Below are 72,089 nucleotides of genomic sequence, written 5' to 3' on the forward strand. Positions count from 1 at the left end.
CCATATTGCGAAAGGAGTATGTCAAGACTATATATTTTCACCATGCTTATTTAACTTCTAGGCAGAGTACATCATGTGAAATGCTAGACTGGACGAAGCACAAGCCGAAATCAAGATTGCCAGAAAAAATATCAGTAACTTCAGATATACACATGACACCAGCCTTATGGCAGAAAGTGAAGAGGAACTGAGGAGCTCCTTGATGAAGGTGAAAGAGTAGAGTGAAAAAGTTGACTTAAAACTCAACTTTCAAAAAACTAAGATCATGGAATCCAGTTCTGTTACTCCAAGACAGATAGATGGAGAAACAGTGGAAACAGCAAGAGACTTTATTTTCTTGGGATTGAAAATCACTGCAGATGGTGACTGCAGCCATGAAAGGAAAAGACACTTGCTCCTTGGAAGAAAAGCTATGACCAACCTAGACAGCATATTAAAAGGCAGAGACATTATTTTGTCAACAAAGGTCTGTCTAGTCAAAGCTATGGTATCTCCAGTAGACCATATATGGACATGTCTACTGTGAACATGTAGACATGTGAGAGCAGGACCATAAAGAAAGCTGAGTGCCGAAAAATAGATGCTTTTGAACTGTGGTGTTGGTGAAAACTCTTGAGAATCCCTTGGACTGAAAGATCAAGCCTCTCAGTCCTAAAGGAAATCAATCCTGAATATTCATTGGAAGGACTGATGCTGACACTGAAGCTCCAATACTTTGGCCACCTGATGCAAAGAACTGGCTCATTTGAAAAGATCCTGAAACTGAAAAAGATTGAAGGCAGGAGGAGAATGGAACGACAGAGGATGAGATGGTTGGATGTCATCACTGACTCGATGGACATTTAGTTTGAGGGAGTTCCGGGAGTTGGTGATGGACAGGGAGCCCTAACGTGCTGCAGTCCATGGGGTCACAAAGAGTCGGACATGACTGAGTGACAACTGAACCAAGCTGATGGCTGATTCATGTTGTCTGACAGAAACCAACACAACATTTAAAGCAGTTATGCTCTAATTAAAAATAAAATTTAAAAAAAAAACATATAATTGTAAGCTTTATGATTTCTCAGATAAAGCCCCTAGTTATTTCTACTTTTTTTCTAGGCCATTTGATTTCTTCCTCACTGGGTTTCACTGAGCAATTACTGTCCTTATAGACTACAGGAAGAGGAAGTTCCTAACAACTGTTACCTGAACAGTTACTCTCTGAAAGAAATATGGCATGCACTTCCTCTAATTTTCAAAAGTGCACTTGCAGATAAGTAGGGTTTTTTAAATCTTAAAGAAGTCTAAATTATTTGTTTTGTTTCAGAGCTCATGCTTTTGGTGTTTATCAAAAATCGTTGACAAGAGCTGAAGGTCATCTTGGCATTTTCCTATGTTATCTTCTTGGAGTTTTAGCTTTGAATTTTATATGTAGGTCTGTGATCCATTTTGAGTCAACTTTGTGAGAAGTGTAAGATCTGTGTCCAGATCCCTATTTGCATAGAGATGTCCAGTGTTCCAGCACCACTTGTATGAATATTACCCTTTTTCCATCGAACTGCATTTGGTCCTTTGTCAAAGGGCTATATTTTTCTATTACCGGTACCTTTATTCTTTTCTAATAACCTATATGGAGAAGGAAATGGCAACCCACTCCAGTATTCTTGCCTGGAGAATCCCATGGACAGAGGAGCCTGGTGAGCTATAGTTCATGGGGTCGCAAAGAGTCGGACACAACCGAGTGACTAAACAACGACAACAACAATGGCCTATATGTCCTCTTCCACCAATACCACATGCCCTGATATATGCAGCTTAATAGTAAATCTTGAAGTCAGTGGTATCAGTCCCCCAACATTGTTTTTCTCCTTCAATTTTGTGTTTACTATTCTAGGTTTTTGCCTTTCTATATAAACTTTAGAATCAGACTGTCAATTTTATTTTACAGATTTACAGAGAAAAATACGAGTGAAAAGTAGAGAGTTCCCATATACCCATTCTTTATTCCTCACACATTTTTCTCCTATTATTACTATTTTGCATTGGAAAGTAAGTTTTTAATTTCAAACTACAATTGTTCATTGCTGATAGTTAAGAAAGAAATTAACATTTCTGTGTTAAGCCTTTTTTTCATGAATGCTTTTGTAATATAATCCAAGTCTCTATCCTACAACCTTGCTATCACTGCTTACTAGTTCCAGGAGACATTTTGTTAATTCTTTGCAATTGTCTACATAGACATTTTGTTTTTTCCTTTGTAATCTAAATACAGCTTTTGTTTCCTTGTCTTTGTCATAGTGTATTAGCTAGAACTACAGGTACAATGTTGAATAAGATGGTCAAAGAGGCCATGTGTACCTTTTTACTGATCTTACAGAGAAAGCACTTGGTTTTTCAACTTTGACTATGGTGTTAGCCATGAGTTTTTTGTAGATAATATTTTTCAACTTGAGGAAGTTTCTCTCTATTCTTCATTAGCCAAAAATTTTTATTGTGAATGGATGTTGGAATTTGTGAAATACTTTTTCTGCATTTATTGATTTGTTTTTCAATCACTAAGTCATGTCTGACTCTTTGTGAACCCATTAATTGTAGCTTGCTAGGCTTCCCTGTCCTTCACTCCCTCCCGGAGTTTGCTCAAACTCATGTCCATTGAATCAGTGATGCCATCCAACCATCTTATCTTCTGCTGTCCCCTTCTCCTTTTGCCTTCAATCTTTCTCATCCTCAGGACTTTTCAGTGAGTCAGCTCTTTGCATTACGTAGCAAAGTATTGGAGCTTCTGCTTCAGCATCAGTCCTTCCAATGAATGTTCAGGATTGCTTTCCTTTAGGATTGACAGTTTGATCTCCTTGCTCTTCAAGGGACTCTCAAATGTCTTCTCCAGCACCACAGTTCAAAAGCATCAATTCTTTGGCACTCTGCCTTCTTTATGGTTCAACTCTCACATCCATACATGACTACAGGAAAATTCATAGCTCTGACTATTCAGACCTTTGTCAGCCAAGTGATGTCTCTGCTTTTTCATACACTGTCTAGGTTTGTCAAAGCTGTTCTTCCAAGGAGTATCTTTAAATTTCTTAGCTTCAGTCACCATCCCTCAGTGATATGGAGCCCAAGAAAATAAAATCTGTCACTGTTCCAATTTTTCCCCATCTATTTGCCATGAAATAATGGGACCAGATGCCATGATCATAATTTTGTTCATTTTTTTTTTGACTTACCAAATGGAAAATTTATTTTAGTCGCTCTCCTGAGATATAACCAACAAATTTAAATACATACATTTAGGGCGTACAGTTTGATAAGTTTTGACATACATACGCATGAGACAATAACAAATCAAAGTAGTGAACCTTTTCATCAACTTAAAATATTTCCTTACACCTATTTGTACTTTTTATAGTTTATATAAATGAATTGCATAGTAAGTACTCTGTATTGTGTGGATTATTTCACTGAGCATAATTTGAGATTCATCCATTTTGTGCTATGCAACCACAGTACTGCTGCTGCTGCTAAGTTGCTTCAGTCGTGTCTGACTCTGTGCGACCCCAGAGATGGCAACCCACCAGGCTCCCCCGTCCCTGGGATTCTCAAGGCAAGAACACTGGAGTGGGTTGCCATTTCTTTCTCCACATGATCATAATTTTGAATGTTGAGTTTTAAGCCAGCTTTTTCACTCTCCTCTTTCACCCTCATCAAGAGACTCTTTAGTTCCTCTTAGTTTTCTGCCATTATAGTAGTGTCATCTAATGATAGAATCTATTGATAGAATCACATATTTTTCTTTAGCCTGTTGATGTGATGGAGATACATTAATTCAATTTCAAATATGGAGTCTACTTTGCATGTTAAATATGGAGTCCACTTTGCATGTCTAGCAGAAAATCCCTCTTGATCATGGTGTATACTGCTTTGTATATATCTCTGGATTTGATTTACCAATACCAGTTTGAAGATTTTTGCAATTATGTTCACATGAAATACTGATTTTCCTTCTCCTGATATCTTTGATAGTTTTTTTTAATTAGTGTTATGCTAATTTCAAGGACTGAATTATAAAGTATTCTGTAAGCTTTGATTTTGTGGAATAGATTATAGCAAGGTACTGTAATTTGCTTCTTAAAGTTTAGTACAATATATCTTTGAAAGTTTCTGGATCTGTGTTTTCACTTTTGTACATTTATTAATGATTTATTTTTTCTCTTTAATAGATACAAGGCTACTGAGATCTCTTTTCTCCTTGTGTGAGTTTTTGCAGACTGTGCCATTCAATGAGTTGGCCCACTTCATCTATGTTTTCACATTTGTAGGCACAGAGTTATTCATAACATTTCTTTCTTATACTGTCCATGAGATGAATAGTGATGGCACTTGTTCATTTATGATAATTAACACCTTCCCTCTTTTCTTAGTTAACTTGGCTAGATGTTTGCCAATTTTCAAAAACAATTTTTCTTAACTTTTGCTTTTGCTCATTTTTCTATTGTTTTCTTATTTTCAGTTTGATTTATTCTGCACTGATTTTTATTATTTAACTTCTTGTCCTTTCTTTGGATTTAATTTTCTGTTCTTTTTCTAGAATCTAGAAGGTTAGATTGTTTATTTTAGTCTTCTCTTCTTTCTAATATATGCATTCAATGGTATAAATTTTCCTCAAATCACTGTTTTCACTGTATCCACACAAATTGATAAGCTTTGTTTTCACTTGCTCAAAGATATTTTTTATTCTTTGGAGATTTCTTCTTTGAGCCATGTTTATTTCTGTGTGTTATTCAATAGTCAGGTAATTTGAAGTGTTCTACCTCCTATTCCTTTATTGATTTCTAGTGAACTCTGTTTTGTTATAAAAGCAAAATTTGTGTGATTTCTATAATGATATTTGATAAAGTATGTTGGGTATTAGAATGTGGCCTCTTTCTTGAATGTTGTACATGAGCTTGAGAAGAAGATGTATGCTGCTCTTGCTGGATGATAAGTTCTATGTATATAAGTTGGATCCAGGTAATTGATAATGCTGCATGGTTCAACTTTGCTTTTATTTGTTTTCTAATTCTTGTTCTGTCCATTGATAGTAGAGGGATATTCAAGTCTCTAATTATAATGGTAAAGTCATCTATTTTTCCTTGCAGTTCCATCAGTTTGCCTGCACGTATTTTGAAGCTCCACTGTGAGGTGTATACACATTATAGAATTGCTATGTCTTCTTAGAGAATTGACCTTTTATCATTATGTAACACCCTTTTACAGTTAATTAATATGTTCCTTGCTCTGATATCAGCAATTAATACAGTTACCCCAGTTTTCTTTTGATTGGTGTTAGCATGGTATATCTTCCTCCAACCCTTTAATTTCAATCTATCTGTGTCTCCAAATTTAAAGTCAGTCTGTCCTAGACAATGTATAGTTGGGTTCGTATGTGTGTGTGTAATCAAAAACAAATAACAGGAGATCTACCTGATTTATAAAATTTTAAGTGTACAGTAAAGCACCAGCTGTGGGATCCCATGGTGTAATGATTAGTGCTCTGGACTCTGAATCCAGTGATCTGGCTTCCCTGGTGCCTCAGATGGTAAACAGTCTGCCTGCAATGCAGGAGACCCAAGTTCAATCCCTGGGTCAGGAAGATGCATTCGAAGAGGAAATGGCAACCCACTCCGGTAACTTGCCTGGAGAATTCCATGGACAGAGGAAGCTGATGGGCTACAGTCCATAGAGTCGCAAAGAGCTGGACATGGCTGAGGGACTAAAACTTTCACTTTCAAGTAGTGTTAACTCTAAGCACTGTGTTTCATACATAAACATTTTCCATCTCACATGGCTGGAACTCTCTTCCCATGGGACAGAAAATTTACAGAAAAGAAATTTTCATTTTCTCCTTCCTCCAGTCCCTGGAAACCACTAGTGTGGGCAAATTGGGAGACTTGTGCACCATTGGTAAGAATGTAAAATGGTGCAGCCACTACAGAAAACAGTATAGAGATTTTTTAAAATTAAAAATAGATCTCCCCATGATCCACTAGTGTGGTACTGGACATTTATCCACAAAAAGGGAAATCAGAATCTTGAAGAGATATTTTCATTTCACAGCACCAGTATTCATAATAACCAAGAGGTGGATATATACTAAATGTCCATTAATGAATGAATAGATGGATAATGAAAATGTGGACTATACATACCATGAAATATTCTTCTGCCAATAAGAAGAAAGAAATCTTTTCAAATTCTAGAAATAGATGAACCTTGAGAACTTTATGCCAAGTGAAATAAGCCAGCCACAGAAGGACAAATATTATGATTTCATTTCTTTCAGTTATCTTATAAACAGTTCATAGACAAAAGTGTGAGGTGTCCAAGGTTGTTCTGACTATTCAGAGTCTTTGTGCTTTCATATAGATATTATATTTTCTATTTCTGTAAAAAATGCCTTTAGGACTTTGATAGGAATTGTATTGACTAACATGAGCAATTTAATAATATTAAGTCTTTCAGTTTTGAACATGAGATATCTTTCCACATCTGCATCTTCTTCAATTTTGCTGAGCAATATTTTACATTTTCAATGTATAAGTCCTTTGCCTTCTTGCTTAAGTTATTCCTAAGTATCTTGTTCTTTATGATGCTGAGCTAATACTATCTCTGTGTGCAGATGACATTGTTTTAATATGTGTGTGTGTGTGTGTGTGTGTGTGTGTGTATTTGTGCTCACTTATGTTTGACTCTTCGTGAGCCCATAGACTGTAACTGACTGTGCTCCTCTGTCCATGGAATTTTTCAGGCAAGAATACCGGAATGCGTTGCTATTTCCTTCTCCAGGGGATCTTCCAGACCCAGTGATCAACCTGAGTCTCTTTGTGTCTCCTACATTGGCAGTCAATTCTTGCCCACTGCACCAAATGGGAAACCCATAGTAATATCTAGAAAACCCTAAAGATTACATGTACACAAAAACTGTTAGAAATAATAAATGAATTCAGCAAAGTCTCAGGATTCAACACCTACAAAAATAAATTGTGTATCTTGGTCTTTTTAATGCACTCTGATAAGCATTCTTTTAATTAGTGTGTTCAGAATATTAATGTTTAATGTGGTTATTGATACAGATTATCTACCAAGTCATTACTGCTTTCTATTCGTTGCATTTGATTTCTGTTTCTTTCTTGTCTTTCACTCTTTTTCCTCTCTTCTTTGATTTTAACTAAGTATTTTGTATAACTTCATTTTCTCCTCTGTCTTAGCACGTTGATTATATTTCTTTTTTAAAACTTCAGTTGTTGACTTACAGTTCACAGTATACATTTCCAACTAATTCAAATCTAGCTCTGAATAGTACTACACTACTTAATTTGGAGTTCAAGGACCTTAGTGGAATGTTCCTTACACCTTTCTTCTATTCAGTCAACATTACATCTTTCATTTCACTTATCTATATGATAAAATCACCAAATACATTGTTGCTATTTCTACTGTTAACACACTCTATTATCAGCTCTATTAAGAAAAAGTAAGATTTAAATATAATTTTATTTTTTCTCTAGTGTTCTTTATTTGGATCTGCGTTTCTGACCTATATATCTTTCCTTCTTTCTAAAGACCTAAACGTTATTGCAAGGCAGGTCTACTAGCAACAAATTCCATCAAACTTTGTTTGAAAAGATGTTTACTTTTCCTTAACCACTAGATGGAACAAAGAATTCATTTGCATATTTTTTCACTGAAGCAGTTTGTGTGGAGAGTTCAGTGCCTTGTTGTAGAGCAGCTCACAAGAAACATAAGATGATGCTGTTTTTCTGATGGTTCAGCAGGCTAGGTTCCAATCCTTTCGTGAAAAGTTGATAGAAAAATAGGAAGCTCAAGTGCCTGTGGATCTCTCTGAGATACAACAAAACAATAAACCTTAGAGGTCCCTTGGTCTCAGAATGACAGGCTCTCTAAATAGACCAAAGGAAAAAACAAACCAACTAAAGAGAAATGGAATACTTCTTATCACTAAACAAAGGATGTCAGTCAAAGTCATCAGTGATTGCAGCCACTGCAGATGGTGAGCTGATGAGCCTTGAGGAAACTCAGGGAAAAAAGAATATATGCCATCTAGCAGCCATCAGACTGCAGCCACTCCCTGTGTTGAGCCCTAAGGAAACTCAGGATGTGAGGACACTAGATATTGGCTCCAGATAGGTGAGGTGCCTATCAAAGGAATGATTTCAGTAAGCCCAGACTCTTGCATCTTCCCATACATGGAAAAGCGCTAAACTCCTTAACTTGAGATATCTGGTTTTCCTTTAATTAACAAAAATCTTTTGCCGTTCAGACTACCTGCCCTTTGTTGCAAGACTTCTGCATAATCTGATTCCTGACGACACCACACTACTGCTACTGCCAAGTCGCTTCAGTCGTGTCCAACTCTGTGCGACCCCATAGACAGCAGGCTCCTCTGTCCCTGGGATTCTCCAGGCAAGAATACTGGAGTTGGTTGCCATTACCCATCCCCCAAATCATTCCCCCTCCTCTGAGTTCTTTCAGGGTTAGTTGAGATGCTGTCTCTCAGGCTTGAAGTCCTAAAATTCTCATGCAATAAAACTTAACTATCATGTTAAGGCTGTGAATATTCTTTACACAGAAATAAAAAACCTCCCAGCCTGGCCTTTTCTGACATCCAGGCAGGTTCACCAGGGAATCCCATGCTTGACATCTAGTGGGTAGCAAGCAGGCTGGGCTCCAGCCCAGAGAAGAACAGACTCAGGTGGGGGAAAGTCGGAGAGAAGGGACAAGGAGGCAGGACCTGAGGAAGGGCAGGGTGGGGTGAGGTGGACCCTGTTCCACAGGGAGCCCGGGGTGGGGCTTAGCGGAGCGCTGGGGGAAGGGAAGAGCAGTGTGGGAGGAGGGAAGGGCGGGGTGAGACGGTGGGATGGGGCGGGGCCTGGGAACCCGGCTGAGCGCACAGACGCACAGATCCTCAGGGGCTTGTGCCGCTCTAAGGACAGAAGCGAAACCAGACATCACAGTGATGCTGGAGGCCCTGAGCTCCCTGGCGTCGACCCTCTGGGCCGCGCTCCGTCCTGGCACCGTCCTGCTGGGGACACTCGCCTTTCTCTTCTTTGTTGATTTCATCAAAAGGCGGCGTCCAAAGAACTACCCGCCGGGCCCCCCACGCCTGCCCTTCGTAGGCAATTTGTTCCAGCTGGACCTTGAGAAGGCGCACCTGACCATTCAGCAGGTAGGAGCGGGCGAAGGTGTCAGGGCCACGTCTTGACCCTGACCTGCAGGACAAGGGCCATTCCGGGTCCCGATTTCAGGAGACTGAGGGGGCTCAGGTTAAATCGGAAACCCGGGTACACCCGACGTTGAACTTCTCTTTCCTCACCATCAACTGGAATGATTCCAACTGTGCTTTCTAGGGGTGAACTATTGTTAACTGTTTACTATTAAAGAATCCCGATTCCATGCGCTTTGGAGGAGGGAAGGGCAGCAGGTTTGATGTGCAAAGCAAAACTTGTTTTTCAGTCCTTCTAGCTGATAGAAGTGTAAATATTGAACTACAGCACTCATCTGAAGTCTCATATGCTGCCAGGAGCTTGGTTATCTGCATAATTTCTCTCCTGTTAGGGATATTTGGATAGAGTATGGGTCAGAACCCCCTCTGCATTCTCAGTAAATGTTTTTGACTGACTAGGTGACCCTGTGTCTTCTCTTCAGTTTCTTTTGTTAGAACTTTGAGGGTGACAGATATAAAACATTTGTAAGTCATTTAATTGTGTCTTGTTACATATTACTGGGACATTCAATTTATAGTATGATAATTTTGTCGTTTTAATAATTTTATCCTTGGTAGGGGGAGGGGGGATGCTATACTTCCCCTGTTGGAGGTTCCCTATTCTAAGTGTAAAATGAGGATGTGTGTGTGTGTGCCTAGTAGCTCAGTCCTGCCTCTCTCTTTGTGACCCATGAGTGGTAGCCTGCAAGGGTCCTCTATCCATGGGATTTTTTCAAGCAAAAGTGGAGTGGGTTGCCATTTCCTTCTCCAGGGGATCTTTCAGACCCAGGAATCGAGCTCGAGTCTCCTGTGTCTCCTGCACTACAGGTGAACTCTTTACCTGCTGAGCAATCACCACCTAAATCCTCATCATTTTTCAACCACATTGCTTCCATCCCCACAAGGACAGAGCCCCTCACTTTCATGCTCCTCCATAAACAGTTCGCTCTCACTAAAGTATTCATTTAAAAATGTCATTAAGTAGCATTAAGTGATGTGATTCCTATATAGAATTTTAAAGCTAAAATGCTAGGATCTGTGCCTTTCTGTGCCTTTCTTTAAGAAATGTGTTTTTTAATTTCTAAGTATTAGAAGATTTTCTTTTCTTTCTGTTAATGATTTACAGTTGGCATTCATTACGGTCAGAAGACATATACTATATGATTTCAACTTTGAATAAATATGCAAAGGTTGGCTTTATGACCCATGATAGACACTTTAAAAAAAGAAATTTTTCTGCTGTTGCTGTGTGGAGCGTTCTGCAGTCTATGTCAGTTAGGCTTGAAAAGATGGGTGTATTGTTTAGTTCTTCCATACCCTTGCTGACTCCTTATCTACTCATTCTATTGATTACTAGGAGGGGCATGTTAACTTTCCAACTTTAATTAGAGGTTTATTTCTGTGTTTTGTCAGTTCTGGTAGTTTTACTTTATTTATTTGACAGCTCTTTTACTTGGCTTATGCACATTAAAGTTGTTATGTCATTTTGGGGAATTGGGTCTTTAATATTACATAATGTCATTCTTTATCCCTGATGATTTTTTTTTTTTTTTTTTTTTTCCTGATGATTTTCTTTGCCTGAACTTTATTTGATATAATATAGCCATGCCAGCTCTCTTTTGATTAGTATTTGGGTAGCACATGCTTCTCCATTTTTTCATTTTTGACCTACTTATATGATTATGCTTGAAATGAGTTTTTATAATAACATATAAGTGGCTCATTGTTTCATTCTACCAATCTCTTTTAATTGGAGAATCTAGATCATTTGTATATAGTGTAATTTTTGTTGTGTAAACACTTAAGTCTGCCATTTTACTATTTATTTTCTATTTTTCACTTTGTTTTTTGTTCCTCTATTTCTCCTTTCTCCTATGGGTCACAAAAATATTTTTTTAAGAATTCCTTTTTAATTTATCCATAGTTTTTTTTAGTACATCTCTTTATATTGTGCTTTAAGTGCTTGCTGTAAACCTTCTATGCTATGCAGTCATTCAGTTCAGTCACTCAGTCATGTCTAACTCTGCAACCCCATGGACTGCAGCATGCCAGCCTTCCCTGTCCCTCACCAATCCCGGGGCTTGCTCAAACTCATGTCCATCAAGTCAAAAACTAAGTGATTTGCCTAAGTTATTCAAAATTGATAATGGCCAAACAAGGACTTGAAACTTACATCTGGTCCTTACTTATGCTACTTTTCATGATATAGGTAGCAGGTAATTGATTGTTCAGGGTTTCATTAATCCAACAGGCATGTATGACATACTTATCAAATGACAGCATAATACAAGAAAGTCTGTGATGAATGTGTGGTATAAATTTTTGGTAACCAAATGAGATGTCATTAGGTGGTTCACTATGAATAGGAAACCTTGGGGATAACCTCTGTAGAATCCTGAAATAAATTTGACTGAACTTGGACAGAATGGTAGGTGAGTGGTTGTGTGGAGTAAAGTGGACAGAAGATTTTTAAATTGGAGAAGTGACATGAGCTGAAAGAAAGTGGAAAGGCAATGAAGAAACTGGCTGATCTGTTTGGCCTGATGAGAACCTTCCTAATTTCCCATGCCCCATTTTCTAAATATTTTCTACCATAGCTGTCTGGCTTATTATAGAATCATTTATGTGAATAAGAAAAAAATCTTGTTGAACCATGATAGGGAAATGGTATCACTCTCTGGCCATTTCCCCTCTATTTCTTTGTCAATATCTTACAAGAATGACTTGCTAAAATACACTCTAAATATATCAATAATAATACATAATTTTGTTATTAATTTTAGTGTTATGATTACTAACACCAGAATCCCAATGATGAGATTTGTAACAGCCCTCATTTTATACCTTTGGAAACTGAGACAGAATTATATATATAGCTTAACCAAATATAACATAGAAAGTAACCCGTGGAAGCTGGATACAAAGCAATTTGTTTGCCTTCCAAATCCAAGTTCTTAAGCACTCACCTTTTGCCATTAAGACATTCTTGGTCTAGTTCTAGCACCTTTCCGACACTGTACCCCGACTCCCTGCACAGGTGAGATGTATTCTTCCCAGGCACCGTTCTAGCCCGGGGTCCTAGGTGTCTGTGACACGCCCACACTCCTGCCCTCATTAGTGCTCGCTCCCTCCTCTTGCTGCCCCATTGCTCTCATTCTCCGTTTATCCCTGTCACATCCGGTAAACTCTAAGTTCCCAGTGCTATTTCAGCTTTATGTCTTTGTCCTTAAATCTCACAAATACCTCCAGTCCCATTTATCTCTGTCACCTTGGCTAAGTTACTTCTCCATGACTCACTTTCCTTACCAAAACCTGAATAGTATCATTACTGCCATAGGGTGGTGTGAGGGAAATGAGACAAAAGGTGGAAGGTGGTTAACGTGGCTCCCAGTGGGTGTGGTTGTCCGTGGCCACCAGGCCTTCCTCCTGTACATCAGCCCTTTGCTCCCTCCTGTCTGCCCCCTTGAGCAACTAACTGCACCTATGCTGCTTTTCTCACGGAGCCCATTCATTCCCAGAGTCTAGAGTGGCTGTCTGCCAGTATCAGAAAACAACTGCCTTTCCTATTGTTGTTCTCCTTCTTCCTCACAGAAACTTTTCCCCCTTTTTCAGGGGGTGTAGAGAGCACACTGCCCTGCTTGTGAGATTTTAGCTCCCTGTCCAGGGTTAAACCTGGGTCCGTGGCACTGAAAGTCCAAGTCCTGACCACTGGACAGCCAGTGAATTACCCCTCCCAGAACCTGTAAGGGAAGAATAATTTTCTCCCTCTTATAGCTGGAGAGCAGAGGCTCCAAAGGAAAAAAAAAAAAAAAATTAAACAACTTTCCTCATCTCACAGCTAGCCACCCGTAGAATTAACATGGCTCCAGCTAGTGAGCTTTTTTCTATGACTGGTCCTAGCTCTGTAATGAGTTTTTTGCCACCTAGAGCCTGTTGAAGAAAGGGACACTGTCTTGTGGTTAAACAGATATGATTTACTATGATATCGATGCTTTCTACCCCCGATATTCTTAAACGTATCTCTGCCTTCTCTGGTGAGTCACATGGGCTGATTTCTCTCCCTTCACTAAACTCTAAGATGCTTGAGGTTAGAGACCTTGCTTATTTTATTGTATTTTTATGCCTCATTCTCAGGATACATATGCTCACTAAATCCAAGTAAGATGAACGTATGGTTGAGTACGTATAGTGAATGTGTGTCCTGTAGTGGATTGAACTGAAGTCTAGTTGAGACCAAGAGAAATGGAAACAGGCATAAATAGTTCCAACAGCCCAAGGTACAAACATACACACACAAACACACACAAACTCCCCTCAATATAGGCTGCCCCAGCTCCACATACCCTCCATTCCAGGATACAGAGAGATGTGCATATGTAACTATGACTCTTCTACTATTTTTCAGCTTGTGGAGAAATATGGAAATGTTTTTAACTTGGATTTGGGGGTATTTCCTTCCGTTCTTTTAACTGGATTGCCCTTAATTAAAGAGGCACTTGTCCACCAAGGCCAAAACTTTTCCAACCGCACTGTAATGCCTCTCCAAGAGCGTATGATAAACAAAAAAGGTAAGTTTTTACATTGGTAAGCATGTGTTTGATATTCTTGTGGTCTGTGAAAATATGTCCAACAACCCCAGGGACCAAGTCCCTCATAAGGAACCTGAGTGCCTGCATTTTCCTGTTGAAGGTACTCCCTCAGGGCACCTGGCTGAGTCAGCCCTGATGTCAGGGATTGGGGGATGTAGCATCAGCTGCATGAACTCAGTCTTGATAAATAAGTATCCTCATCACTCAGTGATGTGATGTGTTGTTCAAGCAGAGAAAAGGCAATGCATCCTCAGACTCTCTTTCTGCTTTCCCACTCAGATCTCTTACTCTAGAAAATGGATGTGGATCTGCTTGTTCCTGATGATTAAGTGATTCCCTTCTTGCCTCCGGTTCCTTATGTTCTATTATTAAGGCTGTGCCCCAAAGGTATCTCAAGCCTTCTATCTATGTTAAAAGAGTTTGGCATGAATACTTAGAATGGTCACTAAATAAACTTATATTTTCAAAGTTCTAAATGAAAAACTTTATACTTCTAACAAGATACCATATTTTCAGGTATTTCTCAATTCTGCTTTGAAATAGCTCACCCATTATTTTACTTTCATTTACTCTATTATCTGCCATGTGACCCTAGCGAGACTAGGCACCAGTGACAGAGTAGTGAGTAGAACAGAAAAAATTCTTGATTTTTCTGTAATCTACATGCTATTAAGAAAAACAGTATCAAGTAAGCTAGTAATTTAAGTCCTCAGTGTTATGAAGTTAAGGCTAGGGTTCACTTAGTATGGGTATCAAATCTGGTCCTGAGACTCAGGAAAAGCTATTGTAAGTAAATGACAAGTAATAAAGTGAAGAAGCAATCCAGCAGAGGGAATAGAATATGAAAAGTTTCTGAGGTGGTAAGGACAGTGAACTGAGGAATTGAAAGGTATCCCGTATGGGTAGAACAGAGATTAAATGGAGATAATTAAATGAAGATAAAGATGCTAAGTTTGGCCAGAAAGAGTTCATGTTTAAGGATGTTGCTTTTATCCTAGTAACAATGGAGACTCCTGAATGGTTTAAGTAGAAAAAGAAATCATTGTGTTTACATGCTACATTTTAAAGATTTCTGTAAGCTATAATGTAAAGAATGGAATAAAGGGAGTAAGAGACTATTGTAGTGTTTTAGGTGAGAAAAGGTCGTGGCCTGGATTAGGGAGGTGTCAAGAAATGGCAGTTCAGTAGGTTAGACCAGGAGACTGACTGTGAAAATACATGGATTTAAGTTATTCAGGAGGCATATCCAATAGGACATGATGACCTACACAGAGGGAGAATGAGGTAGACACCCAAATGAGTACGTAAAGACAAGAAGGAGGATATGGAGAAGGACAAGGTGTTGGCTGGCCTGGGTGGTGAGTTGTATGGAGCAAATCATGAATAAAATCATGAATATGCTGAGTATAAAGCCAACAGAGTCAAGCAGACAATTGGTTACATGTCTGCTGCTGAGGCACACATATAGATGTTCACATCAGTAGATGTTATTTGAAATATTTGGAGCTGATGAGATTTCACAGAAATGGAGGATAAGGGTAAGAAGAGAAGAGGCTTTGACCCAAGCTTGAAAAGGTCCATCATTTCAAAATTTGACAGGAGATAAGTTAACTGAAGGTATGATGATTCCTGTGAAGTCAGAGAAATAGCAGAAGAGCCTGGAGAGCGTGGTGTCCTGAGCGCCACTGGAAAAGAGTGTTTCAAGAAAAAAGCACCTCATGCTGTTGACACATCAACATGAGGCTGAAAAGGATCCTGGACTGAACAGCAAGGAGGGCCACTTCACTAAGGTGGTGGAAGTGAAAGGGAGATATTGGAAGGAGTGGAAGAGTGTACTGGAATGAAGAATTGAGAGGGTGGTGGTCTCCCCTGTGTTATAAAATAAATGAAGTTCTCTGCACCCCTCATGATGGATTTTTTTCTCCTTTGCCTGTGATTTTCTTTCTGCACACCATTCACAATTCTTTGTTTTCTTGGGTGATTCATCTATTTTTTAAAAGATATTTAAACTCTTTCTCCTTATGAGTTTTGATTTTGTCTAGTCAATTAGTGCATACTTAGTATGTAGCATAACAAATACTTAAATATAGTATGTGACAAGTAATCAAAGCATAGGCATTGGAGTCAGGCTGACTTGAAAATGAATGCCTGTTTAACTCTTCCAACTGTGTAACCTTGTAGGATGTACTTTTATCTCCTGTGCCTCATTTTTCTCATCAAAAAACTGGGGGGGCTGATTTTACAGTAATGATTTCATTAGAGAGTTTCTGTGAATACTAAATCCCAGAATGCATTAAAAATGCTAATGTGCACAGCATTGCAAGCAATCAGTAAATTCAAGCCTTGCTTAGATACTGTTTCTCTGAATAGTTTTCAAGTACCTTACAGCCCTTTTTCTTCCCTTAATCTGATGCATCATGAGTCTTCTTGGCTTTCTTTCATAATCTTGGCTTTCTTTTCCCAGGCTTGATCATGTCCAGTGGCCAGTTATGGAAGGAACAAAGAAGATTTGCCCTGACAACTCTTAGGAACTTTGGTTTAGGAAAGAAGAGCTTAGAGGAACGCATTCAGGAGGAGGCCACCTACCTCATCCAGACGATAAGAGAGGAGAACGGTGAGCATGTCATAGGACAGGTGCAGGGACCGTGGCTCATATATTCACTAACCAGATGTTCCTCAGTGCCTACCTGCCTGTCCCTAGCCCAGTACTGTGTAGGGCTCTGAGGGGATAACAGGGAACAGCTAACCATGACCTGCCCCCGTGTGGCTCATGAACTAAGAAAAAGATCAGTATTAAACATGTTACTGTGGACCAGGCAATAGCAACCCACTCCACTATTCTTGCCTAGAGAATCCTGTGGACAGAGGAGCCTGGTGGGCTGCTGTCCGTGGGGTCGCACAGAGTCGGACATGACTGCAGCGACTTTGCATGCATGCCTTGGAGAAGGAAATGGCAACCCACTCCAGTGTTCTTGCCTGGAGAATCCCAGGGATGGGGGAGCCTGGTGGGCTGCCGTCTATGGGGTCGCACAGAGTCGGACATGACTGAAGCGACTTAGCAGCAGCAGTAGTAGCAGCAGCAGGGACATCAGGCTGCAGGTCTAGGGTCTGATTGCCCCTGGTGACCGCTCTCCCCAAGTCTATCCTCATGGCCTCTGCTTTCCCTCGAACTCGGAGACCCCAGATTGGCCCATTCTCGTGTGTGGCTTTGGGAGCTGGGTGGGGTGGGGTCAGTGTTCTGTGGGCCCATGGGCTGCCTGGTCATGGGGGCCATTCTGCTGTGCTGTCCGTGGGCAGTTCTCAGCCATCCCCTCGGGACTCCCTGACCACGTCTCCCCCACGGACATGAAAAGGAGAGGGAATGCTGTGAACAATGATGTGATTAAATTCTGTGACTCAGGTTGAAAAAAATAAATAAATAAATAAACATGTTACTGGTTTTAAATACTGGTCGTCAGTTTGACTTCCCAGGCATTGACAGAATACTTGTTAGACCCTGGGGTTGTCAGACCCTGGGGTCATAGTCTCAGAAGTGGTCTGTAGTCGATGTGTCATATGTCACACAGAGTAGAATCTCTGTAAAATAGAAACAATTCTATCTGAAGGCTCCATCTCTTCTTCTTCCTCCAGGACAGCCTTTTGACCCTCACTTCACAATCAACAATGCCGTTTCCAATATTATTTGCTCCATCACCTTCGGGGAGCGGTTTGATTACCAGGATGATCAGTTCCAGGAGCTGCTGAGGCTGCTGGATGAGATCTTAAATCTGCAGACATCAGTGTGCTGCCAGGTGAGGCAGTTGTCACCGCCTATCTTTCATAAAGACTTTAGGCTAATATCCGTCACAGATTAGATTGGTCTTCCTTTCCTTTTAAGTAATGTAGCCTTTTGAAATTGACTTCAGCATAAACTTGTTTGAAATCAATCTGTTGACTTTAGTGTTTTTGATGCTTATTCTGTTGTTCATGTGGACACATCCACTCATTTCTCTTGCGTATTCACCTGTTTGTAAGAATCCTTAAAGATTTCCATGTGTTGCACTATTTCCATGCCCATCCACACTTGTTATTACCAGTTTCCTAAATTTGTAGGATATGGATTTAAGGCATTAAACACTCACCCCATCCTTGGTAGTCCCTGCCATCTCCTTTTGTCCTGCTAGAGTTTTAAGTCTGTCAAAAGCTCTATTCATCTGCTTGGTCTCTTAGTCTCTTTTTTTTATTTGGAAGATAGTTGCAGGGGAAAATCAGCCCCAAGTGTTGAGGTAAACTCTTGTATACACAAAGGAAGATTTACTTGTAATCATTTTTAACAAGCAACACTGCCTGGAGTTTGATGGACCCATCTCACCCAAACTCATACAGCAGTTAACATGATTCCTGGCACATTAAAGGAGCATAATGAATATGAGCTACTAGGACTATTGTTGTCAGTATTACTTTTGAATAACATTCTTTATGGTTACTTCTAATCATGCTAAACCCCAGCCCCCATTCAGTAATTCCATTTTCTTCCATCCTATTAAGACAGAACCTAGGAAGTCTGGGACCTCAGTGAGCATGTGTTGACTATTCCCAGGGAAAAGAAATTCCAGGGAAGGTTGGATGAGGCAGTGAGACAGGGGGTAATATGCAGTTTTTAGAGATCCAAAATAGATTGGGCAGTTTAACTGACAATTTCATGCACTTTATTTCAGTCAGTTTTTTACAACAATCCTTTAAAGATAAAATGGAGCATCCTTATGTGTGCAAGTAGATATGGGAACGCTTAAGCAAATCCACATAGTGATCCACTGGCTGTGTGTTAAGTGTGGAATAGATCTCATGTGATTGAGTGACAAAAATAACCCTGGTGCCTCAATGGCAGTGGGTAACACTAAGTCCTGCAAATTACATGATTATCTTCATTATTGTCATTAATATCATTATTATTATTCCCAAAGCCTTGTAGCTAGAAAGCAATAGAACTAACAGTCAAAGGCTTGTATGCTTCATATTACATCTAGGCAATCTTCCATTATGTTGGGCTATCCGTTTTCTATCAGATATTTTTAGTGAAAATATATCCAAAATCCACTTAATTTTATTTAAAATGTCTTATTCACATAAAGAATGCAATCATAATGCACAGATAGTCAAACATGTGTCTATGTTTAACCTAACTAGCTACCTAGCTAGAAAGAGGTGTTTTATGCACACACAATGATATAGACACACATAGTAGAGAAAAATGCCATGAAAAAAATAATAAAATAGGGGAATGGGAAGAGGTTCCAGAAGTACTGCATTATAGGATTATCAGGTAAGATATCTCCAAGCAAGTGCCACTTGAGCCAACCTGAACAAAACAAAGGCTAGAGTTATACAATTTCCGGAGGAAGACCAGTCTTCATTGAAGGAATAGCAAATGCAAAGGACTAAAAGAACGCTCAAACTATCGCACAATTGCACTCATCTCACACACTAGTAAAGTAATGCTCAAAATTCTCCAAGCCAGGCTTCAGCAATATGTGAACCATGAAATTCCAGATGTTCAAGCTGGTTTTAGAAAAGTCAGAGGAACCAGAGATCAAATTGCCAACATCCGCTGGATCATCGAAAAAGCAAGAGAGTTCCAGAAAAACATCTATTTCTCCTTTATTGACTAAGTGAAAGCCTTCGACTGTGTGTATCACAATAAACTGTGGAAAATTCTGAAATAGATGGGCATACCAGGCCACCTGACTTGCCTCTTGAGAAACCTGTATGCAGGTCAGGAAGCACAGTTAGAAGTGGACATGAAACAGACTGGTTCCAAATAGGAAAAGGAGTACATCAAGGATGTATATTGTCACCCTGCTTATTTAACTTATATGCAGAGTACATTATGAGAAATGCTGGGCTGTAGGAAGCACAAGCTGGAATCAAGATTACCAGGAGAAATATCAATAACCTCAGATATGCAGATGACACCACCCTTATAGCAGAAACTGAAGATGAACTAAAAAGCCTCTTGATGAAGGTGAAAGAGGAGAGTGAAAAAGTTGGCTTGAAGCTTAACATTCAGAAAACTAAGATCATGGCATCTGGCCCCATCACCTCATGGGAAATAGATGGGGAAACAGTGGAAACAGTGTCAGAGTTTATTTATTTATTTATTTATTTATTTGGCTCCAAAATCACTACAGATGGTGACCGCAGCCATGAAATTAAAAGCTGCTTACTCCTTGGAAGGAAAGTTATGACCAACGTAGATGGCATGTTAAAAAGCAGAGACATTACTTGCCAGCAATGGTCCATCTGGTCAAGGTTATGGTTTTTCAGTGGTCATGTATGGTCATGTGAGAGTTGGTCTGGGAAGAAAGCTGAGCTCCGAAAAGTTGATTCTTTTGAACTATGGTGTTGGAGAAGACTCTTGAGAGGTTCTTGGACTGCAAGGAGATCCAACCAGTCCATCCTAAAGGAGATCAGTCCTGGGTGTTCATTGGAAGGACTGATGCTGAAGCTGAAACTCCAGGACTTTGGCCACCTCATGTGAAGAGTTGACTCATTGGAAAAGACCCTGATGCTGGGAGGGATTGGGGGCAGGAGAAGTGGACAAGAGAGGATGAGATGGCTGGATGGCATCACCGACTCAATGGGCATGGGTTTGTTTAAACACCGGGAATTCATGATAGACAGGGATGCCTGGTGTGCTGCGATTCATGGGGTCGCAAAGAGTGAGACACAGCTCAACAACTGAACTGAACTGAAACATTATCATTCTTGATATTGTCACAGAGACCAATGGAGCTGGACTAAGAGAGAGTAAGATGGCAGTGAGTGATAGCATAAGAGGGGACAGGAGTGGAAGAGGCCAGCTCCTGTAGAGCTCCAGGCCAGGAGAATGATGTACAATTTGTCTAAATGTCATGGAAAATCTTTGCAGGATTGAAAGATAAATAGTGGGATGATCTGATTAAGTTGTTAAATGATCTCTCCAGCAGCTCAGTGGAAAATAGACTGGGAAAGGGGTTGAGGAGAGAATCAGGGAAATTGCTGGGAGGCCTTAAAGCATCTAGGTAAGAAATGTTGGGGCTTTGTCCTAGAATGAAAAACACACAGACTACTGAGAAGTGGTCTGAAGATGGTTCTGTTTTGGATGGAGTGTTGAAATGCTTTGCCAGAGAGGAAAGAAGAGGGGTGTGACAGAGAAGATGAGTCAAGGGTGATACCAAGGGTTGAGTGTTAGCAAAATATATATATATATATATATATATATATATATATATATATATATACACACAAATACAATGGTTTCCTTCTCTTCAAAAGTAGAAATCTGGTACCCCCTTGTCTCCAAGACTGTTTTGTTTTCTCCATCAGCTCTACAATATCTTTCCAAGGATAATGAATTTCCTTCCGGGTCCACACCAAACACTCTTTAGTCATATGGAAAAAATGAAGATGTTCGTTGCCCATATGATTGAAAACCACAAGAGAGACTGGAATCCTGCTGAAGCAAGGGACTTCATTGATGCTTATCTCCAGGAAATAGAAAAGGTGAGGGAACCTAGGTGTTTTCCTGAGTAGTGTTCTTAGAGAGTGAATGAGGCAATTCTGACATCTTATTGCTGCTGTAAGAAATCACCAGAAACTTGGTGGCTTAAAACAACCAACATTTATCAAGTCAAGGTGGGGGGACGGGCTGGCTCTTTCCAGGCTTTAGGGCAGAATTCACTGATGGGATTTTCCAGAACCTAGAGGCTATCTGTACCCCTGAACTTATGCCCCTTTCCTCCATCTTCAGAGCCATCAGTCTAGTTTCTTCTCTTCCACATCCTCATGTATTCTCTCAGTGTGCTCCTTGCCTCCTCTTACAGAGACTCTTCTGATTATAATGGGTTCAGTAGGATAATCCATATCAAAATCATTAATTTCATCACATCAACAAAATTCTATCTGTCAAAAAATATTTACCAGTTCCAGAGATCAGAATATGAGCATCTTTGTGAGTCATTATTCAGCCTACCACAGGGTTAGAAAAATAGAGACACTACTTCAGAGTGTGCTGCTGCTGCTAAGTCACTTCAGTCATGTCTGACTCTGTGCGACCCCATAGACAGCAGTCCACCAAGCTCCTCCATCCCTGGGATTCTCCAGGCAAGAACACTGGAGTGGGTTTCCATTTCCTTCTCCAATGCGTGAAAGTGAATTTGTTCAGTTGTGTCTGACTCTTCACAATCCCGTGGACTGTAACCCACCAGGCTCCTCTGTCCATGGGATTTTCCAGGCAAGAGTACTGGAGTGGGGTGCCATTTCCTTCCCCTATTTCAGAGTGTAGGGATATCATTAACTCAGAATACAGATATATTCAAAATAAAGATATTGGTTTAAGAGTATTTGGCTTGAGGTCTTTCAGTTCAGTTCAGTCACTCAGTTGTGTCCGACTCTTTGTGACCTCATGGGCTGCAGTATGCCAGACTTCCCTGTACAACACCAGTTCCCATAGCTTAAACTCATATCCATCGAGTCGGTGATGCTATCCAACCATTTCATCCTCTTTTGTCCCCTTCTGCTCCCGCCTTTAATCTTTCCCAATATCAGGGTCTTTTCAGATAAGTCAGTTCTTCACATTGGATGGCCAAAGTATTGGAGCTTTAGCTTCAGCATCAGTCCTTCCAATGAATATTCAGGGCTGATTTCCTTTAGTATTGACTGGTTTGATCTTGCAGTCCAAGGAACTCTCAAGCGTCTTTTCCAACACCATAGTGCAACAGCACCAGTTCTTTAGCCCTCAGCTTTCTTTATGGTCCAACTCTCACATCCATACATGACTACTGGAAAAACCATAGCTTTGACTAAATGGATCTTTGTTGACAATGTAATGTCTCTTCTTTTTAATATGCTGTCTAGATTGGTCACAGCTTTTAATCCAAGGAGCAAGCATCTTACTTTTTTTTGCACATGGCTGCCTGCAGTCACCAGCTGGTTGATTTGGAACCCCAAGAAATGAAGTTTGTCACTGTTTCCATTGTTTTGCCATCTATTTGCCATGAAGTGATGGGACCAGATCCCATAATCTTCACTTTTTGAATGTTGACTTTTAAGCCAGGTTTTTCACTCTTCTCTTTCACCTTCATCAAGAGGCCCTTCAGTTCCTCTTTGCTTTCTGCCATAAGAGTGATATCATCTGCATATCTGAGGTTATTGATATTTCTCCCAGCAATCTTGATTCCAGCTTGTGCTTCATCCAGCCCAGCATTTTGCATGATGTAATCTGAATATAATTTAAATCAGCAGGGTGACAATATACAGCCTTGAGAAACTCCTTTCTCAATTTGGAACCAGTCGGTTGTTCCATGTCCTGTTGTAACTGTTGTTTCTTGATCTGCATACATATTTCTCAGGAGGCAGGTAAGGTGTCTGGTATTATCATATCTGTGAGAATTTTCAATAGTTTGTTGTGCTCTGCACAGTCAAAGGCTTTGGCATAGTCAATAAAGCAGAAGTAGATATTTTTCTGGAACTCTCTTGCTTTTTTTTTTTTTAAATTAATTTGTTTTTTTATTGAAGGATAATTGCTTCACAGAATTTTGTTGTTTTCTGTCAAACCTCAACATGAATCCACCATAGTTACACATATATCCCCTCCCTTTGAACCTCCCTCCCATCTCCCTCCCCATCCCACCCCTCTCGGTTGATACAGAGCCCCTGTTTGAGTTTCCTGAGCCACGTAGCAAATTTCCATTGGCTATCTATTTTAAATATGGTAATATAAGTTTCCATGTTACTCTTTCCATAGATCTCACCCTCTCTTCCCCTCTCCCCATGTCCATAAGTCTATTCTCTATGTCTGTTTCTCCACTGCTACCCTGTCAATAAATTCTTCAGTACCATTTTTCTAGATTCCGTATATATGCATTAGAATATGATATTTATCTTTCTCTTTCTGACTTACTTCACTCTGTATAATTGGTTCTAGGTTCATCCACCTCATTGGAACTACTCACATGCATTCCTTTTTATGGTTGAGTAATATTCCATTGTGTATATATGCATGACTTCTTTATCCATTTGTCTGTAGATAGATATCTAGTTTATTCCATGTTCTAGCTATTGTAAATAGTGCTGCAATAAACAATGAGATACATGTGTCTTTTTCAATTTTGGTTTCCTCAGGGTATATGCGTAGGAGTGGGATTGCTGGGTTTTATGATGGGTTTATTCCTAGCTTTTTAAGGAGTCTGCATACCATCTTCCAAAGTAACTGTATCAATTTACATTCCCACCAAAAGTGCAAGAGTGTTCCCTTTTCTCCCTACCCTCTCCAGCATTTATTCTTTGTAGACTTTATGATGATGGCTATTCTGACTGATATGAAGTGATATCTCATTGTAGTTTTGATTTGCGTTTCTCTAATAATGAGAAATGTTAAGCATCTTTTCATGTGTTTGTTAGCCATCTGTATGTCTTCTTTGGAGAAATGTCTGTTTGGGTCTTTTTCCCGCTTTTTGGTTGGGTTGTTTATTTTTCTGGCTTTGAGTTGTATGACCTGCTTGAATATCACGAAAATTAATCCTTTGTCATTTGTTTCATTTGCTATTATTTTCTCTCATTCTGAGGGTTGTCTTTTCACCTTGCTTATAGTTTCCTTTGCTGTGCAAAAGTTTAATCAGGTCCCACTTGTTTACTTTTGTTTTTATTTCTGTTGCTCTAGGAGGTGGGTTCCAGAGGTTCTTGCTTTAAAAGTTTAATCAGGTCCCACTTGTTTACTTTTGTTTTTATTTCTGTTGCTCTAGGAGGTGGGTTCCAGAGGATCTTGCTTTGAGTTACGTCATTGAGTGTTCTGCATATGTTTTCCTCTAAGAGTTTTATAGTTTCTGGTCTTACATTCCGGTCTTTAATGCATTTTGAGTTTATCTTTTTGTATGATTTCAGGAAGTGTTCTAATTTCATTCTTTTACATGTAACTGTCCAGTTTTCGCAGCACCACTTATTGAAGAGGCTGCCTTTGCCCCATTGTATATTCTTGCCTCCTTTATTAAAAATAAGGTACCCAGGTGTGCATGGGTTTATTTCTGGGCTTTCTATCTTGCTCCATTGGTCTATATTTCTTTTTTGTGCCATTACCATCTTTTCTTGATGACTGTAGCTTTGTAGCATCATCTGAAGTCAGGAAGGGTGATTCCTCCAGCTCCATTCATCCTTCTCAAGATTGCTTTGACTATTCGGGGTCTTTGTGTTTCCATATGAATTTGTTCTGGTACTGTGAAAAATGTCTCTGGCAATTTGCTAGGGGTCACATTGAATCTATAGATTGCATTTGGTAGTATAGTCATTTTCATAATATTTCTTATTCCTACCTAGGAAGATGAACTATCTCTGCACCTGTTTATGTTGTCTTTGATTTCTTTCATTAGTGTCATAATTTTCTGTGCACAATTCTTATGTCTCCTTAGGTAAGCTTATTCCTTGATATTTAATTCTTTTTGCTGCAAGGTGAGTCGGATTGAGTCCTTAATTTCTGTTTCTGATTTTTCATTGTTAGTATATAGAAATGCAAGTGATTTCTGTGTATTGATTTTGTGTCCTCCAACTTTGCTAAATTCACTGATTAGCTCTAGTAATTTTCTGATACTATCTTTCAGGTTTTCTATGTACAGTGTCATGTCATCTGCAAACAGTGAGAGCTTTTCTTCTTTTCTGATCTGGATTCCTTTTGTTTCCTTTTCTTCTCTGATTGCTGTAACTAGGACTTCTGGAATGATATTGAATAATAGTGGTGAAAGTGGACACCCTTGTCTTGTTCCTGATCTTAGGGGGAATACTTTCAGGTTTTCACCATTGAGAATAATGTTTGCTATAGTCTTATAATTTATGGCCTTTACTATTTTGAGGTAGGTTCCTTCTATGCCAACTTTTGAATGGTTTTAATCTTAAATGATTTTTTTTTTATCATAAAACAAAACACCTGGAGTAACAGGCAAATTTGGCCTCGGAGTATGGAATGAAGCAGGGCAAAGGCTAATAGAGTTTTGCCAAGAGAAGGCACTGGTCATAGCAGACACCCTCTTCCAACAACAGAAGAGAAGACTCTACACATGGACATCACCATATGGTCGACACTGAAATCAGATTGACTATATTCTTTGCAGCCAAAGATGGAGAAACTCTATACAGTCAGCAAAAACAAGACCGGGAGCTGACTGTGGCTCAGATCATGAACTCCTTATTGCCAAATTCAGACTTAAACTGAAGAAAGTAGGGGAAACCATTAGACCATTCAGGTATAACCTAAATCAAATCCCTTATGACTATACAGTTGAAATGGGAAATAGATTTAAGGAACTAGATCTCATAGACAGAGAACCTGATGAACTACAGACGGAGGTTCGTGACATTGTACAGGAGACAGGGATCAAGACCATCCCCATGGAAAAGAAATGCAAAAAGGCAAAATCATCATCTGAGGAGGCCTTACAAACAGCTTTGAAAGGAAGAGAAGTGAAAAGCAAAGGAGAAAAGGGAAGATATTCCCCATTAGAATGCAGAGTTCCAGAGAATAGCCAGGAGAGATAAAAAAGCCTTCCTCAGCTATCAATGCAAAGAAATAGAGGAAAAAACAGAATGGGAAAGACTAGAGATCTCTTCAAGAAAATTAGAGATACGAAGGAAACTTTCACACAAAGATGGGTTCGATAAAGGACAGGAATTGTATGGACCTAACAGAAGCAGAAGATATTAAGAGGAGGTGGCAAGAATACACAGAAGAACTGTACAAAAAAAGATCTTCACGACCCAGATAATCACGATGGTGTGATCCCTCACCTAGAGTCAGTCATCCTGGAATGTGAAGTCAAGTGGGCCTTAGAAAGCATCACTATGAACAAAGCTAGTGGAGGTGATGGAATTCCAGTTGAGCTATTTCACATCCTGAAAGATGATGCTGTGAAAGTGCTGCACTCAATATGCCAGCAAATCTGGAAAACTCAGCAGTGGCCAAAGGACTGGAAAAGGTCTGTTTTCATTCCAATCCCTGAGAAAGGCAATCCCAAAGAATGCTCAAACTACCACACAATTGCCCTGCTCTCACATGCTAGTAAAGTAATGCTCAAAATTCTCCAAGCCAGGCTTAAGCAATAAGTGAACTGCAAACTTCCAGATGTTCAAGCTGGATTTAGAAAAGGCAGAGGAACCAGAAATCAAATTGCCAACATCGGCTAGATAATCGAAAAATAAGAGAGTTCCAGAAAAAACATCTATTTCTGCTTTATTGACTATGCCAAAGCCTTCGACTGTGTGGATCACAATAAACTGTGGAAAATTCTGAAAGAGATGGGACCTGCCTCTTGAGAAACCTGTATGCAGGTCAGGAAGCACAGTTAGAAGTGGACATGGAACAACAGACTGGTTTCAAATAGGAAAAGGAGTATGTCAAGGCTGTATATTGTCACCCTGCTTATTTAACTTATATGCAGAGTACATTATGAGAAATGCTGGGCTGGAAGAAGCAAAGCTGGAATCAAGATTGCTGGGAGAAATATCAATAACCTCAGATATGCATATGACACCTCCCTTATGGCAAAAAGTGAAGATGAACTAAAAAGCCTCTTGATGAAGGTGAAAGAGGAGAGTGAAAAAGTTGGCTTGAAGCTTAACGTTCAGAAAACTAAGATCATGGCATCTGGTTCCATCACCTCATGGGAAATAGATGGGGAGACAGTGGAAACAGTGTCAGAGTTTATTTTTGGGGGCTCCAAAATCACTGCAGATGGTGATTGCAGCCATGAAATTAAAAGCCGCTTACTACTTGGAAGGAAAGTTAAGACCAAACTAGATAGTATATTAAAAAGCAGAGACATTACTTTGCCAACAGAGGTCCGTCTAGTCAACGCTATTGTTTTTCCAGTGGTCATGTATAAATATGAGAATTGGACTGTGAGGAAAGCTGAGCACCGAAAAATTGATGCTTTTAAACTGTGGTGTTGGAGAAGACTCTTGAGCATCCCTTGAACTGCAAGGAGATCCAACCAGTCCATCCTAAAGGAGATCAGTCCTGGGTGTTCATTGGAAGGACTGATGCTGAAGCTGAAACTCCAATACTTTGGCCACCTCATGTGAAGAGTTGACTCATTGGAAAAGACCCTGATGCTGGGAGGGATTGGGGGCAGGAGGAGAAGGGGACGAGAGAGGATGAGATGACTGGATGGCATCACTGACTCAATGGGCATGAGTTTGAGTAAACTCCGGGAGTTGGTGATGGACACGGAGTCTTGGCGTGCTGTGCTTCATGGGGTCGCAAGGAGTCAGACAAGACTGAGAGACTGAACTGAACTTCACTGAATCATAAATGGGTGCTGTGTTTTATCAAAATCTTTTTCTGCCATCTATTTAAATGATATGGTTTTATCTTTCAATTTGTTAATATGGTATATTACATTGAATGATTTGAGTATATTGTAGAATCCTTACATCCCTGGAATAAACCCAACTTTATCATGATGTATGAGCTTTTTGATGTGTTGCTAAATTCTGTTGCTAAAATTTTGTTGAGGATTTTTGCATCTATGTTCATCAGTGATATTGGCCTGTAGTTTTCTTTTTTTGTGTTGTCTTTGCCTGGTTTTGCTATCAGGGTGATGATGGCCTCATAGAATGAGTTTGGAAAGTTCCTTCCTCTGCAATTTTTGGAAGGAGTTTTAGAAGGACAGGCAATAGGTCTTCTCTAAATGTTTGATAGAATTCTCCTGTGATGCTGTCTGGTCCTGGGCTTTTGTTTTTTGGGGAATTTTTGATCACAGCTTCAATTTCATTGCTTGTATATGGGTTTTTCATAATTTCTATTTCTTACTGGTTCAGTGTTGGAACTTTTCTAAGAATCTGTCCATTTCTTCCAGGTTATCCATTTTATTGCCATAGAGTTGTTCATAATAGTCTCTTATGATCCTTTGTATTACTGCATTGTCTGTTGTAACCTCTTCTTTTTCATTTCTAATTTTGTTGATTTGATTCTTCTCTTTTTTCTTCTTGAGTCTGTATAAAGCTTTGTCAATTTGGTTTATCTTCTCAAAACCAGCTTTTAGTTTTATTAATCTTTACTATTGTTTCTTTCATTTCTTTTTCATTTATTTCTGCTTGGATCTTTATGGTTTCTTTCCTTCTACTAATTTTCAGATTTTTTGTTTTGTTTTGTTTTTCTTTTCCCAGTTGTTTTAGATGTAAAGTTAGGTTGTCTATTTGATGTTTTTCTTGTTTCTTGGGGTAGGATTGTATTGCTATAAACTTCCTCTTGGAACTGCTTTCGCTGCATCCCATAGGTTTCGAGTTGTCGTGTTTTCATTGTCATTTGTTTCTAGAAACTTTTTGATTTCCCTTTTGTTTTCTTCAGTAACCTGTTGGTTATTTAGAAATGTATTGTTTATTCTCCAAGTGTTTGTGTTTCTTACAATTTTTTCTTGTATTTGATATCTAGTCTCATTGAATTGTGGTCAGAGAAGATGCTTGATATGATTTCAATTTCTTAAATTCACTGAGGTTTGATTTGTGACCCAAGATGTGGTCTGTCCTGGCGAATGTTCCATGTGTACCTGAGAAGGTGTATTCTTCTGCATTTGGATGGAATGTCCTGAAGATATGAATGACATCCATATCATCTAATGTATCATTTAAGACTTGTGTTTCTTTATTAATTTTCTGTTTTGACGACCTGTCCATTGGTGTGAGTGGGTGTTAAAGTCTCCTACTATTATTGTGTTACTGTCAATTTCTCCTTATGTCTGTTAGTGTTTGTCTTATGTATTAAGGTATTAAGGTGTTCCTATGTTGGGTACATAGATATTTACAATTGTTATCTCTTCCTCTTGATTGTTCCCTTGATCATTAGGTAGTGTTCTTCCTTATCTCTTGTAATCTTCTTCATTTTAAGGTCTGTTTTGTCTGATATGAGTATTGCTGCTCCGGCTTTCTTTTGCTTCCCATTTGTGAGGAATATATTTTTCCACCCTTTCACTTTCAGTCTATATGTGTCTTTAGATCTGAAGTGGTTTTCTTGTAGACAGCATATATATGGGTCTTGTTATTGTATCCATTCAGTCAGTCTGTGTCTTTTGGTTGGAGTATTTAATCCATGTACATTTAAAGTAATTATTGATATATATGTTCCTACTGCCATTTTCATAATTGTTTGGGGTTTGATTTTGTAGATCTTTTTCTTCTCTTGTATTTCTTGACTGTATAAGTCCCTTTAACATTTGCTGTAAAGCTGGTTTGGTGGTACTGAATTCTCTTAACTTTTGCTTGTCTGAAAAGCTTTTTATCTCTCCATCAATTTTGAATGAGATCCTTGCTAAGTTCAGTAATCTTGGTTGTAGATTTTTCCCTTTCAATACTTTAAATATATCCTGCCGTTCCCTTCTGGCCTGCAGTTTCTGCTGAAAGATCAGCTACTAAGCAGATGGGGTTTCCCTTGTATGTTACTTGTTGCTTTTCCCTTACTGCTTTTAATATTCTTTCTTTGTGTTAAGTCTTTGTTAGTTTGATTAGTATGTGTCTTGGTGTGGTTCTCCTTGGGTTTATCGTAAATGGGACTCTTTGTGCCTCTTGGAATATACTATTTCCTCTTCCATGTTGGGAAAATTTTCAACTATAATCGCTTCAAAAATTTTCTCATGCCCTTTCTTTTTCTGTTCTTCTTCTGGGACCCCTATAATTCGAATGTTGCGATGTTTGATATTGTCTCAGAGACTATCCTCAGTTCTTTTCATTCTTTTTACTTTATTCTGTTCTTCAGAAGTTATTTCCACAATTTTGTCTCCCAGCTCACTGATTCATTCTTCTACTTCAGATATTCTGATATTGATTCCTTCTAGAGTATTTTTAATTTCAGTAATTGTGTTGTTTGTCTCTCTTTGCTTATTCTTTCATTCTTCTAGGTCTTTGTTAATTGATTCTTGCATTTTCTCCATTTTGTTTTCAAGGTTTTTGATCATCCTTACTATCATTATTCTGAATTCTTTTTCAGGTAGTTTGCCTATTTCCTCTTCATTTATTTGGACTTCTGTGTTTGTAGTCTGTTCCTTCATTTGCATAGTGTTTCTCTGCCGTTTCATCATTATTTTTTTGTTTAACTTATTGTGTTTGAGGTCTCCTTTTCTCAGGCTTCAAGATTGAATTATTTCTTTTTGGTTTCTGCCCTCCTAAGGTTGGTCCAGTGGTTTGTGTAAGGTTTGTGTAGGATGGGATTTGTGCTGAGTTTTTTGTTTGTTTGTTTTTCCTCAGATGGGCAAGGCTGAGTGAGGTGGTAATCCTTTCTGCTTGGGTTTGTATTGTTTTGTTTGTTGTTTAGATGAAGCATCCTGCACAGGGTGCTACTGGTGGTTGAGTGATGCCATATTTTGTATTCAAGTGGCTTCCTTTGTGTGAGTTCTCACTATCTGATACTCCCTGGAGTTAGTTCTCTGGTAGTCTAGGGTCCTGGAGTCAGTGCTTTCACTCCAAAGCCTCAGGGCTTGATCTCTGGTCAGGAACAAAGGTTCCCCAAGTGGTTTGCTATGGTTAATATTAAGTGAGATTAAAACAAATACCCCAAACCAAGAAACCAAAGATGAACCCCTGACAAATGGTGGTTACAAAATCAGGTAAATAATAATTAAAATAACCGAATATACACATATACCCATAAGTAAAGTCAAACAGTCCAACAAAAATACAGTATTGACCAGGTGAACAAAGGATATAAAAAATTATATTTACCAGTTAAGAACAAAACTAACTAAAGCACAAAGTGGAAAACAAAACTAAATCAAGGTGCAAATAAAGCAATGAAAGCAAAACTAACAAATATGTTGAGAGAAAAGTAAAGAAAGAAAGAATAGATATGCAAAGTTAAATAGACATGGATGCAGAAGATTTATATACATTAAAGACTAACTGTAAAAGGAAAGAAGAGTAGGAAGGGGAAACCAACGAATAAATGTAGAAAAATATATAGTAGGTTTAAAAAATTAAAATTATAAAATAGAGAAAAGAAAAAAAAGATTTAAAAAAGGAAGAAGAAAGAAAGAAAAAGGAAAACTCCACAGAACTGCAAAAGCCCAATATAGAGGCAGAGGTGTATAACAACAGTAAAAAGTGCCACTGAACACACACACACACCCATAAGCAAAATCAAAACAGTCCAACAAAAATAAAGTACAAAATTAATAGATTAACCCAGTGAACAAAGGAAACCAAAAATTACATCTACCAGTTAAGAATAAAACTAACTAAAGCACAAACTGGAAAAGAAAACAAAAGCAAGGTGCCAACTGGGGAATAAAGCAATGAAAATAAAACTAACAAATATACTGAGAGGAAAGGAAAGGATGTAAAGAAAGAAAGAATAGATATCCAAAGTTAAATAGAGGTAGACAAAGAAAATTTATATACATTAAAGATTAACTGCAAGGGGAGAAGAACAGTCGGAAAAGAAAACAAAGGAATAAATGTAGAAAAATAATAATAGGTTTAAAAAGTCAAAAATTAAAATTAAAAAGAAAATTTTAAAAACGGAAAACTCTACAGAACTGTGAAAGCTCAACATAGAGACAGAGGTTCATAACAATAATAAAAAGTGTGACTGAGAAAAAATAAAGCTCAAAAGCTTAATTAGATTTCGTAGTGCCAATAAAATCAACAACTACAACAGAAATGTGGGGGGGTGGGGGGAGGAGAAAAAAAATCCAAAACAATCTACAGAACAAAACACAGGAATAATGAATGTTTTTCCTGAATCACTGCTGTCAGAGTCCTTTCCCTCGCTGGGAGTCACAGTCCACCTCACCTCCCCAGGATGCCCTCCAACACTGTGCTGATCTCTAGACCTGCTGTGGGGCAGCTCAGATTCTAATCTGGCCCCACTCCTGTGTGTTCTTCCCGTCAATGTCCACAACTAACAGAGCTAGTGCATTTTCTTCTGTGCGAGCTCTCAGTGACCTTTTATATATTCCATAGGCACAGAGTCTTCCTAGTTGATCGTGTGGGTTTAATCTGTAGCTTGTACAGCTGGTGGGAAGACTTCAGATCTTCTTCCTTAGCCACACTGCCCCTGGGTTTCAATTGTGGTTTTATTTCCACCTCTGCATGTGGGTCATCCACCATTCACTGGGGTTTGCTTCTGAGGCTACCCTGGAGGACTTAGATTTGCCCTTGTGAGGGCCACGTACAGAGGTGGTCCAGCTGCTAGGGTAGGAGGGGTTCTGGCAGCAGCAGGTACTCAGAGGAGTTGGCGGCTAGGGCAGCAGGAAATATAGTCCTCTAGAAGGGTATGACAACCAGTATTGGCCAATGTGCTTCAGTATTCTTACCTGGAGAAGCCCCCTAACAGAGAAGCCTGCCAGGCCACAGTCTACAGGGTCGCAAAGAGTTGGACATGAATGAAGTGATCCTGTTTGCATAGATGCAAGACTTTTTTTTTTTTTTTTTTGGCCTGTGGCAGCTCTGCCCCAGTGAGAGTTGAGCGTGAAGGTGGCACAGCTTGCGGGGACCCTGGCAGCACCAAGTGTGTGGAGACATGGACTGCCTCCATCGAAGGAGTTATGGCCCTCTCAGAGTCTTTTTCAACCCTCTTGTAGCTGGTGCTCAGAAGGCCTCTTTGGCCAGCCTTTCTCTGTAGCTCTGCTCATTCAGGCACTTAGAGGGCCCCCTTGCCTATGGTCCTTTTCTGTTGTTGGGCACATCAGGCCCACAGAGGGGCCCACCTGGCTGGGGTCCTACTCTGTAGATCCGCGCATCAGGCACTTAAACGGGCACCCTGGCTGGGGTCCTACTCTGCAGTTCAGTGTCTCAGGCGTTTGATGGGCCAGCCTCTCTATTGTTCAGCTGGTATGTGAGGAAAGAGAGAGGCTATGGTGATGGCTTTGCTTTCATGGCTGCCTGGGTTTTCTCCCCAGGCATTTCCCACCATAATCTTCTTGTTCACATCCCCTCCATCTGTCTCTCTGCAATCAACAGCCGTCCTCACCCTGGGATTGCCCCACAATCCCTAAACCCCATCTCCCAACCGTTGCAGCTTCCAGGGGAACTGTGTCCCTGTCCAGGGTATGTATGGCTGCAGCAAGGACTGTCTGGTTCTCATTCCATTTAGGCTGCCACAGATCAGCTGTTTCATTCTCAGCCTTAAATGTTTCTCCTCTGGCTCATACAACTGCACCAATGTGGGGATCAGACCCCTGCTTCAGTTCCCCCACCGGCTAAGAGCAGGTCCAGTCCTACTGACACTCCTGTTTTTCCCCCTCATTCCTTTATCCTACTGAGTTCTGCATGGTTCTGTATATTCTTTTCTGCTGGTCAGGTCCTCCTGTCCACTCTCAGCTGGTGTCCTGCATGCACATCTGTGTCTGAAGGTGTATTCCTGATATATCTGTGGAGAAAGATGTACTCCATGTCCACCTATTCCTCCACCATCTTATTCTCCTCCTCAAGCTTCTGTGAGGTTTCTTTAAAGAGAACCATAAAGGTGTGTGTCATGAGCTCTTCAAAGCATTTTGCCTGTGGATTGGAGCATGCAGATGTCCCCTGCCAGCTCCCAGCTTAGGGTGGGACAATGCTGCATTGAGCTCCTCATAAGCGCCCCAGGTCTTGCTGATCTACTCAGAAGTGGTCAGTGTGAATGATCTCTCTTGCTGTTTTGATGATCCAACAGATGTTGGCAATTTGATCTCTGGTTCCTCTGTCTTTTCTAAATCCACTTTGAACATCTGGAAGTTCTTGGTTCATGTACTATTGAAGCCTGGCTTGGAGAATTTTGAGCATTACTTTGCTAGTGTGTGAGATGAGTGCAATTGTGCAGTAGTTTGACATTCTTTGGCACTGCCTTTCTTGGGGATCAGAATGAGAACTGACTTTTTCCAGTCCTATGACCATGGCTGAGTTTTCCAAATTTGCTGACATATTGAGTGCAGCACTTTCACAGCATCATCTTTTAGTATTATGAAATGGCTCAACTGGAATTCCATCACCTTCACTAGCTTTGTTCATAGTGATGCTTCCTAAGGTCCACTTAACTTCACATTCCAGGATGTCTGGCTGTATGTGAGTGATAACACCATCATGGTTATCTGGGTCATGAAAATCATTTTTGTATAGTTCTTGTGGGTATTCTTGCCACCTCTTCATAATATCTTCTTCTTTTTTTAGGTCCATACCATTTCTGTCCTTTATTGTGCCCATCTTTGCATGAAATGTTCCCATGGTATCTTTAATTTTCTTGAGGAGATCTCTAGTCTTTCCCATTCTATTGTTTTCCTCTATTTCTTTGCACTGATTACTTAGGAAGGCTTTCTTATCTCTCCTATCTGTTCTTTGGAACTCTGTATTCAGATGGGTATAGCTTTCCTTTTTTCCTTTGCCTTTAGCCACTCTTCTTTTCTCAGCTATTTGTAAGGCCTCCTCAGACAACCATTTTGTCTTTTTGCATTTCCACTTCTTGATCACCGCCTCCTATACGATGTCATGAACTTCATCCATAGTTCTTCAGGCACTCTATCAGATCTAATCCCTTGAATCTATCTGTCACTTCCACTGTATAATCATAAGGTATTTGATTTGGGTCATACCTGAATGGTCTAGTGGTTTTCCCTACTTTCTTCAATTGAGGGCTTTGGAAAGCCCAAATACTGCCTTTTCAGTCTAATCTCTATGTTCTGCCAATATCTGAAAGACCTGTACACAGTAAGAAAACGAAGCATTGTTTCATTAATACCCGTACCAAAGTCCAGTCCACTACCCTTTTCCCAGTTCCCCAGTGCAGTGCACAAGCAAACATGAGTCAGATGCCAAAGGTGAGCCTCAAGTGGAGGACTTTTGCCTTCCTCCATCCTCCCTATTTCATGCACTTTCAAATGTTATTTCTAAGATGCATGGAAAAGGCCAAATAGGTTACATGTCCTTTAACATAGTAAGCCCTCTGGTTAATACTCACCACTGCATCAGTGTCATCATTTTTGACTCATTTTCAACTCTTGCAGTTGAAATAACTGTGCAATTTTCTCTGCCTCCTATTTCACTTTACTGTTATACCATTAATAGAGGCATTGATTTCTCCTGAGAGGAGGAGATTTCACTTGTTATAAGGTGTGCAGGTGTGCGACCACACACAGAGGAGCACGGACACTTTGACTTCTGTAGGGAGCTGGTGACGATGCTGAGGTGCCATGAGGAATGTCTGTTGGAATCAGGGAATTTTAACCTAAAAAGGAGGATGTTAATGGGAAATTATGAAAACTGTTGTACTTCAGAGAAATTTATTGTATTCTTTATGATAACAGTACAAACATTTGTTGAGGATTTCTTATATGACCTTTCCATCTCACATAGTTCACCATGCCAATTGAGGGATGAGTATTGAACATAGTTTGAAAGGATTAGTAACTTGGTCAAGTCATACACATAGTGAATGGTGTGGCTAATATTGGAACCCAAATATTATTATATTTCCAATATAATAATATACTATGATAATAATAAATAATAGATTCTCCCAAAATGTGAAAGTAAAGAGGATGTCTCAAATTTCACCCATCCAAGGTGACAAGAGATTCCAACACTTGGGGCAGGAGATTGCTAATGACACTGTAATAATAAGCCTCTGCCTGCTAAGATAGTCAAAGGAAAAGTCATTTCTCTTGGGGGAATCTCTCCTCCCATGTTCTCACTTGGATGAAGCCACCTATGTTGTGGCAACTAAGAACCATCTGGATAAACCAATAATCACTGTATTTTCTAGCATAAGGGTGATGCTGCTTCAAGTTTCCGTGAAGAAAACCTCATCTACAACACCCTGGACCTCTTCTTTGCTGGAACAGAGACAACTTCAACAACCCTGCGCTGGGGGCTACTCTACATGGCCCTGAACCCCGAAATCCAAGGTGAGCTCATTAGTGGATGGGCCTAGGCCAGGTCAGTATGCTTCCATAAATTAGTTCATCTATGTCTCAATATTCCTCAAGGGAATGTTGATTCACCCTCACTAATAAGAGGAACCTGAGGTTCACACAGCTTTAGGAACTCGCATCAGGAATTTTGTTGAGCAAGAGTTTTCCCACTTTCCACTCTCATGCCTCAGCTGAGAAGCTAGTCTGGAGAGCCTAAGAGAGCCATTTTGATGCTGGTTATTTCATTCCTTAACTCAACCAGACTCAAGGAGAGTTATGGAAAAACAGAATAATAGAACCACCTCTGCTTTTTTCAGAAAAAGTCCAAGCTGAGATTGACAGGGTGCTCGGCCAATCACAACAGCCAAGCACAGCCGCGCGCGAGTCCATGCCCTACACCAACGCTGTCATCCACGAGGTGCTGCGAATGGGGAACATCATCCCTCTGAACGTGCCCCGGGAGGTGGCCGTGGACACCACCCTGGCCGGATACCACCTGCCCAAGGTAATAAGGCCCCACTCGTAGCCTCAGGTCCCCAAGCTCATATTTTAAATGGTGGGATTCTCACCTGGACAAGTGACGTGTTTTCTTGTCTTAGCAAAACACTTCAATGGGGAGAGAGAGATATAATTACTGACCTAATACCGGATGTTTTTCTTCAAGTAGGGTCTTCAGAACATTATCAAATCAATGGTAATTGGTGTTCTGAGGGAGAACGGAAATTCCTACGTCAAGCACGTTCAGGCAAAGGCTGAATTTTCTCTGCTGTGAGATTTCTAATTCTTTTTACTGCGTGATGTGCAGGCAGCAATTCTCCATCAGCCTTTGCCATGAAGTCCTTTTCTTTGTCATGGGAGGGCTTCTGATAGGATAGTGACTTGCCAGATTTATTTTTGCTAAATTCTACTTCACATTCCTGGGGCTATAGAATGTTAAAATATGAGGGGGAGTTGAGACCTCCTGGGCCATCACATTAAACAGATGTTTCTAACGTAATATCCCCACAGGTACTGCCTTGACTTCCAGTCCCTGGATGGGACTACCTCACAAGAGGATCAATCCAAGTCTGTGCACATTAAATATCACAAAAAGAGAGAACTAATGAATGCTTTTTAAGGAGCAGTTATGTACTATGAACTATATAGATTCTTTCAAAATGTCTTAATTCTCAATCATTCTCATTTTACAAATTTACATCAAGGCTCAGAGCTGTTTGATATTGTTTAAGATCCGTTGACTACAAAGATCCCAACAAGAGTTGGGTTAAAGAACTAGAAGTGTTCTGATGCCCAGGTTCATCTTTTTTGTACTACACCATGTTCTCACACAGGAGTTGCTTCATTTGACTTGTTTTCAAGAATCTTCCTGCAACTGTTCTCATTGCCCTGATAAATTCCCTCTCCTCAAAAGGCAGTGCTGCTCTCTCTCTGCCCATCACTCTTAGGTTCTCAGCAAACAGCTGTCCTTTGCGGGATAGTGTCTCACCTGAACACTGCAGATAGACAGTACATTGCTTTCTCGCCATCTTGGTCTATTTCTGTGAATCCATTCCAATCTGAGTCCCTCTGTGTATTGAACCTGGTGTTGATCTCAAGGCAAAACTGGAAGTAAAGAGCCCCTTTGGAAGCTCACCTTGGTCATGGTCCCTGCAGACCTAGGAGAAAAAGCAATTCCTACAGAGATTGCATTTACTATTTTCTTGCTTATTGACCATTTTATGGGTGAAGTCTGAGGTCTACATGATATTACAGGTGATCTTCACATATTCATAGCAATTCAGGTAGCTCCAGAGAATCATAGGAGCTCAACAGACTGGTTCTGCAAGATTTTTTTTTTTTTTTTTTTTTCTGATTTAGTATTCTGTGAGGACTAGAACAAATCCCTGGGTGGGGAACTTGCAACTGGAAAACAATTACAATGTAGAAATTCTGCCCACAAGAGTGAAAGTACTGAGCCCCAAGGCAGTCTTCCCAGCCTGGGAGTCTGGCAACAGGAGGAGGAGCCCCCAGGAATCTGACTTTGACTAACAGCAGCTTTTGATTGCAGGAATTCCACAGCGCTATAGGAAACATCAGTTCTACTCTTGGGTCATATGCACACTAGCACCCAGGGAAAAATAGCAGTGACCTCATAAGAGACTGGACCAGACCTACCTACTAATATTGGGAGGTCTTCTGCAGAGGCAAGGGGCAACTGGGGCTCATGGCAGGGACAAATACCCTGGCACCAGCAGGTCTAGTGAGGATCCCAGAGGCCACCATGCAGAAAGGTATGGGAACAAGTGGTATGACCGAGAAACTGAAAGAGGCTTGATATAGTGGGAGTGCAGGCAGAAGGACCATGACTCAGATAGAGGGCAGGTGATGTGTCCTTAATATAAGAGTGCTAGGAAATATTGGAGTGTATCCATCAAGTGCCAGATGTAGTGGGTGGATAGCAGTGACATAACCAAATCATGTCCAAAGCTAACTCTGCTTTCTGTGTGTGAAGCACTTTGAAGAGGGGAGAGGATATAGAGTTGTAGCTAGGCCTACTGTTGGAGGGTGGACAACCAAGGTAGTACCTTAGACCAGGAAGTGAAGGACATAGCATGGAGGTGATAGAATCAAGAGGAATTTCAAGGAAACTGGACCAGCCTGGTTGAAGGATGGGAGACACTAAGGAGGACTCCTGGGTTTCTTGCTGTCTACCGGGAAGGACAGTGGTTCCTTCCACTGGGTGACCTGATTCTATCATTAAATCTTCTGTGGAATGTGCTCGATAATGAAGGGAAGAGAGTTGGAGAATCTTAGATGAATGAGACATTTTTCATGTTGGAGAAGCTGCCATGTCACTGAGCAACTGGGTTGATTTTGGTCCAGAACTGCCTGCCCACTGTCCCATTATTCTCTTACTGATGCATACACCTTCCCTCCCATGTTCTACACTGATAAGTCCCTGAAGAGATCCATTCTGCACTCGACTAGTCACACTTCCCTGATAAAGTTCCCAGCAGACAGTTTCAGTCCACCAGTGTAAGCTGTCCCGTGGCAGAGAGCATGGTTGGCCTCAGAAGGTGGTGAGCTGGGGAGGCTGAGGGAGTTCAGAATGCTGTCAGCCCTGGACCCCAGGCTGTGGGAGCCTGGGGGACTGCCCCCTCTCTGCACACATGTGTTGAGTGATGTCTTGCATGAGTCACTTCTGTCTTCTCCAGGGCACCATGGTCATGACCAACCTGACTGCACTGCACAAAGACCCCGCAGAGTGGGCCACCCCTGACACCTTCAATCCAGAGCATTTTCTGGAGAATGGACAGTTTAAGAAAAGGGAATCCTTTATGCCTTTTTCAATAGGTGAGTAACAAGAAATAGGAGCATGGGGATCGAGTTCCTCTCTCTGCCCTCCCCTTCTCTTGTGCTTGTGATGCTTTGCTTTAGTTGGAATGACTCCAGATAGCCCTGCCCAGCATGATTCACTCTTGCAGTTGTGTGCGTCTCAAGGTTACCTAGGCTGTGTCTCACCAAGACTCATGCCCTTACTTCCTAAGCCCTGGCTTGACTCTGATAGAGATTTCAGCTTCAAGTTGTTCTCTTGCCAGAAACTTGGGGATAAAAGTTTAGCCTCTCCCTGTTACCCACAAAGAAGATTGGACACTCACCATCTTTATTGAGCTTTAAATGGTCTGAGATCTTTTTAGTGCCTCCCACTCACAAAAACGTAAACCTAATTGCTGAGAAAGGGATGAGGGAGGCTGCTTCCTTAGCATTGTGGGCATCACAAGTGATTCTAAGTACCATGGACTTAAGTAGATGAGATTCTACTCTGTTAAGTTCTTCCTGAAGAGGTCCTTTTGCCTTTTTAAATGAGATGGTTAGATAAGCTTCACCGATTCAAGGGAGGTGAGTTTGAGCAATCTCCCAGAGATAGTGAAAGACAGGGAAGCCTGGTGTACTGCAGTATGTGGGGTCGCAAAGAGTCAGACACAACTTAGTGACTGAATAACAACTGCCCTTTACAAATCTAGGTGATATATTGATGTGGTGCATAACTTGAAATATGAATGAGAATGCAGAGAAAACTCTTTCTTGTTTTTCAGCCAGTCAGTTGGGTGTAGTTGGGTGTTTTACTCATAATATTGTGAAATGAGTAAGAAACTTCTTTTTGTATACCAGATAAATAGTTATGTTGCTGAGATCATTTCAAATTGTTTCCTAAGTCCTTGTATCTATAAATGTTTCCTGAGCACCTATTAGGTCTCAATTATACAACCCTGTGACTATGACAATGATTAGGTAGAAAAAAACCAGTGCCACTCTCATGGACCATGTGTTCTAGTTTAACGTTACAAGGTCCAAATTCCAATCACCACACTGGGTTATGATAAGGCTCAAAAGTGGAGCTTAGCAGGGCCAACTATGGGATCTACAGTCTTAAAGCTCACGGGGCACAGCTAGAACTCAGGGTTGACCAGGTTTATCAAATACAAAAGCCTGTGCTCTTCCTAACAGTGTCTCCCCAAAAAAGTAACTAAATGCTACAGTAAGTTGACATTTGAAATTCATAATAGTTTTCTTATCATTTCTGCTGCTGCTACTAAGTCACTTCAGTCGTTTCCAATTCTGTGTGTCCCCATAGACGGCAGCCCACCAGGCTCCTCTGTCCCTGGGATTCTCGAGGCAAGAATGTTGGAGTGGGTTGCCATTTCCTTCTCCAATGCATGCATGCATGCATGCTAAGTCACTTCAGTCATGTCTGACTCTGTACGGCCCTATGGACTGCAGCCCACCAGGCTCCTCTGTCCATGGGATTCTCCAGGCAAGAATACTGGAGTGGGTTGCCATTTCCTTCTCCTTTTCTTATCATTAAGTTATATTAAATATAGACTGACTTTCTGTGACAGTATAGTTTTGCTGATCATGCCACAAAGACACAGAAAGAGAGGGACTGGAATTTGAACCCGTATAGGAGTGATTCACAGCCCAGGCTTTCCTGCTATAGGACACTGTCCTGCGGGTATCTGAACTCATTCTGATTAGATCTTCTGTGTCTCTCTTCCTCTGGTTCTATGTTACCTTTGCTCACACTGGACACGTAACTTTCTAACATGAAAGCAGACGTGAGATGTAGGGAAACCTTCCAGTCTTCCTGTGTGCAAGAGCTTTACATTTGCTATCACAGTACAAGCTTCAACTGCTTTATTTTAACTATTATAATTATTCTTGCTTCACTGCTTTGTTGTTGTTATTGTAATACATCCTTTTAATTACATGTTTCATTTGCAAGCAAATCATTTTATTTTATACTTACAGCAACCCAGTTATTAACAGTTAGGAAAGCAATTAGTAGCTCCTGTCTCAGTGAAAGGAAGTAAGAATTAAGAGAAAATTTTTTCTTATCCAAGGTCATGTGCCCAAGGAATCTGCTTTAAAGAGACCAAAACTCAAGTTTCTGGTTTCTTTTTTTAAATTTTTGTTGAAGTATAGTTGATTTACAATATTGTATTAGTTTTAGGTGTACTGCAAACTATTTCAATTATACATACATATATACATCTTTGCTTTCTAGGTTTTTTCCCCTTATAAATAGAAAGAGTGGAGTCGCTCAGTCATATCTGACTCTTTGTGACCACATGGACTACAGCCTACCAGGCTCCTCCGTTCATAGAATTTTCTGGACAAGAGTACTGGGGTGGGTTGCCATTTCCTTCTCCAGGGAATCTTCCTGACACAGGGATCAAACCCAGGTCTCCCGCATTGCAGGCAGACGCTTTACCAACAGAGCCACCATTACAAAGTATTGAGCATAGTTCCCTGTGCGCTATAGTAGGTCCTTGTTGGTTATATAGTAAGTTCTAATCTAGTGCTCTTGGTAACATAATTAGAATGTTATTCATTTTCCTACTTAACGGCCCTTCTATTTAAAGATTCACCAAGTTTAAAGCATATGTATCTATGTTATTTTGCAACATTACAAAGATAGAAAACTCAGTGACTTAAAATAAGAAGTGTATATTATTGTTCACAAGTCTACAGTTGAGCTGAGGGCTTCATGTTTCTCGGCTGGGCTCTCTTGCCCATTTGGGAGGTCAGATGGCTGAAGGCTGATCTAGGATGACCTCAGCTGGGACAATGGGACTCTTTCCCAAGTTTCCTCCTCCAGCAGGCTAGTATAGCTGGTGTACATGTGGAAGATAAGACCGCAGGAGCGAAAAAAGCATGCAGTGCCTCCCAGGGACCAGGCTGGGAACTGGCGAACATCACTCCTACTGCATCCTGTGTCCATGCAGGTCATACTGTGAGTCCCAGTTCAAGGGGGAGGGAAAATAGCACAGGTTTTATGGGAAGAGCTATGAAGTCACATTGCCAGTGTTGCAGGTTCAGGGAAAGGGGGGAGATTGGAGCCAGTGTTGCTATCAAGTTATCTATCTGTCTTTCTGCCTGAGAAGACTGATTCAGACAAATCAAAAAATTGAGGGATTCCCTCAGCTGTGACTAAATGAAGGCTAGCTAAATAAAACAGGAAACAGAAACTAGAAAAATCCACTGACTTAAAATGTCAACACAGCTGTCAAGTTTACTCCCACCATACTCCCATCTTTGGGGCACCATTTCCTTGCCTCATTCTTGATCCAGCCCTTTGTAAAGAAAGCTTCTTTAAAGGAATGGGGTGTGGAGAGATCCCTCCCTTCTCTTGGAAAGGTGATCAGATGTGAATTAGGATACACACACAGTCCCAGGTGTCTGGTTCGGTAAGGAATCCACCTGCAATGTGGGAGACCTGGGTTTGATCCCAGGGTCGGGAAAATCTCCTGGAGAAGGGCATGGCGACCCACTCCAGTATTCTTGCCTGGAGAATCCCCTGGACAGCAGAGTCTAGTGGGCTACAGTTCATGGGATCACGAAGAGTCGGACACAACTGAGCCACTAACAATCAGGGCAGATGACAAAGGTAGTATTGGAAATTTATTTTCTATCTTCATTTAAGTTTTTCTCTTTTGATTCAACAACACAGCAGGCATATTCATGAAAGGCAAGAGGCTGAGTCTTCAGTTTTCAGAAACATCACTGAATTATGGAGATGAGATAGATCTTTTCTCAAAAACTCTAGGTCAATTCTCTAATTTCTAGCAGGGTAACTGACCTGATTAGTTAGTGATTTCCAGTTAGTGCAAGCACCAAAGAGAATGTCCATGTTTCCCCTAATCCAGGATGAAGCCTTGAAATAAGGTAGCCCTCCTTTTCATGATTTATAAATCAAATTCATATCTCCTGTTTTACTAGTATCATCGACCAGCCATGCAGTGTAGTTAGAAGAGAAATTATTTCACAAGCTTGGCAAGAAAGAACTGTTTAGGTCACGGAGAATAATCTATTTACTCAGAGCCCAGAGCTGGTTACTGACGTAACAAGTACTCTAACCCAGGATCCTGACTCTACGTCCAACTTTATCCCAATATCTGGATTCTTCTAGGAGAATCCTGGGTATTATAATATAGCTTATTTGGTGCTGTTTGAATAATTTTCCTCATTTGCTGCAATTTTAGCCAATTTCCTCATTTTTCTATTGGTGATGGGTAAGAGATCAGAATGAGGGGAACAGAGACTATTAGACAAGTAGTGGTGACCATGCCACAAAGGCACAGAAAGGGAGGGACTGGAATTTGAACCCATGTAGGGCTGGAATGCAAAAGTAGGAAGTCAAGAAATACCGGGAGTAACAGGCAAATTTGACCTTGGAGTATGGAATGAAGCAGGGCAAAGGCTAATAGAGTTTTGCCAAGAGAACGCAGGGTCATAGCAAACACCCTCTTCCAACAACACAAGAAAGGACTCTACACATGGACATCACCAGATGATCAACGCCGAATTCAGATTGATTATATTCTTTGCAGCCAAAGATAGAGAAGCTCTATACAGTCAGCAAGAACAAGACTGGGAGCTGACTATGGCTCAGATCATGCCATCATTATTGCCAAATTCAGACTTAAATTGAAGAAAGTAGGGAAAACCACTAGACCATTCAGGTATGACCTAAATCAAATGCCTTATGACTATACAGTGGAAGTGAGAAATAGATGTAAGGGACTAAATCTGATAGAGTACCTGATGAACTATGGACAGAGGTTCGTGACATTGTACAGGAGACCAGAATCAAGACCATCCCCATGGAAAAGAAATGCAAAAAGGCAAAATGGTTGTCTGAGAAGGCCTTACAAACAGCTGTGAAAGGAAGAGAAGGGAAAAGAAAAGGATAAAAGGAAAGATATTCACATTTGAATGCAGAGTTCCAAAGAATAGCCAGGAGAGATAAGAAAGCCTTCCTCAGTGATCAATAGAAAGAAATAGAGGAAAACAACAGAATGGGAAAGACTAGAGACCTCTTCAAGAAAATTAGAGATACCAAGGGAACATTTCATGCAAAGATGGGTTCAATAAAGGACAGAAATGGTATGGACCTAACAGAAGCAGAAGATATTAAGAAGAGGTGGCAAGAATACACATAAGAACCATAAAGAAAAGATTTTCACAGCCCAGATAATCACGATGGTGTGATCCCTCACCTAGAGCTGGACATCCTGGAATGTAAAGTCAGGTGGGCCTTAGAAAGCATCACTACAAACAAAGCTAGTGGAGGTGACGGAATTCCAGCTGAGATATTTCAAATCCTAAAAGATGATGCTGTGAAAGTGCTGCACTCAGCATATCAGCAAATTTGGAAACTCAGTAGTGGCCACATTACTGAAAAAGGTCAGTTTTCATTCCAATCCCCAAATAAGGCAATCCCAAAGAATTGAGTTGACTCAAAGAGTTGACTCATTCTCAAACTATCGTATGATTGCACTCATCTCACACGGTAGTAAAGTAATGCTCAAAATTCTCCAAGCCAGGCTTCAGCAATACGTGAACCATGAGCTTCCAGATGTTCAAGCTCGTTTTAGAAATGGCAGAGGAACCAGAGATCAAATTGCCAACATCCACTGGATCATCAAAAAAGTAAGAGAGTTCCAGAAAAACATCTATTTCTGCTTTATTGACTATGCCAAAGCCTTTCACTGTGTGGATCACAATAAACTGTGGAAAATTCTGAAAGAGATGGGAATACCAGACCACCTGACCTGCCTCTTGAGAAACCTGTAGGCAGGTCAGGAAGCAACAGCTAGAACTGGACATGGAACAACAGACTGGTTCCAAATAGGAAAAGAATTATGTCAAGACTGTATATTGTCACGCTGCTTATTTAACTTCTGTGCAGAGTACATCATGAGAAACGCTGGGCTGGATGAAGCACAAGCTGGAATCAAGATTGCTGGGAGAAATATCAATAACCTCAGATATGCAGATGACACCACCCTTATGGCAGAAAGTGAAGATGAACTAAAAAGCCTCTTGATGGAAGTGAAAGAGGAGAGTGAAAAAGTTGGCTTAAAGCTCATCTGGTCCCATCACTTCATGGCAAATAGATGGGGAAACAGGGGAAACAGTATCAGAGTTTATTTCGGGGGGCTCCTAAATCACTGCAGATGGTGATTGCAGCCATGAAATTAAAAGCCGCTTACTCCTTGGAAAGAAAGTTATTACCAAACTAGATAGCATATTAAAAAGCAGAGACATTACTTTGCCAACAAAGGTCCATGTAGTCAAGGCTATGGTTTTTCCAGTGGTCATGTATGGATGTGAGAGTTGGACTGTGAAGAAAGTTGAGCACCAAGAAATTGATGCTTTTGAACTGTGGTGTTGGAGAAGACTCTTGAGAGTCTCTTGGACTGCAAGGAATTCCAACCAGCCCATCCTAAAGGAGATCAGTCCTGGGTGTTCATTGTAAGCAATGATGCTGAAGCTGAAACTCCAATACTTTGGCTACCTCATGTGAAGAGTTGACTCATTGGAAAAGATCCTGATGCTGGGAGAGATTGGGGGCAGGAGGAGAAGGGACAACAGAGAATGAGATGCCAGGATGGCATCACTGACTCGATGGACATGAGTTTAAGTGAACTCCGGGAGTTGGTGATGGCCAGGGAAGCCTGATGTGCTGCAATTCATGGGGTTGCAAAGAGTTGGACATGACTGAGTGACTGAACTGAACTGAACTGAGGAGTGATTCAAGCCCAGGCTTTCCTGCTATAGGACACTGTCCTGTGTGTATCTGAACTCATTATGATTAGATCTGTATTATTAGATTATTAATTATTTATTATAGATAATTATTATAATATTTACATTATCAAATTATTATAATCACATTATATTATAATATATAATTATAATAAATATATTTATACTTATAGTAATTATTATATTATCTATATTATTAGATTATTATTATTGTGCCTATAACTAGGCACAATTATATAAAAATACATAATTCTGAAGCATGTTTTGATTTATTAAACACGTTTGCAGATTTTATCTAATCTTATTTCCTCAACAACTGATTTAATCACTACATCGTGTCCAACTCTTGCGACCCCATGGACTGTAACCTGACAGACTCCTCTGTCCATGGCATTTCCCAGGCAAGAATACTCCAGTGGGTTCCTATTTTCTTCTCCAGGGGACCTTCCCCATCCAGAGATCAAACTCGCATCTCTTATGACTCCTGTGTCTCCTACATTGCAGGATGATTCTTTACCTCTGAGCCCAAAGAAGCACAACTGTAATTGAACTGAGATATACAAAGTAGCAAAAGTTACACCCAGAATTAACTACAGAGGGTAATGTCAGTGACAGTGTGCAAGAGAATCTTTACAGAGATAGTGAGGAACTATGTCAAATGTTAACAAGGGTTTTTTTCTGGATTTGGGAATTACAAACATCTTTTAATGTCTTTATACTTTTTACACATTTTTTTTTCATTTTTGCAGTTAAACATGTACTACTTAGGGAGAAAGTAAGTTATTAAAACACCCCCAAGAGAGATGATGGTAGAGATCAGTGTGGGGTGTTGTAGCCCAAGTCAGGGCAGAGGGCGCCATGAAGGGGTGAGGGTGGACTGGGGGAAGCCTGAAGCAGCTGATGCACAGCTGGAATCAGATGGGGTTGGCCCTGCACGGGGAGCCCTGGCAGGGAGGTTGCCAGTCATGAAGGAGGGAAATTTGACATAGGGAAAAGGTCCCTCATACTTGAGAAACCTTGCTTTGACACATACTTTCTTTTTCTTTTCAACAATTTTTTTGAAAATTGAAAGAGATAAACACAGAGTTTTGCTTTTGTCTGATTTTGCCCTTTGCTAATGGATTTCTCTAAGACTACTGGCTCGACCACATTTATAGGTCAACCTTGACCCTCACTTGTTTCATCTGTACCCTGCACCTTCATCCTTGCTCACCTGTCTGACCCCTGAAGGCACTGAATGTGTGACTGTGGAATGAGCTTGGAGGGCTTCTGTTACCCCAGGTGGTTGTGATCAACGAAGCTGAGTACATAGAGGCCCAGGGCCAGGCAGGCCCTGCCCTTGGCTCAGGTTTTGCAAGACTTGGTGGAAGATTTCCATCCTTGCTAGGGCAGACGACCTAAGTAACTCATATTTTTGTCTTTCAGGAAAGCGGATGTGCCTGGGAGAACAGTTGGCCAGGACTGAGTTGTTTATTTTTTTTACCTCACTTCTGCAAAAATTTACCTTTAGGCCGCCAGAGAATGAGAAGTTGAGCCTGAAGTTCAGAGTTAGCTTGACCCTTGCCCCAGCCAGCCACAGGCTCTGTGCTGTTCCTCGAGGCTGAAGTTGTTGGGGCAGGAGATGGGGGGAGGGAATGAAGGAAAGCAGGAAGAATAGGCCTTCCCCCCTCAAGGCACAGGGCCTGCTCAGAAGTGAGGGAACAGCATCCAGTGCCTCTAGGACAGATCATAGGAACCAGACACAGAGGAAACTGCATTCAAGCTTTACGGTCTCCAGTGGGACCTTGAAGAAACAAGTTACGTTGTGAGTGATTCCATTTTCATCCAGAAGATTTAAAGTGGACAATGATTCCTTCTCTAAAGGAAAAGTTGCTGTAAATATCAGAGGAAAGAATGGGTTTTAAATGGTTTGGAAATCATAAAGTACATCATAAAAGTCATAGCTCTGATCTGCTTCCTTCTGTGTCCTTCCTTAGACGAGGACTTGCGTCTGGCCTGTTGAGATGGCCTGGGTCGAAGTGGTTCCAAATGGTGGTAAGAGTTAGAAGTTGGGACCTGTGGCAGCTACTGACCTAGGCCAGAAAGGCCCTCACACTTGGTAGCAGTGAGCAAGCTTATCCTGCTTCTCCCGTAGACTGGCCCCTGGCAAGTCAGCAGGGCAGGTAAATTCCTGATTGACATACAGGGTTCTATGGAGAAGCAATTTCTCTGGTTTACCCAAGGAAACACTGCCTTGGCCTTGGACACCACAGCTAAGAAGAATGTGATCAAAATAAACTGAACCTGGAAGGCAGGTTTGGGGAACAAATGTGGAAATGTTTTCTTTTATGTGCCTCTTTACCTTAAATCCCCTCTTGGGTATTTATTCCCCAGCCCCATGTTGGGTTAATGATGTGGTGGGTGTGATCTTTTCTTGAAAACTGATTGTCAGCTTCTGATTAAGTGGTCCCAGCTTTAGCACAATTGATGAGCATTTTGCAGTGTGTGTTATAGGAAGAACCTTTTTTTAAAATGTGTGTATCTATGATAAACTTTTGCTTTGCCATTACCATCCATGGACAGAGGAGCCTGGCGGGCTACAGTCTGTGGGGTCGCAAAGAGTCTGGACACGACAGTGCGATTAACACACACACACATTACCATAAAGTTTTTGTATAGCAACCGATATAGCTGTAGATCAGCAACTTAGAGCAATCATATATATTGTTTGCTGATCTCTTAATTCCAAATGCATTTTAAACACCATGCATTTCTACTCTCTTCCCCTCCTTACTGTTCTTGTATCATATTTACATCTAATTGCTTGTGTATCTCTACACTGCTTTTTGTGGATGCAAGTGATTTTACTACCTTGTGAAAGTCACTCAGTTGTGTCCGATTCTTTGCAACCCCATGGACTGTGCAATCCAGGGAATTCTCCAGGCCAGAATACCAGAGTGGGTAGCCTTTCCTTTCTCCAGGGCATCTTCCCAACCCAGAGATCGAACTCAGGTCTCCCGCTTCGCAGGCAGATTCTTTACCAGCTGAGCTACCAGGGAAGCCCAATCATGAACTTTTCCTTTACCTACCCACCAGTTTAGGATTGGATAGCTTCCTACCTTTACTCTGTTTGCCTTTACCATACTTTATTGTTTCTATTTGTGTCTTTTTATTCTGCCTACAGAAGTTCCTTTAGGATTTGCTCTAAAGTTAGTTTGGTGCTGAATTCTTTTACATTTTGCTTTTGATTTCTCCATTCAATCTGAATATGAGCCTTTCTGAGTATTCTTGGCTGTAGGTTTTCCACTCTCCTCACCTTAAATATAACATGCCACTCCCTTCTGACCTGCAGTTTCTGCTGAAAAATACAACTAATGATTTTATGGGAATTTCCTTGTATTTTATTTGTTGCTTTCTCCTTGTTGCTCTTAATATTCCCTTTTCTTTCTTTTTTTTCTTTCATTTTGATTATAATGTGTGTGTGTGTTCTTCCTTGAGTTAATCCTATATAGGACTCTCTGGAATTTCTGGGCTTGTTGACTGTTTGCTTTCCCAGGCTAGGGAATATTTTCAGTTATTATCTTTTTGAATATTTTCTGAGGTTCTTTCTCTCTTCTGTTACCTTTATGGGACCCCTATAATGTGAATATTACAGTTGATGTTGTCCCAAAGGTCTCTTTTTTTTTTTTTTTTAATTTTATTTTATTAGTTGGAGGCCAATTACTTCACAACATTTCAGTGGGTTTTGTCATACATTGACACGAATCAGCCATAGAGTTACACGTATTCCCCATCCCGATCCCGCCTCCCACCTCCCTCTCCACCCTACTCCTCTGGGTCCTCCCAGTGCACCAGGCCCGAGCACTTGTCTCATGCATCCCACCTGGGCTGGTGATCTGTTTCACCCTAGATAATATACATGCTGTTCTTTTGAAACATCCCACCCTCACCATGTCCCACAGAGTTCTAAAGTCTGTTCTGTACTTCTGTGTCTCTTTTTGTTTTGCATATAGGGTTATCATTACCATCATTCTAAATTCCATATATATGTGTTAGTATGCTGTAATGTTCTTTATCTTTCTGGCTTACTTCACTCTGTATAATGGGCTCCAGTTTCGTCCATCTCATTAGAACTGATTCAAATGCATTCTTTTTAACGGCTGAGTACTATTCCATGGTGTATATGTACCACAGCTTCCTTATCCATTCATCTGCTGATGGGCATCTAGGTTGCTTCCATGTCCTGGCTATTATAAACAGTGCTGCGATGAACATTGGGGTGCACGTGTCTCTTTCAGATCTGGTTTCCTCGGTGTGTATGCCCAGAAGTGGTATTGCTGGGTCATATGGCAGTTCTATTTCCAGTTTTTTAAGAAATCTCCACACTGTTTTCCATAGTGACTGTACTAGTTTGCATTCCCACCAACAGTGTCAGAGGGTTCCCTTTTCTCCACACCCTCTCCAGCATTTATTGCTTGTAGACTTTTGGATAGCAGCCATCCTGACTGGCGTGTAATGGTACCTCATTGTGGTTTTGATTTGCTTTTCTCTAATGATGAGTGATGTAGAGCATCTTTCCATGTGTTTGTTAGCCATCTGTATGTCTTCTTTGGAGAAATGTCTGTTTAGTTCTTTGGCCCATTTTTTGATTGGGTCATTTATTTTTCTGGAATTGAGCTTCAGGAGTTGCTTGTATATTTTTGAGATTAATCCTTTGTCTGTTTCCTCATTTGCTATTATTTTCTCCCAATCTGAGGGCTGTCTTTTCACCTTACTTATAGTTTCCTTTGTTGTGCAGAAACTTTTAAGTTTCATTAGATCCCATTTGTTTAGTTTTGCTTTTATTTCCAGTATACTGGGAGGTGGGTCATAGAGGATCCTGCTGAGATTTATGTCGGAGAGTGTTTTGCCTATGTTCTCCTCTAGGAGTTTTATAGTTTCTGGTCTTACATTTAGATCTTTAATCCATTTTGAGTTTATTTTTGTGTATGGTGTTAGAAAGTGATCTAGTTTCATTCTTTTACAAGTGGTTGACCAGTTTTCCCAGCACCACTTGTTAAAGAGATTGTCTTTTTTCCATTGTATATCCTTGCCTCCTTTGTCAAAGATAAGGTGTCCATAGGTTCGTGGCTTTATCTCTGGGCTTTCTATTCTATTCCATTGATCTATATTTCTGTCTTTGTGCCAGTACCATACTTTCTTGATGACTGTGGCTTTGTAGTAGAGTCTGAAGTCAGGCAGGTTGATTCCTCCAGTTCCATTCTTCTTTCTCAAAATTACTTTGGCTATTTGAGGTTTTTTGTTTTTCCATACAAATTGTGAAATTATTTGTTCTAGCTACCGTTGGTAGCTTGATAGGGATTGCATTGAATCTATAGATTGCTTTGGGTAGAATAGCCATTTTGACAATATTGATTCTTCCAATCCATGAACACGGTATGTTTCTCCATCTGTTTGTGTCCTCTTTGATTTCTTTCATCAGTGTTTTATAGTTTTCTATGTACAGGTCTTTTGTTTCTTTAGGTAGATATACTCCTAAGTATTTTATTCTTTTTGTTGCAATGGTGAATGGTATTGTTTCCTTAATTTCCCAGAGGTCTCTTAAATTGCTCCTTTTCTTTGTTCTGTTCCATACCAGTGATTTCCACTACTCTGTGTTATAGCTCACTGATCCATTCTTTTGCATCGTCTGGCCAACTATTCATTCCTTGTTGTGTTATTTTTCACTTCAGTTATCATATTCTTCAACTCTGCTTTTTTGTTCTTTATATTTCCTAAGTATTTCTTAAACTTCTAAGTTCTCACTCTGAATGTGAGAATGTGCATACATTCTCTTCCTGAGTTCTTTGATCACCTTTACACTCATTACTCTGAACTTTTTCTCAGGTAGACTGCCTGTCTCTACATCAGTTGGTTCTTCTGTGATTTTATCTTGTTCCTTTGTCCCATATGTATTCCCCTGCCGCCACTTTAGTTTTTATTTGTATGTGGTAGGTTTGTTATGCTTTTCAATCTTGGAGATGTGACCCTCTGTAAGAGATGTCCTATGCATCTGAGCAGAGCCCTCCCCTCTCATCACCCAAGGGTCAGGGACAAATTGGTCCCAGGATAGGGTGTGGTGTACATGGTGGTTAACATGGGGCTTATAGAAAATATAGTTGTAACAGTCTATTTAAGATGATAACACCTTCACTTACAAACAAAGCTTTTTTCTCTCCTCCCCCATTATATGGTAATGTCATGACTTACATCTGTTTATATTGTGTATCCACTAATTAATCTTTTATACTAGAATGAAAAATGATTTCCCGCCACTGTAATAGTTATATGGAATTGTTTTTTTGTCTATATATTTACATTTATCAATGAGTTTCATAATTTCTTATGCTCTTATGTTGTTTAATATCCTTCAGCTTTTATCTGAGAAAGTCTTTTGTTTCCTCTTTATTTTTGAAGGACAGCTTTGTCAGATATATTATTCTTGGCTAGCAGGTTCACGCCCCCCACCCCACAGCATTTTAAATATATCATCACACTCCCTTCTAGAGGACAAGATTTCTGATGAAAAATCTGCTTATAGTTTCATGGGAATTCCCTTGTACGTAACAAGTCACTTTCTCTTTTGTTTCAAAATTCTGTGCTTAACCTTTTAGTAATTTGATTGTAATGTGTCTTGGTGTGGGACTTATTTTATTTGGTATCCTTTAGGATTCATGGACCTGAATGGCGGTTTCTTCTCCCAGGTGTGTGACGTTTTCAGCTATTCTTTCTTTGAATAAACTTTCCTCCCCTTTCTCTCTTCTCCTGTGCTGCTCCACTGTGTTTAGTTGCTCAGTCATGTCTGACTCTTTGAGACCCATAGACTGTAGCCCGCCAGGCACCTCTGTCCATGGGGATTCTCCAGGCAAGAACACTGGTGTGGGTTTCCATACCCTCCTCCAGGGAATCTTCCTGACCCAGGAATCAAACCGGGGTCTTACACATAGCAGGCAGATTCTTCACCAACTGAGGTACCAAGGAAGCCAGAGACATCTAGAGTAGAACTGTCCAATAGGATTTTCTTTGATGATGGAAATGTTCTTAATCTGCACTGTCCCTCAGGCACATGGCATTCGAGATAAGGAGTGGAGGGGGAAGAACTAGGGAAAGCATGCCCTTTCTTTTACTAGGCACCCATCACTATTATTCACATCTCTTTGGCCAGAACATAGTTAAATGGCCAACCCAATTTTACAAGGTGTGCTGAGTCGCATCCAATTCTTTGTGACCCCACAGACTGCAGCCCTCCATAGGCTCCTCTGTCCATAGAATTTCCCAGGCTAGAAGACTGGAGTGGGTTGCCCTTTCCTCCTCCAGAAGATCTTCCTGACCCAGGGATCAAACCAGCACTCCTGCATTAACAGGCAGATTCTTTACCACTGCCCCTGGAAAGCCCCACAAAGGAATTAGGCAAGTAGTTAATCCACACCTCCTTCCAATACATCCCCCTTGGTAAATGTAACAAGCTAAAGTATGGGTTCTGTGACTAAAGAAAGAAGAGAAGAATGAATATTAAACGACTGTATCAGATTTTGCAACAAAAAAAAAATTCTAGCATCCATAATAATGCAAATTGGGGACAAAAATGATACATCAAAAATCACTTTTACACATCTTCTCATTCACCAAAAAAATTCAAATGAAAAACAAAATTAGAATTAATGCAATTCTTTTTTCTTTACCAGTCTATATATTTAAGTATTTTATTTAAAGCAGCAAATAAATGTGCACTTGTACCCACTAAAAATACACATCAGACACAGAATCAGAAAGCTTATTTACTTAAAACATCTGAGAACTATCATATTGGACAATCATTTATTTAAAATAATATCTTAAATACTTACAAAAATAAATCCAGTATCACTTCTATTTTTTACATGTCAAAGTCTTTGCCATAGAAAATAGAAAGAACCATTTATAAACCAAAAATTACATTTAAGATACATCAAGTTTAATAACTGCACACTATTTTCTTTTATGGTTGTGCTTTACAAATTTACTTCTTTGCAATGTACAGGTTCACAATGTGAATGTATGCATAAAACCACATACACACATTTTTACATGGGAATGTTTTTCATTAAATACACTTACAGAGAATGAGTTTCCTCATCTGTGAAATGGTAATAATACCTGGCAAGTATTTTAAGGGTTGGTTGTGAGGATGTAAACTGCCTGACACATGGTGAATGGCAAAAATTTTAGTTTTTTTCCCCCGGCCACCCTAACTTACCTAAGAAAGTTAAAATAAATATTTCACAGGTTAAACACCCCACACTGCCTGGCAGGCTACAGTCCATGGGGTCACAAAGAGTTGGACATGACTGACAGACTAACACTTTCACGTTTCCTTTCCACATAATCTAGTTATGATAGTTGTCTATTTTGAAAATTCTTCAAATGACACTAGCAATTGAAAAATGTAGGCATTCGGGATCGTGAGCAGGCAGGTTGATTCTTTTACCATGTTTTTCTTTTCACATTCTGGTGACAGTGCTGAACATTCAATTGCATCAGGGTTTTTATTTTTTATAAACAAAATCAGAAAACGGTATTAATAACCTTTTACAATAAAATCCTTCCCCTCTCACATTTGAAATAAAATTATCAGTTTTACTTACATATGAGCTTCCAACTTCTGCTATAGTTTGCTAGACTACAAAAATTAGAAAAAATTGCTGTAAGATAACTATTGTGACACAGGGAAGTCTTCCAGACATCAAAATCTCTTTACCTCCTTTTGAAGATGGATTATATAAAATAGCAAATGTTTTAAAAACTTTTATTTCTAATGACACACTTTCAAAACATAAAATTTTAGGTACATTTTTACTTCAAAGAAGAAAAGAAAGAGAACAGAAAATTAAATTAGGAATACTGCAAGAGTAGAAAGAAAAATGCTTCGTATTTCTAAATATAATGAAAGTAAAATTTGAACTGAAGAAAAATAGCAAATGCAAGCTGAATGTGATATATTGAGGAGTATCAAACATTTAAATATCTAAAGAATTATCCATCTAAAATATAAAATTTAAGATTTTAGACCTTCACTGAAGAACAGACTTAAGAAATTATATTATTATCTCTATAACAAACCTTACCGTTAAATGCAAGAACTTCTAATATTAACATCAAAATGAAGCAACTGCATTTTGTTAAAAAAAAAATCTTAAAACACAAAATTTCCTCTTTAAAAGATCAGGAATTTAAGTGGCAATAGTAGTTCGGTATCATCTACCAAATAGAAAAGTTTAAAATATATAATCTGAAATGTATTTTTGATACCAATAATTTTTGTGGTTGTTTTTGGCTGAACCACACAGCATGCGGGGTCGTAATTTCCTGACCAGGAACTGAACTGTGCCCTTTGCAGTGGAAACATGGAGTCTTAACCACTGGACCACCAGGAAAGCTCTCCAATAATTTTTTTATAGTGATAAATTTTAAATCTATAAAACATTGTGGTCCAAAATGCACTATCCCAAAATGATCCCATTTTAAAAATTTTCTCTACTGTGGCTTAAAAATATTTGTATTAGAGAGGTACAATACCGTATATATGCACATATGAGATGCCGCCATGCATGAGACGATTTCTATTTTCCAAGCCTCCAGGGAAGAAAGAGAAATTCATATAAAGTATATAAAAGACAGAAAGGAAACTCAACCCTTTCAATCTTCCTTTTCATCTTAATTACTCTCACTCCATACTTTTATCCCCCAGCAATACAGGTATGTCACCTAACAATCAAAACCTATCTAACACACACTATCTTTTTGTTGGTGTTGTTTTAGTTAAATACGTTCTCCCTCAATTATTACTTCTTCTTCTCTCTGCACAGAAATCGAACTAGGGAAACACTGCTATGTCTACTCAGTTTCACTGTTTGATCTCTTTTAGGTTCTCTGATCTCTATACCCTCACAATTATTGACCATAAAACCATTAGAAACGGCAAGGTCATGCGTCTGTATGAAAGGAGGGAAGAATTAAGGGGCAATGTACTTCAAGACTGCTTTTAAATTTCTATCCTTTGGAGGCTGGTGTGACCTACTATTTCCTGAGTGGTCTTTTGGCAGAAATCACTTTCTCACTCTCTTTTTCTCAATTCTGACTGCTAATTACTCTTATCAGGGTTTTTCTCAAGTCCTGTAGGGATCCCAGCACTACGGTGAAGGTTCAATTGTAGCATGCCATCAATCAGGAACTGCATAAGTCTAAGGGGCAGCTGTTGAAGAAGAGCAGTGACAAACCACCTTCCAATCCATATTACTGATTCATAGGCTCCAAACTGGCAAAGTCACTGCATCTGCTATGCAGATATATACGGTATTGAAGGGCACCCCCAATGATAAGGGTATTATTTCCAAATGTAAGATTAATTTGGGCATCAGGACCAATTAGAGAGAGTCCACACAGAACAGAAGTATCATCATTTTTCAGTTACTTACACTTTCGCCTTCAGACTTGGAGCCTTGCTCTTGTAAAGACTTCTGGAGGTCCTCAATCTGCTGCTGCAGCTCTCGGATTCGCTCTTTGCTCAGCCTATAAGATGGGTTATACGTGTTTATTTGTACTGAAAGCCAAAGAAGTTAAGGATTCCTGCATGTGTGCTAAGTTGCTTCAGTCATGTACAACTCTTTGTGACCCTTTGGACTATAGTCTGCCAGGCTCCTCTGTCCACTGGGATTCTCCAGGCAAGAATACTGGATACGGTTGCCATGCTCCCACCCAGGTGATCTTCCCCACCCAGGGATCAAACCCACATCTCCTGCATTGCAGGAGGATTCTTTACCTGCGGAGCCTCCAGGGAAACCAGGTGCACTTATGCAATTTAACTCACAGAGTATGCATTTAATAGCAACAACCAAAGCTGAACAACTACCTGTGGCTAGATATAATATATGTTATAGTAAACTACTTCCAAGGAAATATTCTTTTAAAAAAGATATTTTTATCCTAAAAGCATATATGTCCACATTTAAAAGTGTAAGGTACTTAATGAGTCAGTGGCAAAAGCATGACATTTCTGCAGTGAATTCACTGGAATAAAAATTATAAAACTAGCTCAGTTTTCCCTCAGTTGTATTTTTAATGAATGGAAACTAGGTTTCCGTTTCTGGTTTCAGATTTCACAGGGTATTGCAAGAAACGGAAGGCCACCATTTTCCATCCATTTCTTCATGACTTGAGAGACGGGCACAGCAAGTAGTGCAGCTTTTTCACTTGGCAAAATCTCATTCTTTAAAACCCTGCTTAGTCATTACCTCTACTGAAGTTACCAGCAAGACAGTTAGTATCTGTCTTTCTCTTCATATATATGACAAAGTGCCCCCTGCTCACTATAATACAACATGTTTCCATTGTTACATATATTACATAATGTAATAATTACCTATTCACATGTCTATCTTCCTATATTAAAAGCTAAAACTTAGCATCTCCAGTGCTGATACTGAATTATATAAATTAGCAATATTTAATGGTCTCTTCGGGTTTCCCTAGGGGCTCAGCTGGTAAAGAATCCGCCTGCAATGCAGGAGACCTGGGTCCGATCCCTAGGTTGGGAAGATCCCCTGAAGTAGGCAAAGGCTACCCACTCCAGTATTCTGGCCTGGAGAATTCCATGGATTGTATGGCCCATGGGGTCACAAAGAGTCGGACACGACTGAGTGAATTTCACTTTCAATAGTCTCTTCAGGAAGCTAAAAGGCTATTTTTCTTTTAACTACAGTTGATGTAATAGTATACGTACAAGTTGACAGACAAAGTTCAAGTGTCAAAAATTCCTAGTGATCTCTCAGATCCAATAAAGGTAGGTCAAACAAATCCAAACACTTTTATTGCCAGTATGCTATTTGTAAGATGCGGGATAGCAATAGTGGCAACAGCACAGACTCTGAAGTGTGATTGACAGAAGGTTCAAATGCAGGACCCAGAACTCACTGGATGTGTGATATAGGCAAGTTTCTTAATGTCCTTGCACCCTCCCTTTCCTTGTTCATAAAATGAGATGATCATAGTTGCTACTTCATAGAGTTAATGTAAGAATTTAATGAATTAGAGGAGGAAGAAATGAAGAACCCCAGGGTTAGCAGAAGGAAAGAAATCTTAAAAATTAGGGCAGAAATAAATGCAAAAGAAACTAAAGAGACCATGGCAAAAATCAACAAAGCTAAAAGCTGGTTTTTTGAAAAAATAAACAAAATTGACAAACCATTAGCAAGACTCATTAAGAAACAAAGAGAGAAGAACCAAATTAACAAAATAAGAAATGAAAAGGGTGAGATCACAACAGACAACACTGAAATCCAAAGGATCATAAGAGACTACTACCAGCAGATCTATGCCAATAAAATGAACAACTTGGATGAAATGGACAAATTCTTAGAAAAGTATAACCTTCCAAAACTGAACCAGGAAGAAATAGAAGATCTTAACAGAACCATCACAAGCAAGGAAATTGAAACTGTAATCAAAAATCTTCCAGCAAACAAAAGCCCAGGACCAGATGGCTTCACAGCTGAATCCTACCAAAAATTTAGAGAAGAGCTAACACCTATCTTACTCAAACTCTTCCAGAAAATTGCAGATGAAGGTAAACTTCCAAACTCAATCTATGAGGCCACCATCACCCTAATTCCAAAACCAGACAAAGATGCCACAAAAAAAGAAAACTACAGGCCAATATCACTGATGAACATAGATGCAAAAATCCTTAACAAAATTCTAACAAACAGAATCCAACAACATATTAAAAAAATCATACACCATGACCAAGTGGGCTTTATCCCAGGAATGCAAGGATTCTTTAATATCCGCAAATCGATCAACGTAATACACCACATTAACAAATTGGAAGATAAAAACCATATGATTATCTCAATAGATGCAGAGAAAGCCTTTGACAAAATTCAACACTCATTTATGATTAAAACTCTCCAGAAAGCAGGAATAGAAGGAACATACCTCAACATAATAAAAGCTATATATGACAAACCCACAGCAAGTATCACCCTCAATGGTGAAAAATTGAAAGCATTTCCTCTGAAATCAGGAACAAGACAAGGATGCCCACTCTCACCACTACTATTCAACATAGTCTTGGAAGTTTTGGCCACAGCAATCAGAGCAGAAAAAGACGTAAAAGGAATCCAGATAGGAAAAGAAGAAGTGAAACTCTCTCTGTTTGCAGATGACATGATCCTCTACATAGAAAACCCTAAAGACTCTTCCAGAAAATTACTAGAGCTAATCAATGAATATAGTAAAGTTGCAGGATATAAAATTAACATACAGAAATCCCTTGCATTTCTATATACTAACAATGAAAAAACAGAAAGAGAAATTAAGGAAACAATACCATTCACCATTGCAACAAAAAGAATAAAATACTTAGGAGTATATCTACCTAAAGAAACAAAAGAACTATACACAGAAAACTATAAAACATTGATGAAAGAAATCAAAGAGGACACAAACAGATGGAGAAACATACCGTGTTCATGGATTGGAAGAATCAATATTGTCAAAATGGCTATTCTACCCAAAGCAATCTATAGATTCAATGCAATCCCTATCAAGCTACCAACGGTATTTTTCACAGAACTAGAACAAATAATTTCACAATTTGTATGGAAATACAAAAAACCTCGAATAGCCAAAGTAATCTTGAGAAAGAAGAATGGAACTGGAGGAATCAACCTGCCTGACTTCAGACTCTACTACAAAGCCACAGTCATCAAGAAAGTATGGTACTGGCACAAAGACAGAAATATAGATCTATGGAACAGAATAGAAAGCCCAGAGATAAATCCACGAGCCTATGGACACCTTATCTTTGACAAAGGAGGCAAGGATATACAATGGAAAAAAGACAATCTCTTTAACAAGTGGTGCTGGGAAAACTGGTCAACCACTTGTAAAAGAATGAAACTAGAACACTTTCTAACACCATACACAAAAATAAACTCAAAATGGATTAAAGATCTAAATGTAAGACCAGAAACTATAAAACTCCTAGAGGAGAACATAGGCAAAACACTCTCCGACATAAATCACAGCAAGATCTTCTATGACCCACCCCCCAGAATATTGGAAATAAAAGCAAAAATAAACAAATGGGACCTAATGAAAATTAAAAGCTTTTGCACAACAAAGGAAACTATAAGTAAGGTGAAAAGACAGCCCTCAGATTGGGAGAAAATAATAGCAAATGAGGAAACAGACAAAGGATTAATCTCAAAAATATACAAGCAACTCCTGAAGCTCAATTCCAGAAAAATAAATGACCCAATCAAAAAATGGGCCAAAGAACTAAACAGACATTTCTCCAAAGAAGACATACAGATGGCTAACAAACACATGAAAAGATGCTCCACATCACTCATCATTAGAGAAATGCAAATCAAAACCACAATGAGGTCCCATTACATGTCAGTCAGGATGGCTGCTATCCAAAAGTCTACAAGCAATAAATGCTGGAGAGGGTGTGGAGAAAAGGGAACCCTCTGACACTGTTGGTGGGAATGCAAACTAGTACAGCCACTATGGAAAACAGTGTGGAGATTTCTTAAAAAACTGGAAATAGAACTGCCATATGACCCAGCAATACCACTTCTGGGCATACACACTGAGGAATCCAGATCTGAAAGAGACACGTGCACCCCAATGTTCATCGCAGCACTGTTTATAATAGCCAGGACATGGAAGCAACCTAGATGCCCATCAGCAGATGAATGGATAAGGAAGCTGTGGTACATATACACCATGGAATATTACTCAGCCGTTAAAAAGAATTCATTTGAATCAGTTCTAATGAGATGGATGAAACTGGAGCCCATTATACAGAGTGAGGTGAGCCAGAAAGATAAAGAACATTACAGTATACTAACACATATATACGGAATTTAGAAAGATGGTAACGATGCCCTATATGCAGGGCAGAAGAAGAGACGCAGAAGTACAGAACAGACTTTTGAACTCTGTGGGAGAAGGGGAGGGTGGGATGTTTCGAAAGAACAGCATGCATATTATCTGTGGTGAAACAGACCACCAGCCCAGGTGGGAGGCATGAGTCAAGTGCTCGGGCCTGTTGGGCTGGGAAGATCCAGAGGAATCGGGTGGAGAGGGAGGTGGGATGGGAGACTGGGATGGGGAATTCATGTAACTCTATGGCTGATTCATATCAATGTATGACAAAACCCACTGTAAAATAAAAATAAAAAAATTGAAAAAAAAAAAACAAAAAAAAACTCAGCTTTCAAAATGAAAAAAAAAAAAAAGAATTTAATGAATTAATATCAAAAAGAGCTTAGAAGCTCACTGGTAAGCACCACATGTTGTTGTTGTAGTATAGTCACTATGTCGTGTCTGACTCTTTGTGACCCCATGAAATGTGCCCTGCCAGGCTCCTCTGTTCATGAGATTTCCAAGGGATCTTCCCGACCCAAGGTTCAAATCCACATCTCTCACATTGGCAGGTGGGTTCTTTACCAATGAGCCACCAGGAAAGCCCAAGCACCACATAAACATTATTTTTTAAAAATATTTATAAATTTTAAGCACCTCACTGGTATCAAACAAGTACACCATTTCTTTTAAACACATTGTCTGTAATCTTCATTACAACCTGCAAATAGGTGCCATCTGCAACTAATATCTGAGGATACCAAGTGTGAATTTAAGTAAACGCCCAGTTAAGTAAAGGTGGCATTCAAATTTGATTCCATAATCTATGTACCATCTGTGCATGGGACTGCAGTTGAAACCCAGATTGCCATTTATTCATTTGTTGAATTTTCTGTCATTTGTGAAGACATATGTATGAAATTCAAGAGTAAGCAAACTGTTTAACGAAGTCTGCTAAGAATAATGGGTAGTGAGAGATGAAAAAACAAAAACTGAAATTTCCACAAATCCTAATTATTTGAATGACAATGATATCTTCCACTTCTGTGAAACAAGATTCTGTGACTAGGCAGTTGAATGGCGATGGTTATCATTTTGAAGGAGGGCATCAGTCACCTCTGCTCGGTCTCCAGTTCATTCACCTTGCGGAACTTCTGTTCCAGCTGCTCCTGAAGTTCCTCAATACGCTCCTTCTCTGTACCTTCCTGCTGTAATCGAAGCATCTTATTTTCATGTTGCAGTCGAATGAACACCTCCCTGAGGTTAAAAATCAAAATTTCTTTTTAAATTTTTTAAATATGAGTTTAAAAAATTCTTTAGCTTTTACAAAAGAACATTTCTATCTACTCAACAGCTGTCATTTTGAAATGTTACTAAAGCTTTCTAGAAGTTTTTCTTTTTAAAAAAAATGTACACTATAAGACTATGTCTCAAAAAACAAATAGTAAATTTTTAAAGGTACAAGATTACAGATCAATACATGTTTATTATGCAACTCTCTAAGAGATAATATGAATCATTTTTCTTTGATAATTTAGAAACTATTCACATTAAAGTAATATACAGCACATCCTTAGAAAACATATGAAGAAAAAGCAATACATTTAAGAAATTATAGTCTGCCTAAAATTTTTAAATACACTTTTATGCTAATGACCATCTTTAGAATTTGATTTCTAGAAAAAATTTTATTAAATTATATATACATATATTTTTAATGCAAATGATAGGAATGGTGTTAAATGAAAAATAATGCTGCTGCCCTCCTAAATTCCATTACCCAAAAGCAACTAATTTCAATTAATCTCAATTTCTGTTCTTCTGAATGCCACCATGATAACTTTCAAAATATAGGCTCACAGGACTACTTTTAAATGATTAATATCACTGGATATTACTAACTAAAAAGTACAAGTTAGGTTCCAGCCCCGCTTGTAAGGAGCTCTATCTTAACAGCAAAAACTGAACAAAGTGAAAATCAACAACTTATAAAAACTATGAAAAATGCAAGAATTCAGCCACAAAAGGCCACATATTGTATGGTTCCATAAATATGAAATGTATGTAATAAGAAAATCCCCAGAGATAAAGAGTAGATTTCTGGTTACCTGGAGCTGGCATTGGAGGGGAGGCAGGAATGGGTATCTTTTTGGGAGGATGAAAATGTCCTAGAATTAGATAGCAATGATGGTTGCACAACTCTGTGACTACACGAAAAAGCACCAGACTGCCCATGTGTAAATGCATGAATTATATCTCAGTAATAAAGAGTAGGATTTGAAGTAATTAATAAGTAAAACTGTTGCCACAAAAAGGAAAAGAAGACCATAAAAATACCAGATAAGTCAAATAACCAGAAGTAAACACAGCACTAAAATACCAAAATAAAAGTTGGGTCAAGAGGAACCTCTAAAATGTGTATTTTAACTCTGGCTTACTTGTCCTGCAATTGACAGATCATCTTCTAATTTCTTTCACTGCTAGGAATTTGAAAACTATGTATTAAAAATGGTTTCTAGAGTTTAAGAAAGGAAATTCCTGTCCATTAAATAACAGTCATTTAAAAATGATACCAAATAGTTTAAGGATAGGAAAATAAGTTCTACACAGTAAAGGCCATATTACAAAAAATCAGAATATGTTATTCAGCTAGTAAGTGAAATTTTATTTCTGGTAAATTTTTAAACTGGCATAGTAGCAATAACAGCATGATTTAGAAAGTATAAGCAGATGAGACAAGGTATTTTCAAGCTCTATGATTCATAAAATGAAAATAAAGACAGAAAATTATGAAAAGAAGAATTCACACTTCTAATATTAAGTATGGGTTGTCAATTGATAAAAACAAATTTACCTATATTCCACTGGCATAATCTCGGCAGCAAGATTTTCATAACTTTTTGTAACAGATGCATCTAAACAATATCAGCAACAAAAAAATAGATTAACATCTCATTATATCTACTATTAAAAAACCTTTTCTAAATGCAACAAAATCCACCTGCTTGGTTTAGGTGATCCTGTTGTACTTGTGAACATCGGAGCTCTTCATTTGTTTCTTTCAGAGTGTCACGCTGTTCTATTAGTCTCTAAAAAAGAATTATTTATATAAGCAAAATATTTAATTCTGTTCAAAGGCAATGTACTTTATACTTAAGATCATTTATCTTAATATGTTAATTTGATAATTGTTTCCTACTTAGTTAAAAATGACAGTGCTTTAGTTTTAGTGCTAAGGGGTAATTTTCTCTTGCATAAGACACATAAATAACAAGATTTTATACAACACAAAGCTTGTGATTTTCCCAGTAGATATCTTACCTTTGAGCCAAATGAATTAATTATACAAGAGAGTACAAAAATGTAACTGTAGAGTAATAAAAGCACGTAGACTTTGGAGGCAAACAAAGCACGGCTTGAATTCAGTTTTACTATTTCCAGTTGTATTATTTAAGGCAAGCTACTGACTCCTTGGCTTTAGATCTTTATCATCCAAACAGGGACACTGATTCATAAGCCCCTGAAAGGTGTTCTGAGTAGTGAATGAGAAGTTGTCTAATATCTAGAACACAGTCTGGTGTGTAAGAGATGCGAGAGACTTATTTCCTTCAATTACTGTAAATAGCATACTGGAAGTATGAATCTGTGGAAAAACACTATCTCCCAGGGATAGTAGGCTAGGACTTCATGTCATTAGCTATTTTACTTTACTGGACTGGATGGCAGACTGGATGAAGCCAGGCTGGAATCAAGATTGCCATGAAAAATATTAATAGCCTCAGATATGCAGATGACACTACCCTTGAGTCAGAAAGCGCAGAGGAACTAAAGAGCCTTTTCATGAAGGTGAAAAAGGAGAGTGAAAAAGCTGGCTTAAAACTTTACATTCAAAGGGTGAAGATTCTGGCATCCAGTCCCATCACTTCATGCAAATAGATGGGGAGATAATGGAAACAGGGACAGATTTTATTTTCTCAGGCTCCAAAATCACTGTAGATGGAGACTGCAGCCATTAAACTAAAAGATGCTTGCTCCTTGGAAGAAAAGCTATGACAAACCTAAACAGCATATTAAAAAGCAAAGACATTATTTTACTGACAAAGGTCCATATAGTCAAAGCTATGGTTTTTCCAGAGGTCATGTATGCTTTTGATAGTTCGACGATAAAGAAAGTTGAATGCTGAAGAATTGATGCTTTTGAACTGCAGTGTTGGAGAAAACTCTTGAGAGTCTCTTGGACTGGAAGGAGATCAAACCAGTCAATCCTAAAGGAAATCTGGCCAGAATATTCATTGGAAGGACTGATGCTGAAGCTGAGGCTCCAATACTATGGCCACCTGATGTAAAGAACTGACTCACTGGAAAAACCCTGATCCTGGGAAATAATGAAGGCAGGAGGAGAAGGGGACAACAGAGGATGAAATGGTTAGATGGCATCACTGACTCGATGGACATAAGTTTGAGCAAGCTTAAGGAGTTGGTGATGGACAGGGAAGCCTGGTATGCTACAGTGCATGGGGTCGCAAAAAGGTGTACACGACCAAGCCACTGAACTAAACTCGTTTTATTTTACAGCTGACAGTCAATGACAAATTTCTACACTCTGAAAAAAGGGCTCAGGTTTAAATGATTATTCCAGAACCTGAGAAGTAACATAAAATTGTATTTTAAATGTTACTATACTTCAAATCAATAAATAAAACCCTATTAGTTCCATTATGTGGCTTAAATCAACTTAACAGTAAATTGGTAACTGATTCCAAGGGCCCTTAGGCCAGTGTGTACAGATGCTCTAGGAATCTCTGAACACTGTAAATTATAACTACAGTCAGGCATCAGGACCCCTATAAATCTGTTCCTTCATAAATGCAATGTGAACACTAGCAATTTGTAAAAATCAACTTTTCAAAAAGTATGAAGATTAATCAAAGGTCTGCCATGATCTGAGGAGCACTTATTAAAGACAATGTGCTAAACCTCAGAACAGTGAGCTTTTTGTTCTTTTAACTATCCTGATTACTATCACCCTCTCCCCAACCTTGGAGTAGTCTTGAGTAGCTTTGAAAAGCAGAGGTTACCACCACCTGGAGGGGCTGACTAGCTATGAAACTCTTCTTAAAAAGCCCCAGGCTTCGAAAACTATCACTATTTGATCCCTCAAGCAGCACCTTGGAGAAATCCCAATCATGCTTTTCATTATTTGAGTCAATTTGGCGCTTGCTGTGCAAGAAAATATTCCTCAGGCATCTGTAAAAAAACAATCAGCAATTGCTTTCATTATAGCTGCTGAAGGCATGATGCCAGTTAAGGCAAACAAGACTCTTGCCAAAAATCTACCAGGAAGAGCTGAGAAACATGATATCCATAGAGGAGGTTAAAAAGTCCTAAAATATGGAGATCCAGGAGGTCAGCTATGTACAGAGCTGTGTGCATGCCCAGAAATAACCCGAGAGGACCCCAGTGTCTCAGCTCTGGAAAAACTTGAAGCATAAACGCAAAGGCAGAGTTGTAAACTTTCTATGAATTGAAGATATTTTCCAAAATAAATACACATTGAGTCCTTTGGCAAAGACTGGGAGATCTGTGGAAACACCTGACGACAAATCATTAACAGATTGCAATGGTTATTGAGCAGAGAATTTAGTGGCTGCCCATTACAAAGAAAGAAAAAAAAAAAAACTTTATCGAATTAGTCCAAAAGAGTCACTAAAAAACCAGCAAAAGCAAAAACCCTGAGGTTGGGGGGAAATCTGATTTCCAGAGTTGAAATACATTATTACTTCAAAGATCATAACACCATACACAAAAATAAACTCAAACTGAATTAAAGACCTAAATGTAAGGCCAGAAACTATAAATTTTTTAGAGGAAAAGCTAGATAGAACACTCTTTGACATAAATAGCAGCAAGATCCTTTTTGACCCATCTCATTCAGTTCAGTTCAGTCACTCAGTCATGTTCGACTCTTTGTGACCCCATGAATCGCAGCACGCCAGGCCTCCCTGTCCATCATAAACTCCCAGAGTTTACTCAAACTCATGTCCATCAAGTCGGTGATGCCATCCAGCCATCTCATCCTCTGTTGTCCCCTTCTCCTCCTGCCACCAACCCCTCCCAACATCAGGGACTTCTCCAATGAGTCAACTCTTCGCATGAGGTGGCCAAAGTATTGGAGTTTCAGCTTCAGCATCAGTGCTTCCAATGAACACCCAGGACTGATCTCCGTTAGGATGGACTGGTTGGATCTCCTTGCAGTCCAAGGGACTCTCAAGAGTCTTCTCCAACACCACAGTTCAAAATCATCATTTCCTTGGTGCTCAGCTTTCTTCACAGTCCAACTCTCACATCCATACCTGACCACTGGAAAAACCATAGCCTTGACTAGATGGACCTTTGTTGTCAGTGTAATGTCTCTGCTTTTTAATATGCTCTCTAGGTTGATCATAACTTTCCTTCCAAGGAGTGAGCATCTTTTAATTTCATGGCTGCAATCACCCATCTCATAGACTGATGGAAATAGAAATGGAATCTAATCATACTTAAAAGCTTTTGCACAACAAAGGAAATTATAAGCAAGATGAAAAGACAACCCTCAGAATGGGAGAAAATAATTGTAAATGAAGCAAGTGACAAAGATTACTCTCCAAAATATACAATCAACTCATGCAACTCAATATCAGAAAAACAAGCAACCCAATCAAAAAATGTATATATATGAGCAAAATACTTAAACAGACATTTATCCAAAGAAGACATTGGATGGCAAATAAACACATGAAATAAATGCTCAACATTGCTCATTATTAGAAAAACGCAAATCAAAAGTACAATGAGGTGTCACCTAACACTGGTCAGAATGGCCATCATCAAAAAATCTACAAAAAATAAATGCTGAAGAGGATGTGGAGAAAAGTGAACCCTCTTGCATTGTTGGTGGGAATGTAAATTAATACAATCACTAGGAGAACAATATGGACATTTGTTACAAAACTAGGAATAAAACTACCATATGACTTAAAACTCAACATTCAAAAAACTAAGATCATGGCATCCTGTTCCATTACTCCAAGGCAGATAGATGGGGAAACAATGGAAACAGCAAGAGATTTTATTTTCTTGGAATTCAAAATCACTGCAGATGGTGACTGCAGTCATGAAAGGAAAAAACTCTTGCTCCCTGGAAGAAAAGTTATGACCAACCTAGACAGCATATTGAAAAGCAGACATTACTTGGCCAACAAAGGTCTGTCTAGTCAAAGCTATGGTTTCTCCAGTAGACCATAGATGGACATGTCTACTGTCGACATGTAGACATGTGAGAGCAGGACCATAAAGAAAGCTGAGTGCTGAAAAATTGATGCTTTTGAACTGTGGTATTGGTGAAAACTCCTGAGAGTTCCTTGGACTGAAAGGAGATCAAGCCTGTCAGTCCTAAAGGATTTCAATCCTGAGTATTCATTGGAAGGACTGATGCTGACACTGAAGCTTCAATACTTTGGCCACCTGATGTGAAGAACTGACTCATTTGAAAAGATCCTGATGCTGGGAAATGTTGAAGGCAGGAGGAGAATGGAACAACAGAGGGTGAGATGGTTGGATGGATGGCATCACTGACTTGATGCACATGATTTTGAGGGAGTTCCAGGAGTTGGTGATGGATACGGAAGCCTAGTGTGCTGCAGTCCATGGGGTCAGAAAGAATCAGACATGACTGAGTGACAACTGAACCAAGCTGATGGCTGATTCATGTTGTCTGACAGAAACCAACACAACATTGTAAAGCAATTATGTTCTAATTAAAAATAAAATTTTTTAAAAAACGTGTAATTGTAAGCTTTATGATTTCTCAGATAAAGCCCTTAGTTATTTCTACTTTTTCTCTAGGCCATTTGATTTCTTCCTCACTGGGTTTCACTGAGCAATTACTGTCCTTCTTATAGACTACAGGAAGAGGAAGTTCCTAATAACAGTTACCTGAACAGTTACTCTCTGAAAGAAATATGGCAAGCACTTCCTCTAGTTTTCAAAAGTGCACTTGCAGATAAGTAGGATTTTTTTAAATTTTAATGAAGTCTAAATTACTTATTTTGTTTCATAGCTCATGCTTTTGGTGTTTATAAAAAATCATTGACAAGAGCTGAAGGTCATCTTGGCATTTTCCTATGTTATCTTCTTGGAGTTTTAGCTTTGAATTTTATATGTAGGTCTGTGATCCATTTTGAGTCAACTTTGTGAGAAGTGTAAGATCTGTGTCCAGATTCCTATTTGCATAGAGATGTCCAGTGTTCCAGCACCACTTGTATGAATATTACCCTTTTTCCATCGAACTGCATTTGGTCCTTTGTCAAAGGACTATATTTTTCTATTTTTCTTTATTCTTTTCTAGTGATCATTTCTTTTTTATTATTCTTTATTCTCTTCTAGTGATCTTTATTCTTTCCTAGTGACCTATATGGAGAAGGAAATGGCAACCAACTGGAGAATCCCATGGACAGAGGAGCCTGGTGAGCTATAGTTCATGGGGTCGCAAAGAGCTGGACATGATCGAGTGACTAAACAACAACAACAACAACAATGGCCTATATGTCCTCTTCCACCAATACCACATGTCCTAATATATGCAGCTTAATAGTAAATCTTGAAGTCAGTGGTATCAGGCCCCCAACATTGTTCTTCTCCTTCAATTTTGTGTTTACTATTCTAGGTTTTTGCCTTTCTATATAAACTTTAGAATCAGATTGTCAATTTTGTTTTACAGATTTACAGAGAAAAATACGAGTGAAAAGTAGAGAGTTCCCATATACCCATTCTTTATTCCTCACACATTTTTCTCCTATTATTACTATTTTGCATTGGAAAGTAAGTTTTTAATTTCAAACTGCAATTGTTCATTGCTGGTACTTAAGAAAGAAATTAACTTTTCTGTGTTAAGCCTTTTCTTAATGAATGCTTTGGTAATATAATCCAAGTCTCTATCCTACAACCTTGCTATCACTGCTTACTAGTTCCAGGACACATTTTGTTAATTCTTTGTAATTGTCTACATAGACATTTTGTATTTTCCTTTGTAATCTAAACACAGCTTTTGTTTCCTTGTCTTTGTCATAGTGTATTAGCTAGAACTACAGGTACAATGTTGAATAAGATGGTCAAAGAGGCCACGTGTACATTTTTACTGATCTTACAGAGAAAGCACTTGGTTTCTCAACTTTGACTATGGTGTTAGCCATGAGTTTTTTGTAGATAATATTTTTCAACTTGAGGAAGTTTCACTCTATTCTTCATTAGCCAAAAAATTTTATTGTGAATGGATGTTGGAATTTGTGAAATACTTTTTCTGCATTTATTGATTTGTTGTTCAATCACTAAGTCAAGTCTGACTCTTTGTGAACACATTAATTGTAGCTTGCTAGGCTTCCCTGTCCTTCACTCCCTCCTGGAGTTTGCTCAAACTCATGTCCATTGAATCAGTGATGCCATCCAACCATCTTCTCTTCTGCTGTCCCCTTCTCCTTTTGCCTTCAATCTTTACCATCATCAGGATTTTTCAGTGAGTCAGCTCTTTGCATCAGGTGGCCAAAGTATTGGAGTTTCTGCTTCAGCATCAGTCCTTCCAATGAATATTCAGGATTGCTTTCCTTTAGGATTGACAGTTTGATCTCCTTGCTCTTCAAGGGACTCTCAAGAGTCTTCTCCAGCACCACAGTTCAAAAGCATCAATTCTTTGGCACTCTGCCTTCTTTATGGTTCAACTCTCACATCCATACATGACTACAGGAAAATCCATAGCTCTAACTATTCAGACCTTTGTCAGCAATGTGATGTTTCTGCTTTTTCATACACTGTCTAGGTTTGTCAAAGCTGTTCTTCCAAGGAGTATCTTTAAATTTCCTGGCTTCATTCACCATCCCTCAGTGATATGGAGCCCAAGAAAATAAAATCTGTCACTGTTCCAATTTTTCTCCATCTATTTGCCATGAAACAATGGGACCAGATGTCATGATCATAACTTTCTTTTTTGACTTACCAAATGGAAAATTTATTTTAGTCGCTCTCCTGAGATATAACCGACAAATTTAAATACATACATTTAGGGCGTACAGTTTGATAAGTTTTGACATACATACCCATGAGACAATAACAGAAATCAAAGTAGTGAACCTTTTCATCAACTTAAAATATTTCCTTACACCTATTTGTACTTTTTATAGTTTATATAAATGAATTGCATAGTAAGTACTCTGTATTGTGTGGATTATTTCACTGAGCATAATTTGAGATTCATCCATTTTGTGCTGTGCAACCACAGTACTGCTGCTGCTGCTAAGTCGCTTCAGTCTGTGTCTGACTCTGTGCGACCCCAGA

The 72,089-nt window shown here is 39.4% G+C and overlaps 1 protein-coding gene across 1 annotated transcript; it reads left to right on the top strand.

The window, feature by feature from the left end:
- The first annotated feature begins 8,995 nt into the window (after window positions 1–8,995).
- Window positions 8,996–48,465, top strand: LOC136164013 (cytochrome P450 2J2-like). Its single transcript, XM_065928834.1, has 9 exons — window positions 8,996–9,205; window positions 13,647–13,809; window positions 16,295–16,444; window positions 17,461–17,621; window positions 21,175–21,351; window positions 36,554–36,695; window positions 37,019–37,206; window positions 39,896–40,034; window positions 48,219–48,465. The coding sequence occupies exons 1-9, from the start codon at window positions 8,996–8,998 to the stop codon at window positions 48,395–48,397; spliced, it is 1,509 nt and encodes a 502-aa protein (XP_065784906.1). The 3' UTR covers window positions 48,398–48,465.
- The last annotated feature ends 23,624 nt before the right edge of the window (window positions 48,466–72,089 follow it).

Source organism: Muntiacus reevesi, chromosome 1, assembly GCF_963930625.1.
Source record: "Muntiacus reevesi chromosome 1, mMunRee1.1, whole genome shotgun sequence".
NCBI lineage: Eukaryota > Metazoa > Chordata > Mammalia > Artiodactyla > Cervidae > Muntiacus > Muntiacus reevesi.

What these genes read in the sequence shown, in the direction of transcription:
- LOC136164013 (XM_065928834.1), top strand. Translation starts at nt 8,996, where the DNA reads ATGCTGGAGGCCCTGAGCTCCCTGGCGTCGACCCTCTGGGCCGCGCTC. An exon ending in AGACATCAGTGTGCTGCCAG is followed by an intron (nt 17,622 to 21,174) that starts GTGAGGCAGTTG and finishes TTTCTCCATCAG; the next exon opens with CTCTACAATATCTTTCCAAG. An exon ending in ATCTCCAGGAAATAGAAAAG is followed by an intron (nt 21,352 to 36,553) that starts GTGAGGGAACCT and finishes TGTATTTTCTAG; the next exon opens with CATAAGGGTGATGCTGCTTC.